The 72,089-nt window shown below is 42.2% G+C and overlaps 1 protein-coding gene across 2 annotated transcripts; it reads left to right on the plus strand.

Annotated features, from left to right (window-relative positions):
• The first annotated feature begins 28,462 nt into the window (after window positions 1–28,462).
• Window positions 28,463–54,783, plus strand: gpr61 (G protein-coupled receptor 61). Of its 2 annotated transcripts, none has more exons than XM_073030546.1 (2): window positions 28,463–28,576; window positions 45,538–54,783. In XM_073030546.1, the coding sequence occupies exon 2, from the start codon at window positions 45,886–45,888 to the stop codon at window positions 47,230–47,232; it is 1,347 nt and encodes a 448-aa protein (XP_072886647.1). In that variant the 5' UTR covers window positions 28,463–28,576; window positions 45,538–45,885; the 3' UTR covers window positions 47,233–54,783. The 2 variants fall into 2 exon arrangements, with proteins under 2 accessions (XP_072886647.1, XP_072886649.1); XM_073030548.1 differs by lacking the exon at window positions 28,463–28,576 and adding an exon at window positions 28,724–28,895.
• Window positions 54,784–72,089: the final 17,306 nt, after the last annotated feature.

Below are 72,089 nucleotides of genomic sequence, written 5' to 3' on the forward strand. Positions count from 1 at the left end.
GGCCTGATGATTACATTCCTGCCTGTAACTTGTACCAATGTATCTGTAACTCTGAATGTAAACCTATGAGGCCCCTTGATTACATTCCAGCCTGTAACCTCAAGATATTTGTAATTCTATACATAAATCATTCAAGCCCTTCGATTACATTCCAGACTGTAAGTCCTTTCTAGGTTATTGTAGTTTATATATAATCCCAACCCCCTCCAAACACTCCAGTTAGATTCTAACCTGAAATTGATTCCTTTGCGTTCGTCTATATAAAAACTTCCTCAGGAGTCTAGGAATCTTGCAGCAAGTAACTGGCCTCCTAACTCCACCACCACCTCCCCACCTCTAGTGGACTTAGCAGGACTGAGCTGGAACACTCCCCACTTCCCTGGATGAGTGAAGCTTCAACAACACTAGACATAGCAGCACTCCACCCACAGCCCACCTCCAACCCACAGTAATGGCAGCTTGTGCCATCTGCATGATGCCTTACGGAAACTCAACGAGAATGCGTGGACAGCACCTTCCAAACCCATGACCTCCAGCAGCTACGGCAAAGGGAGCAGGAGCATGAGAACATCACTACTGTCCTCCAAGCCACAGACTGTTCTGACTTGGAAATATATTGCAGTTCCTTTACTGTCTCTCTGTCCAAATCCAGGAACTTCCTCCCTAACAGTGTGGTGGGTATACCCACACCTTACAGACTGCAGTAGGTAGGCACCTCAGCACCAGCTGTGGACTCACTTTTAAGCACTCTTCATCTCATGTTCTCAATATCTATTGCTTATTTATTATTATTATTATTATTATGATTATTTCCTTCTTTTTGTCTTTTGCACTCTAGTTGAATATCCAGGCTGATGCAGTCTTCATTGATTCCGTTAGGGTTATTATACTATTATGGATTCATTGAGTATGCCTACCAGAAAATGAACCTCAAAGTTGTATATAGTGACATATATGTATTTTGATAATACATTTACTTTGAACTTCAAACCTTCTCAAATACTTTGAATGAGTTTAACATAATTCCTTAGAATCGGAATTGATTTATTTTAGTCACATTGTCTGAGGTGCAGTAAGAAACTTAGTTCAAACAGGACACAGTGCTAGAACAAGGTAAAACAATAGCAATGCAGAATAAAGTGTAGCAGCTACAGAGAAGTTGCAGTGTAGGCAAACAGTTAGGTGCAAGATCATAAGGTGGTGGATTGCGAGATCAAAAGTCCATCTTATCATACTAGGAAACCATTCAATAGTCTTACAACACTGGGGTAGAAACTCTTGAGGCCGGTGGTCTGTGAGTTCAGGTGTTTATATCATCTGCCTGATTGAGGGGAAGCAGGAGAAGAGAGAATCCCCGCTGTGGGGGTGGGGGGAGTCTTTGATTATGCTGGCTGATTTAATGAGACACCAAGAAGTATACACGGAGTCCTTGGAGGGGAACTGGTTTCCATGAAATGCTGTAGACAACGTTTTGCGGTTTCTTGTGCTCATGGGCAGAGCAGTTGCCATACTCAGGCATAATGCACCCAGACGGGATGCTTTCTATGCTGCATTGATAAAATCTGGTAAGGGTTTGTGGGGGCTTGCCAAATTTCTTTAGCCTTTGCAGGAAATGGGAATGGTTTTGGAACTAGTTTATTATTCTCACATACAGTGGCACACTGAAATGCTTGTCTTGTTTACCATTCATACAGATCAAATCATTACACGGCATTGACAGGGACGTGCCAAATTTGTTTACCCTCCTGAGGAAGTAAAGAATTCCTGTGAGCTTTCTTGGCTGTGGCATCTCTGGAGTTCGTCCGGCTATTGGTGATGTTCGCTCCGAGGAACCAAAAACTCTCAACCCCCTCAACTTGAAGGTCTCAGCCCTCTCGATCTCGGCACTGTTGATGTAAAAGGAGCATACACACTGCCCTGCTTCCTGAAGTCAATGACCAGCTCTTTTTCTGATACCAAAGGAAAGGTTGTTGTCATAACCCCATGTCCTTCTCCTTCCTGTACTCTGACTCATCATTATTTGAGATGTGCCCACTGTGCTTGTAAGCTTGTAGATGGAGTCTGTCTACACCGTCATGAGAATACAAGAGCAGACCCTATAAAACCCTTCTAATGATATCCGAATTTGGCATATTTTTATCTCCAGTACCTCAATGCCAGCTAACCTATATTGCCGCCTATTTCAACAGTGTTTGCTTTGAAATGTTCTTTTCCTTTTGAGATTTCTGTAATATCTCTGTAACAATCTCTACCCCTAGCGCACTGAGATATGGGGTAACACGGTAACATAGCGGTTAGTGTGTCACTTTACAGTCCCAGTGACTATCGGATGGGGTTCAGTCCCTGCCGATGTCTGTAAGGAGTTTGTATTCTCTCCCTTAACCACGTGGGTTTCCTCTGGGTGCTCTGGTTTCCTCCCACATTCCAAAGATGTACGGTTAGGATTGGTGAGTTGTGGGCATGCTATGTTGGTACAAGAGGCATTGTGACATTTACAGGCTGCCCAGTACAATCCTCACTGATTTGATTTGATGCAAATGACACAGAGAACATAGCAATCCACAGCGCATTACAGGCCCTTCAGCCCACAATGTTGTGCCGACCGTGTAACCTTCTCTAGAATCTGCCTAGAATTTCCTACTGCATAGCCCTCTATTTTACTAAGCTCCATGTACCTATCTAAGAGGCTCTTAAAAGACCCTATTGTATCTGCCTCTACCACTGTTGCTGGCAGTGCATTCCACACCACCCACCACTGTATAAAATAAGTTACCTCTGACATCCCCCTTGTACCTACTTCCAAGCACCTTAAAACTATATCCCCTCATGTTAGCCATTTCAGTCCTGGGGAAAAGCCTCTACCTATCCACACGATCAATGCCTCTTGTCATCTTATACACCTCGATCAGGTCACCTCTCATTCTCCATTACTCCAAGCAGAAAAGGCCAAGTTCACTCAACATTTCACTGTATGTTTTGATGTACATGTGACCAATAAAATGAAGGAAGGTAACTCACTTTGATAATAAACTTTGATTTATTATCAAAGTAGATATATGTCACCAGGTGTATGGTGTGTCCAGGGGAGGGTAGCACCTCTGGTGAAGGGGGCTTGTCATGTCCACTCTGGGGCAGCTCTCTCACCTTTGGTCCCCACTGGACACTCAGCTCTCACCCTTGGCTCCAAGTAGCTGTTTGAATGTGACAATGGTCACACCCTGCACACTGCTTCGACAGGCGGGCGAAACCAGGTGAGGGGAGATGAGGGGCCTCATACCCTGATGTGATGTCCTAGCTCTGACCAACTGGGTGGATGAGATCAACAGTGAGGCCTAGTGGAAGGTGGTTCTGCAGTGCTCTGTGGAGAGCAGAGGGCACTGAAGAAGTCATGATTATCCACCACAACCAAGGAAGACCCCAGTTTGTGATGACTATTTTACCACAAGACCCAGGCTTCTGAGATCGAGAGAGCTTTTTCACTTTAAAAACTCTCATACACAGGTCTTCTGACATTGTTAGAGGCGATGGACAACCAGCCTATGTCACCATATACTACCTTGAGATTCATTTTCTTGCGGGCATTCAAAATAGGTGCAAAGAAACACGATAGAATCAATGAAAAACTACAAAGATGGACAAACAACCAATGTGCAAAAGAAGGCAAACTGTACATATAAAAAAACCCAATTAATAATAATAGCATTGTGAATATGAACTGTAGAGTCCTTGAAAGTGAATCTATAGGTCGTGGAATCAGTTCAGGGTGGTGGTGAATGAAGTTGTCTATGCTGGTTCAGGCTCCTGATGGTTGAAGGGTAATAACTGTTCCTGAACTTGGTAGTGTAGGATCTAAGGCCTCTGTACCTCCTTTCTGATGGCAGCAGTGAGAAGAGAGCATAGCCTGGATGGTGGAATCTCTATCTGTGCATTCCTCCAAATCTGACCTGTCAATCCTAACTTCTGTTCTTCCTAGGCAACACGAGTGAATCTGCAGATGCTGGAAATAAATAAAAACACAAAATGCTGGCAGAACTCAGTAGGCCAGACAACATCTATGGGAGGAGGTAGCGACGACGTTTCGAGCCGAAACCCTTCATCAGGAGTCAACCCTCTTGATGAAGGGTTTTGGCCCGAAATGTCGTCACTACCTCCTCCCATAGATGCTGTCTGGCCTGCTGAGTTCTGCCAGCATTTTGTGTTTTTATTCTGTTCTTCCTACACTGTTCCTCAGAATTGAAGATGACTTGTTTTCACTCCATTTCTGATTTCAAGGAGTGATTAATTGTTCCACCACTCATAAACCTGCCTTCAAAACTTTTGAAATTACATCCCTCACTGATCCTCTTTATCTTTCTAAGTCACTTTCCCCTAATCTACATCTTTAATACAATAGTGGAATTTAAGAGGCTTTTGCATTCGTACTTGAATATGCAGGGCATGGATAAATAGGCACTAGGCACAGAGAGAAGGGATTAGTTTAATTTGGCACCATGCTCAGCACTGACTTCCTATTCAGAACATGAGTAGAACAGCTCAGAAGGTCACGTTCCTGTGCTGTACTGTTCTGCTAACTCATCTGACTTAATACCTCGATAATGACCAGGTCAAATTTTATTTGATACTTACACCTTTGAGAATGTAAGTTAAAAGTGTTGCAAAAATTCAAGTTGTTGCTTTAGTTTCAAATATAAGCCAAGGTTGAATGTCAAGTTTGATTCTGGAAACCTCATTTTTTTCCAACAACTGTGAGTTAGGTCAACACTGCAACCCTCCAAGAGTCCAGCATTTTAAAGGAAATGGATAATTTTAATTTAAAGAAATGAACTGTGTCCGGCCTTGAGAATAAAATCAGTGGGAGAGTTTGTGAATGCTCACCATGCCACCTGCTGGTCACTGGTCAAGCTGCTAGTCTGTCAAGAGATTAATTAAGAACCATGGACCGTGTGAAATTACTGCCTGTCTGCTATGTCGTGTCTGATCTACAGATTGCTCAACTTATTTATAGCACAAATAGCTTGGGCAGTTTCATTTAGAATTCAGCAAGGGCAGCTTTCCCCACGATTTGCAAAACTTGTTGAGTTAAACTGGCTACAAGAAAGCAATGCAGCAACAGGGAAGAAACACATTTAAGAAATAAGCTCGAATGAAAAACAGCCCCTTTTATTGCTTAGAGCTGAGTGAAGTGATACAGCCCATCTACGGGCAATGAACAGACACTGTTTTTACAGACATCTATAAGCTGTTATTGTCCATGAATCAAAAAATTAATAAAATTTACTTAATATGTAAGTAAACCTTCACAAAATTATAATGTATTGTGCAAAAACACATGAGACTGATAAGAAAGGACAGTTATTAAAAGTGGAGTGAGAAAGCGGAAACTAGTCCTACTATTCATCGGAACAAAAGTATGACTTTTAAACTAAATAATATTATAGGAGCTTATACTTAGGAAGAGGCGTCCTTAAGTTAGGCATAAAAGAAAAGTGTCAAACACAAGGAAGTCTGCAAATGCTGGAGATCTAAAGCAACACACAGAAAATGCTGGGGGGACTCAGCAGGTCAGGCAGCGTCCATGGGAAAGAGTAAAGAGTCCATGTTTCATGCAGGCCAGTCCCAATGAAGGGTCTCGGCTCGAGACCTTGACTGTTTCCTCTTTTCCATAGATGCTGCCTGACCTGCTGAGTTCCTCCAGTGCTCGGTGTGTTTTGATAAGGAAAATACATATTTATCAACTATTTCTCTTTCTAATTTCTGATGAATAGTCCCTGACGAGAAACATTAGCTCTGCTTTCTTTCCCTGGATACTGCCTGATCTGCTAAGTGCTTCCTACATTTTCTGTTTTTAAGAAAAATTGCATATGTCTGGTTTCTGTGGCTTTTTAGTTGAAATTGTAAAACACCTTCACCAGCCTTGGATACCCAAAGGGCTTTAGAGCCAACAGAGTTCTTGAGAAATGTAGTCACCATTTGCAAAATAAGAATTGTAACTGCAAATTTGCACACAGCAATTTCTCATGCATAATGTCAATCAACCAGTTTTATAACGTTGCTAAGTTCTATTGATGTGTGAAAAGTTAACTCTATTTCTCTAGCTTCCAATCCTACAATACATAACCTGTTCACTAACACACACAAAAAAAATGGAGGAACTCAGCAGGTCAGGCAGTAGCTATGAAGGTAATAAACAGTCACCATTTCAGGCCAAGACCCCTCCATAAGAGACTCGGCCAGAAATGTTCAATGCAGGAAGCATTGTAGGAAAGATGGATGATAGTGCTGAAGATGCGGGAGCTGGTTTACAAATAGAAACAATGTGTAGAGAGGAGAGACTGTTGAAAGGGCAAAATTGCAGTCAACAGGATAAGTTGCGATGTAAAAGGTGGACAAAATCAAAAGGGGTGAATAGAGGACTGAAGGTGTTATATTTGAATGTGGACAGTATATGGAATAAGGTAGATGAACTTGCAGCACGGTTGCCGATTGGCATGTATGATGTTGTAGGCATCGCTGAATCATGGCTGAAAGGAGACTGTAGCTGGGAGCTTAGTGTCCGAGAATACGCATTGCATCGAAAGGACAAGCAAGAAGGCAGAGGGGGCAACGTTGCTCTGTTGGTAAAAAATGAAAATTGATCATAAGAAAGTGGTGACATAGGGTCGGAAGGTGTTGAATCATTGTGGATAGAGCTAAGGAACTGCAAGGGTAAAAACACCCTGATAGGAATTGTATACGGACCCCCAAACATAGTAAGAATGTGACCTAAAAACTACAACGGGAGATAGAAAATGCATGCCAAAAGGGCAAATCTCCTCAAACTCCAAATGAAATAAAGGCATCTTGCCTTCTTTATAGCTATCTCAATATGTTGCATCCAGGTTACGTCCTCAGAGATATTGGCACCCATGAACTTGAAATTATGGTGATTATACAGGACACCAATGAAACTAAATTCTAATAAGTGTCCTGATGTCACTGATAGAAAAGATAGTCAAAGTCTTAGATGTGAGATCAAAGTTGAGTCACCCAAAGACATTTCAGTTCACAGGACTTCGGCTATATTGCATGATGTGGGACACTTAAAAGCAGAGAATTTTAAGGGAGATTTCACAAATGTGTTTGAGATCATGCAGGATTTGGACAAAAGACAGGGAGAATTCGGTGAGGTTGGTAACATTGAGATGGATTTAAAATAATTGGCAAAGAAGCCAGCAGAGATAATGTGGTAAGATTGCTTAAGTGCAATGAGATTTGATTATCTGGAGTACACTGCGTGAAATAGTAACTTTTCAAAAGTGAATTGAATAAATTGAAGGTAAAAACAATCAAATATTTATCTGAAGAATGGCAGCATGAAAGTATTGGGTCCTTCAGGTGATAAAACACTATAAAGAAGTGGCATAGGTTTAGAATTTACCTAAATTAGTTTCTGTAGTTTACGTTTAGAGGAATAAAGTTAGAAGTAATCTAGATGGATTAAACTCATAAAATCTTGGTCAGAGCCATGGAACATTGATCTGATGCTTAACTTATAATGACACAGAAGTAGACAACTCAGTCTATTGTATCCATGCCAGCTCTTAGAGGCACAAAGTTCCACACTGGGCAGAGGTATGGGTGGTTTGTAAGGTGGAGTGCTCCTTCCACTGGTTATATAGGGCTTTTGTGTGCACCTGATGCATGGACTCAAGATTTTCAAGACCAAATTACTCTTTTTCAGCTTTGAGCAGTCACGTGCTGGAGATCTCAGGAGTCAGTGGGGATGTTGCATTTCTTTAACAAGGCTTTAAGCATATCCTTGAATAGTTCCCTCTGTCCACCTGATATCTCTTCCGGTGACAGAACTCAGAACAGGATGCGGAGCCTGATGTTGCCCTGCTTTTTGCTGAATATCTGTACATATACCTAATGGTGAGAGCATTAACCAGAGAAGTCTATTGGCTAGTATTTCCTTTAGTATTTTTCACTTTTTACCCTTTTTAATGAATTAAGAGTTATGAACAAACCTTTTTATAGAATTATGTTGGACTCAGTGTTCATCAGATCAATGTTCCATGGCTCTGACCAGGATTTTATGAGTTTAATCCCATCTAGACTACCTCAAATGTTGAATCCAAAAACAACTTGCTGATCAGAAATGATACACTCCTATATCTCAAACCATTTCAAAATACATCTTTATCTTTGCAAAATACATCCATGAGACTGTCATGGTCCTGGCTGGCATTTCCCACCGTTTCCCTTTTCTCCCTAATCGGTCCTTAATCCCCACACTTGATTCCCAATCTTTCCCAGAGGATAAGACTCCGACAGCTCCGGTCAGCCCTTGCCAGATTGTTGGGGGGGGGGGGGGGTGGGGAGAGAGAGAGAGAGAGAGAGAGAGAGAGAGAGAGAGAGAGAGAGAGAGAGAGAGAAAAAACCTTGCTCCAAGTCTTCAACCCCGTATCTCTCTGTAAACCAAGTCTCCCAGGTCCTGACTCAGCCTGGTCCCGATTCTACACTCGCTATGGAGATTCCACCTCCTGATCCTGCCTCCGCATCAGAGTCCTGCACTTGGGTTTGTTTTCCTGCCACGTCTGTGTCACAGAGACAGAAACATCAAGAGAACACAAACAGCAATTTGCAAACAGCTAGCAAAGTACACACTGACAATGTATGATGATTGATGTGCATGGATTTCCTTAAGTCCTCCATTAATCATTTCCAACACATGAACATGCTGGAAGTAGATACAATCATAACTTTCAAAAACAAGTTGAACAAAGAGTTGATAAAGGAAATATAACTTCAGGATCTCGTCTGGACAGGGTTCTAGGATTAACTTCACTGATGACTTGCTCTCTGTCTAAAGATAAGAATTGGGACTGTGATTGTACACATGTTCAGTTTAATTCATAATTCATCAGAAAGTGAAGCAATGCAAGCCTTCATTCAGCAACACCCCGATATCTTTCAGGCAGAAGGTAGCTGTAACACGCCATCAGACAATAATCATCTCCTGAAACAACTTAAACTTGAACTCAAATGGCAATACCATCATTGAGTCCCCTCTGTAACATCCTGAGGACATGTGAGGGTAGCGTCATTGATCAGAACTTCATCTATATGAGTCAGTTTATTACTATGGCTACGAGAGCTCCTCGGCAGCCAGACATCTACAGCATCCAATGCTGGACCACCAGACTCAAAAACAGTTATTGTCACCAAGCAGTAAGGCTGACCAACACCTCCGCTCATTAACCCATCCCATCACAACCCCAACCACCACTACTTTATTCTTTCCTGTCAGTCAACTTAAGTACAGACACTCCTGATACCGGACATAAACACCATCAGAGATCTACTGGACCACAGGGTTGTTCCCATGTGACTTGCTGAATATCTACTCATATACCTAATGACAAAAACATTACTTAGAAAAGCCCATTGGTTAAAATTCCTTTATTATTGTTCACTTTTTAAGCCTTTTCCAATGGAAGTGTCACTTTATGGACATACAATCAATCAATCTATGTAAGCTATCTTATGCATTTATGTTTATTGCGTTTTTCATGTTGTATTGAAGCCAGAGAAATAATTATTTAATTCTCCTTTACAATTGTGTACTGGAAATGACTTTAAACAATCTTGAATTAAGTGCTTTATCTCTAGATATCCCAAAGGATCTTCAGGTCAGTAAGACATGTAAGGAATGTGATGGAAAAGTCTCCACTTGCCTGGATGAGAGCAGCTATAACAACACACATGAAGCTGGTTGACAGGGCAAAGCTGTCTGTTTGATTGCAACCAATTCACCAACCTAAGCATTCCTTCCCTTCATCACTAGTGGTCTATGGTTGCAATCAACAAAAGAAGCTACTCACCTCAGTTTCGTGATAACCACTTGCTGACCCACAACATACACCACCAAGCGGCTTAAGGGCAGCAGAATGTCCCAGCGGCCACCCATTTTATTCTCGCTTCCCACTCCCATTCTGATAAGTCAATCCATGGCCTCCTCTACTATCGAGGTGAGGCCACATTCAGGTTAGGGTTAGGGTACCAACCTGATGGCATGAACATCAATTTTTTGAACTTCCAGTAATGCTCCCCACCCCTTCACCATTTCCCATCCCCTTTTCCCTCTCTCACCTTATCTCCTTGCCTGCCCATCACCTCCCTCAAGTGCTCCTCCCCCCTTTTCTTTCTTCCATGGCCTTCTGTCCTCTCCTATCAGACTCCCCCTTCTCCAGCCTTGTATCTCTTTCACCAATCAACTCAGCTCTTTACTTCATCCCTCCCCGGTTTCATCAATCACCTTGTGTTTTTCTCTCTCCCCTCCCCCACCTTTTAAATCTACTCCTTGTCTTTTTTTCTCTACAGTCCTGCCAAAGGGTCTCGGCCTGAAACATTGACTGTACATTTTTCCATAGATGCTGCCTGGCGTGTATTTTGTGTGGGTGTTGCTCGGATTCCCAGCCTCTGCAGGTTTTCTCCTGTTTGAGAACAGGATCACCTGCCAGTTCTTCAACTTCCTCTCATCATGATTTGGAAGTGTATCACTGGGTCTAAACCCTAGAACTTCCAATCAAGAACATTGTGAGCCACTAGAAGGATTACTGTTGGTGGGTCAGCATTATTTTTGACAGGGCTGTTGGGTTTGAGCAATGAATGCTAGCTCTTCCTGCATTCCCAAAAATAAGCCATAAAAATACTTGCAAAGCAAAAGAAAAGAAAATGCAAGGCTGTCTAAATAGAATATTTCTAATTGGATACTGCATTCAGTAGCAAATGGACTGAATAATTAACAGACAGAAGGCTTTTATTTGCAATGTGGGAATTGCTAAGCAGAAAAGGATATGTTTCCAGCTGCTTCATCTTCTACCATTCAATAGTCACATGAGGTAACAATAATAGAGTCGTTAACTGATCACAGCAATCTCTAATGGTTAGTTTTCAATCAGGAGAAGAAATTATTCAATGACATTGGATAGGGTTTTGAGTGTTTGAAGATTACAGGAAGAAGGCTAAAGAATCCAATGGTTGGGTCCATGTGAAAAAAATAAGTTTAAACTCTATATTATGTAGTAATTCCTAATTTCTCTCCTCCTCTTCTGGCATTTTCATATTTTATGTGTCTCCCTTTTATATCTGACTTTGCCACTCATTGGCCTTGTTGGATTGGGTGGTAGAATTGTTATTTTTCATGTAGTTTACCTTTCGTATGCTTGCTTTTATTTTTATACAGTTGCCTATATACAAGTAATTTTTCAGTGAAATCTCCAGTAATTACGGTACAGTTGCTTCTGTATTTATCTAAAACTTCTTACTTTTCTTTAGCAAATGTTTAATATCACTTGAATCGGACTATTTTCTAGGTTAAATGTTATCACTGGAATTTTGTTCTCTCCCAACTGAGTAGGAGACGAGCACAATAGCTTTGGCTTTTTATTTGCTCTCTTGGCTCCTCTTTCTTGTTCATTTTCCACTCTTGTGGTACTGAATAAAGCAGCCTCTTTCTTGACTTCTGAAGAACCTTTGGATCACAGGATCCAACAGTCTTCACTGCTCTTCAGTCAGTCAATCTGTCTTACCTCTACCATCTCTTATGTTTTTACAACCCCTCCTTGCTTTCTCTGCAACTATAATCTAATTTTATTTCCATTTTATTTTTGCAGTTCTGATGAAAGGACATCAACCTTTCTGTCCCCGTTTCTCCCTTCACAGATGCTGCCTGAGGTGCTGATTCTTATCCTCCAGTTTTAACTTTTATATCCAAATATTGCCTGCTTTGACTGTTTGGGACATGAAAAAGATAGTTTGTTATGATCTAAACACGAGGAAATCTGCAGGTGCTGGAAATTCAAGCGACACACACAAAATGCTGGTGGAATGCAGCAGGCCAGGCAGCATCTATAGGAAGAAGTACAGTCGACATCGACCCTGGTCTCGGCCCGAAACGTCGACTGTACTTCTTCCTATAGATGCTGCCTGGCCTGCTGCGTTCCATCAGCATTTTGTGAGTGTTGCTTGTTATGATCTATGTTACTTAGTCCCTTTAAAATTTTACAAACATCAATCATACTTCTTCTATTGCAGGTAAGGAAATGTGGAAATAGCAAAGAAAAAAATCTTCAGTGATGGACACAAGGACCTAAACAATCCTTCCATTTGAGGCAGTCCATCAGTGTCATTTATTGAGTCTTTCAGATGCTTTCTTTACACGAGTGAGACCCGATGCAAACTGGGGAATGTTTTGTTGAACTCCCTTTCTCCATCTGCCATAACAGCCAGGATCCTCTGGTGGCTGGTTATTTTAATTCCATTTCAATTCCCACAACAACACATCTGACTAGGCCCTTTCTACTACCAAAATGAAGCTAGAGGATTAGCACTTCATATTGGTAATCTGCTTCATGATCGCATGAGTGTCAATTTCTCAAATGTCCAGTGACCTCTCCTCTCTCCCCAGTTCTCCCTTTCCCCACCAGCCCCATCATTCCGATTCTTTCCCCTCTCATGCGTCTCAATCGGCCCATCACCCACATGTTCATCCCTCCGGTTCCCTCCTTACGTCCGTCCCTTTATTCCATTACCCACTGTCCTCTCCTATCAGATTTCATCTTCTTCAGCCCTTTGCGTCACTTCCACCTATCACTTCCCAGCTTTTTGTATCATTCCCATTTGCCTCCATATCAGCCCATCTTCTCCCTGTTCACTTGGATTTACCTGTTGCCTATCAGCTTTTTCTCCCCCTCCCTGCCACCTTTTTATACTAGTTTCTCCCCCTTTCTTTCCAGTTCTAATAAAGAGTCTTGACCCAAAATACCAGAAATGCTACCTGTGGTGAACTACATATACCTGTCTGGACACGCCCCCCCCTCCCCCCCCCCCCGCTGACTGCTCCTGTGGCTCCTCCCACAGACCCCCTGCTGACAGCTCCTGTGGCTCCTCCCACAGACCCCCTGCTGACTGCTCCTGTGGCTCCTCCCACAGACCCCCTGCTGACAGCTCCTGTGGCTCCTCCCACAGACCCCTGCTGACTGCTCCTGTGGCTCCTCCCACAGACCCCTGCTGACTGCTCCTGTGGCTCCTCCCACAGACCCCTGCTGACTGCTCCTGTGGCTCCTCCCACAGACCCCCTGCTGACAGCTCCTGTGGCTCCTCCCACAGACCCCCTGCTGACTGCTCCTGTGGCTCCTCCCACAGACCCCCCTGCTGACAGCTCCTGTGGCTCCTCCCACAGACCCCTGCTGACTGCTCCTGTGGCTCCTCCCACAGACCCCTGCTGACTGCTCCTGTGGCTCCTCCCACAGACCCCTGTATAAAGGCGATTGGAGGCACTGCTCCTCCGTCAGTCTCCAGGATGTTGTGTGGTGGTCTCTTGCTGCTGATAGTGCTTTCTCTTCCAGCTAATTAAAGCCTATCTCTCGCCTCACATCTCCGAGAGTTATTGATGGTGCATCACTACCAAGGGTGACATTGTCCAGATGGTTTACAAAGTTACTTCTTTCACTTCTTTTATGTCTTCTTTTTCTTTCAAATGTGGTTCTGTCTACTTTTCAACACCTGTGATCCTCATTTTGGTCTTGTGTTTTTGGGCCAATTGAGCAATCTGACACTTTGCTGTACCCGAGAATGATCCACGAGGCTGTAAGCAAAGCCTGTGGCCTGGAGGCCACAACACCTGGAGATGGCGCGTGAGCCCATGATCGACTCCATTTCCCACCGATCTCCCTGATTAAAGTGCCAAGGAAGATTGAAATCATTGAGGCGAGTATGGAAGCTGAGCAAGTGTTCAGCATGGTTACCCACCCTCTCAATCACTGTTGCCAGAGGAAAATATCTGTGTGTGGTGGTCTCTCTCTCCGTCCATCTTCTCTTTCTCCCTCTCTCCCCCTCTCCCTCCCCTCTCTCTCCATCCCCCCTCTTCCTCCCCACTCTCTCCCACTCCCCTCTCTCCCCCCCCTCTCCCCTCTCTCCACCCCTCTCCCTTCCTCTCTCCCCCCTCTCTCCTCCCCCATTGGGGTGGGGTGAGTGGAGATGATGATTTTCTTTGAATGGGTGTCATGGTTTTTCTTTGTTTCATAGCTGTCTGGGGAGAGACGAATCTCAGAGTTGTATACCACATACATACTTTGATAATAAATGTACTTTGAAACTTTGAGACTTTGAACGTTAACTGTTCCGTTCCCTCCACAGATGCAGCCTGGCCTGCTAAATTTCTCCAGCAATTTTTGTGTAGCTCCAAATTTTCGGCAAATGTATTTTCCTTGAGTGTCTAATTTGTTTAATGGTGATATTTGCCTCACTGGTTCCTCAGTTCTGACTTTCACTCCAAATAAGTACAAAAAGGAAGATCTAAGTCTTAGGATGCGATTCAATGAGTCTAAGGAGAAGGTTTGTGATCACAATAACATCATCTTAGCTAGTAACATACTTTATTCCATTGAAAAAAAGATTCAGCATTTCTGATATGTTGCATATTGGCATTTTTCAGATAAATAAAGATCAAGCACATCAAAAGGATCACACATCAAATGAAGAGTACAACCTGACCGTATCTGAACAGTTTTCTGATGTTTGATCCTCCTTCTCTGTTGAAATCCATTTTGGGCACTTTCAAGTTGGACATCCAGTCAGCAATAAAGATCAAGAGGATTGCGGAACTGATTTTACAAGCTTATGTCAATTTATATCTCATCAGCAGTGATGAGTGTCAGTGATGGAAGATGGGACATTTTCCTACTTTGGAGAAGGTAACAGCATCTGTTAATCATAAGTTGGAACAATTTGATTCAATCTGGGAAAAATGGTTTAACTACATAACACCTCATAGATATGATTTTATTCTCACAAATCAATGAATATGTTATATAAAAAAGATCAGTCCCTACTTGTACATAGTTTTCTCCTTTAGTTTGTTCTTTCTTTCCTCTCTTTTCTATAATTGTATACCTCAGATAAATATTATGTGGAGATTAGTGGCAAATATGACTATATGATATATATGTACAGTATCTGAAATACTTCTTATGGAAATATTTGTTTGATGATGAACTTCAGTAAAAAAATAAATTGCAAAAAAAAACATTAGGTACACTGCAGACTAGAACAGAGTAGAGCTTACTCTGCAATGCTCATCAAATGATCCCAGGGAGGTCACAGAGTCATAGATTCCTAAGTGGTACAACCTGGAAAGAGGCCTTTTGGCCCAACTAGTCCATGCTCATCTGCTCTTGTGTTTAGTCTCATTTCGTGCAACCGAACCATAGACCTTCATATCCCTCTCATCCAGGTATCTATCCAAACTTCTCTTAAATGTTACAATCAAATCTGCATCCACTACTTCTGCTGGCAACTCATTCCACACTTGCACTACCCTCTGAGTGAAGAAGTTCCCCTCAGGTTCCCCTCAAATGGTTCACCTTTCACCCTTAACCAATGACCTCAAGTTCTAGTCTCGCCAAGCTCAGTGGAAAAAGCCTGCTTGCATTTACCTTATCTATATTCCTTGTAAATTTGTACACCTCTATTAAATCTCCCCACATTCTCCTGTGCTCATGGGGAAAAAAAAGTCCTAACCTGTAATTCAGGTCCTGGCAACATCCTTGTAAATTTTCTCCGTACTCTTTCAATCCTATTGATAATTTTTTGTAGGTAGGTGACCAGAAGTGCAAACAATATTGCAACTTTGGCCCCACCAATGTCTATACAACAACAAGGTCTAACAGTTGAAAAATAGACCAAACACTTCTAGGTCAGGCGTAACACCAGGTACATATAGAATACTGCTCATACTGCATTATCAAATCAAACATTTCATAGTCAGTTACAGAATCAATCCCAGCTTAACCACAGGACTATCTACAATGACCAATTAGCCTACGAACTGATACATTTTGGACTGTGGGAGGAAACCGGAGAACCCAGAGGAAACCTACGCGGCCACGGGGAGAACATACAAACTCCTTACAGGCACCACTGGGAATTGAACCTGTGTCACCTGCACTGTAAAGCATTGTGCTAACCACTATGCTAACTGATTTCACTCATTTCTGCTCTTGGTGACAAATCAGCACTTATTGCCCAACCTTAAAAGCTCTTGAGAAGGTGGTGGTGACCTGCTGTCTTGCTTGCTAGATTGGGCTGAGTTGATGGAGTCAAGAGAAATCACAAACTCCCAGAGGTCTGAAAACACTTAATTTGCCTCAGTTGCACTGTTGAGAAGAGTTTGAGGCATTCCCTCAATGTAGCAGGTATACATAAAGAGTAGAAATATCTTTTCTGAATGTGATGATTTAGCAAATCAGAATCAGGTTTATTATTGTTGACGTACATACAGTGGCTACTTTGTTAGGCATCTCCTGTACAAAATAAAGTGGCTGCTGAGTGTATGTTCATGGTCTTCTGCTGCTGTAGTCCATCCACTTCAAGGTTCAATGTGTTGTGCTTTCAGAGATGCTCTTCTGCACACCACTGTTGTAACATGTGGTTATTTGAGTTACTGTCACCTTCCTGTCAGCTTGAACCAGTCTGGCCATTCTTCTCTGACTTCTCTCATTAACAAAGTGTTTTTGCCAACAGACCTGCCACTCACTGGACATTTTCTGTTTTTCGTAGTAAAGTTGGGGTGAAAATAACAAGGGAAAAATTGAGGAACAGGAGAAGATGAAGGGAGACAGATGGCTAAAGAGGGAATGAAAAGAAAGTGGGGAGTAAGAAAGAAAGTGTGAGGGAAGCAGCCAGACAGGGAAAGGGTGAAAAAGAAGAATGAAGAGCAATATAGAAGTGCAGAGAGAAGGAGACAGAGAAAATATTAGTGATGGAAAATGCTGTAGGGGGAGAAGCGATAGTGGAGGATTGAGGAAAATAGGGAAAAGAGAGAGGGGAGTGTTTTGCACAATAGGTCATTTAAAATATTATTCAATCCTCTAACCTCCTTTGTTGAAAACATTTTCAATTCAAATTCTTTTTCCTTTAGGATCTCAAAATGAGAAATCCTTCATTTCCTTTGGTTTCCCCTTTGTCTAGAATGGCGAGAGCAAACTAATGCATCAGCTGCTTTTCAAAATGGGTGAATTATTCCTACTGTTGGTTTGTCTCATCACCAAAGTTTTTCCTTCTCACATTTGACAGTTTCAATCAATTCTTCACTTTCAGTTACACACACACACACACACACACACACACACACACACACACACACACACACACACACACACACACACACACACACACACACACACACACACACACACACACACACACACACACACACACACACACACACACTTTATCTTGGCAAAAAAATAATGCCAATGCTTCATGTGCTTTTCGCTTAATTAACAGCATTGTGAACAATCTACCAATTCTTGCACAATGAGAAAACAAAAATCACACAGTTAATCATCACAAGATGATTTACTGTGAAGATCTTGCAAGGACAGAAGGTGGAAAACTCTGATCACTTCTTTTACAGATTACTGTTATTGGTGTTAACTTTAGGATGTTTTCAACTGGAACATATATCAATGCGTTCTTTTCACTGTTACCTCCCTCTGCCTTTCAACTTCTACAACACTTGAACTAAACAACCCAAAATCTTAATGATTCTATCACTGACTCATCACACTGTTCAGAAGAATGATTAAAAACAATGTTTAGAAACAGGAATTTTAGGCCAAATGAGTATGTTTGCTTTTTTTTTTGCTTGACCATTCCTTGCAATGTAAATCAATGTTTCTTTGTACGAGGCATTTTGAGTAACAAGTTTTCAAATACATACACATGAAGAGATTTTTCTCTCGTTTTTAATCTTTCTGCAGTTCCTTTTAAGAATTCACTGCCAAGACTTCATGTGAGTGGCAAATATATCTTTCCAGTTGGCGATGTGGGCCAATTTGTGCCTACAGTAATGTGAGTGTTGGTGCAGCTTTCGATCTATGTCAGCAACGCATCAATGATCTACATACTGTTGAACCTTGGTAAATCAAGCCAGCCAACAGCAGACTGCGCACTGCCCACTCTTAGTGACATCTGCCTTGAGAGCATTCAGTGACATAAAAGCTTGTTTTCAGTGAAGATTATGGTTAGACAATGTGATGTGTGTTTACATCTCACACGCTCCCTATCCCATTACTTCCTTTGGGATCATTAACTTTCTGAGGGCTTGGTGTCTTACTTGTTGCATAGATTTCACTTCCAGGCAACATATTCTGTTTCATCCAGCATCTTGTCACTGCTTCCACACAGAACACATTGGAAAAATTTCTCTGAGCAAGGGCTTTCAGCCTGAAACATTAACTCTTTTTCTCTTTCCATGGATGCTTCCTGGTCTGCCGAGTGCTTTTTATTTTGGATTTCAAGCAAGTGCAAATGAGTTTTTATATTAAGATTGAATAAATCTGTGTTTCCCAAGTTAACCTGTAAAAAACACCTCAAAAAAGTCAAAGCAGAAAGAATTTGACCATCAGTTATCTCTCAGCCAGCAATTTATCTCAATGTGATAAATCTTGCTGTGCAAAAATTTACCGCAACTTTGCAACTGTAGATGCTCTTCAAAGAAAAAATCGATTGTAATGCACTTTGAATCTCAGCGATCAGAAGAGGAATTGCATGAATTTCGGTTTGCTGGGTTCTTTCCCTTCGGAAAATGTTAGATGAAGGCTTCAGACTCTCATCTGAAGCTGACACACTTTCATCAGTGTCAATGACATCCTCTTTAGAAGATGCCAAGGAAATGCTGCCAACTATTGTGTGCTCCCTTTGCACTTATTGTTGAAAAGAAGTAAGACACATCACTAACTCATTCAACACAAAATTTCTCTGCAAAAATAAAGCAGCCATTAACTTGTAAACGCAATCTATCACATCCTCTCATTTTCTGTAAAGTATGGCTAATTACTCAGTGATTGATTTGAGCAGCATTAATGTCCAGAGGAGGTGCAAGGTTGTGCTGTGTGTCCCAGTAAGGTAATAATCAAAAAAGACTTCGTGCTTAAGTCAAACTCTTCTTCTTCAAATCATTGCGGGCAGCATGAAAGTGTAGCGGTTAGAACAGAATAAAACATTCTTGTCATTGCTCAAGATAATGAAATTGCAGTACTACTCCAGTCCGTGCAAAGCAGATATTTACAATGCATGCAGTATGACCTAATTTAAAAATAAATTATGTCCATATTTACATGCAATAAGTGACTTTGATAGTCATGAACACTCAAAGGCCATTGGCAAGCTGGGGTGTAGCATTATTCAGCTGCACAACAGCCCTCGGGAAGAAGCTGTTTTTCCGTCTTAGTGTCTTGGCTAAGATGTTTCTCTGTCTCTTACCAGATGGCAGAAGATTGAGCAGACAGTGTCCAGGATGGGATGGGTCATTATTGATACTATGAATGCAGCTGAGGCATTGAGAGTTTGTACTTGAGTCCCAGTGATATGCTAAGACATCCTAATCATCTGTGATCTGTCTTGCTGCAGCTAGAGTACCACACAGTCATTCTGTGTATCATTAGTAAAAGTTCGCCAGCAATTTTTGAGGCAGATTAGCTCTCCCTAAGCACTTCAGGTAGAATAGTCACTGTTGTGCCTTCCCTTCTATTGAGGTTGTGTTGATAGACCAAGAGAGCTCCTCAGTGATGTTTATTCCAAAAAACTTGAAACTGGGGACCCTTCCACTACTTCACTATTTATGACTAGTGGTGCTTGTTCAGTGCTTGTTAGTGTAACGCTGTTACAGTGTCTGCAATCACCAATCAGGTTTCAATTTCTTCCTCACTCTGTAAACAATTTGTACATTCTCCATGACTGTCTGACTTCCCTCTGGTGCTCTGATTTCCGCCTTCTTTCCAAAGCCATATGGGTTAGGGTCAGTAAGTTGTGAGCATGCTATGTTGGCGTTGGAAACATGGTAATACTTGCAGACGGTCCACGTATTCAGATTATGTTGGTCATTGATGCATTTCACTCTACGTTTCGACATTTTGATGTACATGTGACAAATCAAGCTAATCTTTTCTCTTTATCTCTCTGATGCTTAACGTGAAATGTTCAATCGCAGGAAACCTTTTTGCTCAGTCAGATGCAGCTTTATTTGAGGTTGGCAAATAGTTAAATTGACTTTGAACTAGTCTTAGCATTAGTTAATTTGATCCTTGCCTCCTGCCATGGTTTTGCAACTCAGAATATAATTTCTTCTCGAGTGAAATATGATGATCACTTCTGCGTCATTTCACAACAAATTTCACAGCATATGCCGGTGATATTAAAATTGATTCCGATTCACATGTCACCGGAAATTGGATTAGGTATTTCTGAAGCCAGGCACATTTACACCCCATCCAGGTGCATGGGAAATTACATCATTCCAATTGAAGAATTGTGGGGGAGTTTGGACAACATTGCCTCAAGAGGCCTATCTTCAGTTTTCTTAAGAAAACACGATTTTAAAAGCATGGTACTGGACTAGATGCAACTGGCTAACTATTTAACTTGTGGAAGCCAATAATCATGTTTAAGAATCTTTTTGAACCATGTTCTTTCTCTGTATTGACAGTCCTCACTCACCCGTGCACAGGTTGGAAAGGTGTCCAACTCAAAGTAGGGTAGGTAACTGGGCTGATGCAGTCAGAATTGGATTTGCCATTAGGCATTGTGCTTGTGGGATTGAGTACAGCCCAACTGGAAGAGCTTCAAAACCAAACCACACATTGGGGTTCACTTTGGAAACCACTTTGGGGTTCTTATGTTTAACTTTCATTCATTCGGGGCACTTCTCTGCTTTTGTGGATGTTTGCTAAGAAAAAAACATTTCAGGATGTATATTGTATATATTTCTCTGACATTAAAATGGACCTTTGAACCTTTGAGATCAATTAGGAAGAGTCCCAATAGAGACTTGTTCCTCCTCCCAAATGGATCTCTGGTTACTCAACTTGAAGCTGATTCTGTGTCATCATGTCATCTAGGAGAATGTGTGATCTTCTCACAAGGGACGTGGTGTTTAGTCCAGCTTACTGCCAAAATCCAGCACTGAGCATCAGGTACATGCATTATCATTTGCTTAATCTGTATTCTCAGGCTGAAGAGGTTGGGAAGTCATGGAATTAACTTGTAGGCATTGGCATGAATGTACTTGGCACTGCAGTGACTGTGTTGTTGTCCTTGCAAGCATCTGATTATTTTTTACATAGAAACATCTGGTATATTAGGAGTAGATCTTGGAACTTGGCATTCCTTCTTTTTAAGCCCTTTATCCCAACTGGGGATTAGGCCACCGATACCATCTCACCAGAGTCCTCTGTCCTGGGCCAGTCTTTCAAGTTGTCCCCAGATGCATCCTATCTTCAAAACCCTTCCTTTTCCAGGGATGAGGTCTCAAGAGCTTCTGCTGGTGTTTCTGTAGCTATGGTTTTTTTACGGGCTGAGGGTTGCTAACTCCATACCAAAATCTCCTCCATGGCAGAGTTCAGCAGTAGTTCCCCGTGGACAAAATGTTCACAGTCAAAGGATTGAAAGCTGGAAACCGAGTGGAAAACTAATCTTGACAAATACAGAAACCATGCAGTACGTTTCTAGTATCCTAAAAATGGACAGTACAGTTAGTGCAATCACTTCACAGAGCCGGTGATCACCAATCGGCTTTGATTCCTATTGCTGTCTGTCAGGAGTTTGTACGTTCTGTCTGTGACCGTGTGGGTTTCCTCCAGCTGCTCACATTTCCTCCCCCATTCCAAAGATGTATGGTTATGGTTAGGGTTTGGGTTGGTAAGCTGTGGCCATGCTATGTTGACGCTTGCGGGCTGCCCCCAGCACAACCCTTGGACTATGTCGGTCATTGACGCAAGGTGACCTATTTCACTGTGTATTTTCATGTACATGTGACAAAAAAAAGCTAATCTTAATCCTGTACCTCTGGCCATGTCCACTATGTGATAGATACAGACTGAGCAACACACACAAAATGCTGGAGGAACTCAGCAGGCCAGGCAGCATCTATGGAAAAAAGTACAGTCGATGTTTCGGGCCAAAACCCTTCAGCAGGACTGATACAGAATGATATTCCTTCTGCATCATCCCATCCAGCTCACACTCAGGGGTCTTTTAAGAAACCCCCTGGACAGGTACATGGAACTTTGAAAAATAGAGGGCTATGAGTAACCCTAGGTAATTTCTAAAGTAAGGACACGGGGAGAAGGCAGGAACGGGGTACTGATTGTGGATGATCAGCCATGATCACATTCAATGGCGGTGCTGGCTCGAAGGGCCAAATGGCCTACTCCTGCACCTATTGTCTATTGTCTATTGGCTATTGACATATTTGGCATAGCTTTGTGGGCCAAAGGGCCTGTATTGTGCTGAAGGCTTTCTAGATACACCAAGGATTAGATTCAGAGTAAAGTTTACTCCACACTATTCCATTCCGTACTCCAGGGTAGGGACAAGAAGATTAAAGATTAAGCGTCACTATTCCATCAAATATACCAAAAATAATTCAAGGGCATTGACAGCCAAGGTTAGATAAAGACTAAATCCTCAACTGCACAGTTACATCACATGTTGATAGAGCAGGTTTGGCATGGGTAAGAACAGAGCAGAGCCCTGTTATCATTGCCCTACATTTAAGCAAAACAGTTAGAGTGTTGTTTGGATATAGATAAAAACTCTCCATAACTTGCTCTGCAAGTGTGCCCAAGCTTCAGAAGAGGGTGCTACTGCACTGTCGTAATATCCCGGACCTCTGATGCTGTCTGTGCAGAGTTTCTAGGTTCTCCCTGCAACTGGCTGTTCTAGTTTCTTCACTTGTTCCAAAAGACGAGCAGGTTTGATAGACTAATTGGTTACTGCAAACTGCCTGTAGTGCAGATGGGTGACAGGAAAATTGGAAAGAGTTGATGGATGTGTGAGTGAGAATGAATTACAGAAAAATAAGCAGAAGAAGAGGACTGATGGGGCTCCTCGAAGGGCTGGCATACAGACAATGGGCTGACAGGCCTTCTTCTATATTGTAAGATAACATGAAATAAAGAAATACATGGGGTAGGAACATGAGCTCCAGGTCGGCGAGTGGAGGGATTGAATGGTATACAGATGTTCGTTCAGCTAAGGCTAAAAGAAAGGCCAGGCAGAGCCAGGTTACCAAGCCCCATGGGACTGATGAGCAGAAGTGTATTATTTTCAATGTAAGCAGTATTACAGGTAAGGCAGATGGATGTAGGGCCTGGATTACAATGTGGAGCCAATACAGAGTCTTGGCTGAGAGAAGGACAGGACTGCCACCTCAACGTTCCAGACCCCGTCTACCCTCATGAATTTTATCAATGAACTATAGAAAGCATCCTATCCAGAGGTGATGGAGAGGAGTGCAATTTCTGGTCAGGGAGAATGTCACGGAGGCACACGGAGAGCATATCCTGGGAGGCTCACCCAGTGAAGTAATAAGAAATTATCTGGAATAAGAAAGGTGTAAACACTATCCTGGTAAGTCAGTGTGTTGTCACATGTACCGAGGTACAGTGAAAAACCATACAGATCATTACAACACTGCATGAGGCAATACAGGTAAAAATATTTGCAGAATAAAGAGTTATCAAGTCTGTAAGGAGGTTGTACATTCTTCCTAGGACAATGTGGGTTTCCTCTAGGTGCTCCTGTTTCCTTCCACAGTCCAAAGATGTACCAGTTTGTAGGTTAATTGGTCATTGTAAATTGTCCCATGATTAGGCCAGGGTTAAATCAGGGGATTGCTGGTGGGCTCGGCTTGAAGGGCAATACAGCTGGAAAGTCTGGCAGGGCCTTCTCCACACTGTATTTTAACAAATAATAAATAAATGAAATACAGAGCAGGTAGACAGTAAGGTGCAAGGTCTTAACAAGGTAGATTGTGAGGACAAGAGACCACCTTATCACACGGGGGAACTGTCTTATAACAGCAGGTTACAGTTGTGCTTGAGCTTCCTGATGTGTGCTTTCAGGCTTGTATAACTTCTGCCACACGGGAGGGGGAAGAAGGGCGAGTGGGTAGGGTCTTTGATTAGGCTGGCTGCCTTATCAAGGCGGCAGGATGAGTAGACAGAGACCACGGAGAAGAGGCTGGTTTCTGTGAGGTGCTGAGCGGTGTCCACAACTCTCCACCGTGTCTTGCGGTCACAGGCCACACAGTTGCCTTCAAGCTGTGATGCACCCAGATAGGATGCTCTCTATGGTGCATTGATAAAGACTGGTAAGGGGCGACGAGGACCTGTCAAATTTTGTTCACCTCCTAAGGTAGTTGACGTACTGGTGTGCTTTTCAAACAGTTGCATCAACATGGTAGGACCAGGACAAGCCATTGGTGATGCTCACTCCTAGGAAGTTGAAGTTCTCTACCTTCTCCACCTCAGCACCATTGATGTAAACTGAAGCATGCCTGCCACCTCACTTCCTGATTGACTGGCTCTTTTGTTTTGCCTGACACTGAGGATAAGGTTGTTGTCATGGCACCATGTCACTGGGCTTTCTATCTCCCTCCTGCGCTCAGGCTCACCATGATCTGCAATGCAGCCCACTACAGTGGTACTACCTACAAATTTGTAAATGGAGTTGGAGCAGAATCTGCCCAAACAGTCATGGGTGCATAAGGAGTAGAATAAGGGGCTGAGGGCACAGCCTTGTGGGGCACCAGTTTTGGGGACAACTGTGATGGAAGTGGTGCTGCCTATTCTTACTGATTGTGACTTGTTGTTCAGGAAGTCAAGGTTCCAGGGGCAAAGAGAGGCATTGAGTCCCAGCTGTGTGAGTTCAGAAGTGAGCTCGTTTGGAATTATAGTATTGGAGCTGGAGCTGTAGTCAATAAATAGAGTAACATAATTTTTTACTATCCAGATGCTCCTGGGTTGGGTGTAGGACCAGAGACATGGTTTCTGTTGTAGACCCATTTTTGATTTGCAGTGGCTTGTGGTTTTCTGGGAGACTGGAGTGAGTGCATATGCCATGACCAGCCTCTTGAAGCACTTCATGTCAGAGCCACCAGGCAGTCATTGTTAAGGCACGTTACCTAGCTTTCCTTAGTCACCAGGATGATGGTGGCCTTCCTAAAGCAAGCGAGAACATCAGATTGAAGTAAGGAGAGGCTAAAAATGTTTATAAATAACCCCATCAACTGATCTGTACAGGATCTAAGGATGTAGCCAGGGACACGATCTGGGATAGATTCTTTCCATGAGTTCATTCTCTGGAAGCATGATCCCACATCTGCAATGGTAACTGGGTTATGGCTGTCGGGGTGGGTGGTGACATTCCAATCCCCGTCTGTTCAAAATGTGTATATAATGCAGTAAGCTCATTGGGAAGGATCATACTGCTGTTGGAAATGTTGCCTGACTTCATCTTTATAACACGTGAGTCCTTCTACAACTGCCAGCTGGCCTGAGATTTGGTTGTGGACTGGCATTTGGTGTTAGGCCTCCCAATGTCCAGAATGAGATGGGGAACAGACAAATTGGTTGATTGTGGAAAGTTATAAAAGCAATAGAATAATTGTAGTGGGTGATTTTAATTTCCCCAATATTGACTCGAGTCAATAATTTCCCCAATATTGAGTGTCAGAGGCTGAGATTAAACAGGATTTGTTGCGTATATCCAGTCTGGTTTCTTGACACAGTTTGTAGATAACATAACCAGGGTTGGGGCCAAACTAGACCTTGTATTGGGAAATTAACTAGGCCAGGTAATGGGAATTTGAATGAGAGAGCTTTTTTTTGGAAACAGCAAACAACTCTAAGTCTTCAGGATGTTGTAGATAAGGATGAAACTGGATTTCTGTGTAAAGTACTAGCTAGGAAAAAAAGTAATTACACCAGTATTAGGCAGAAGCTAGGGAAGAGTAGATTAGGAGCAGCTGTTAGTTGGGTTAATTCACATTCGATATGTGGAAGCCATTTAAAGGCCAGCTGGTCAGATTCCAAGACCAACATATTTCTGTGCAGAAGTCAGACAAGGTTTGGGATGATGAGAAATGTTGCAAATTTAGTCGAAAAGGGAAAGGAAACATATGTAAGGTTTAGGAAGCTGAAATCAAATAGAGTGATTGAGGCGTATAAAGAAACAAAAAAGAGTTTAAATGTAGAATCATGGGGGGGGGGTTGGATGCAAAAAGCTACCATGAAATGTCCTTGGTAGATAGATTAAAGAGAATCCTAAGGCCTTTTATACATATTTAAAAACAAGAGAGTAACTAGAGAGAAGGAGAAGTGCTTAAGTCCCCAGGGCCTGATGGAATCCATCCAAGGTTATTAAGAAAGGCAAGGAGAGAGATTACTAAGGCTTTAACAAAGATCTTTCCATCTGTGTTAGCCACGGGTCAAGTTCCAGAGGACTGTTCAATGGCCAATGTTGTTCGTTTGTTTAAGAAGAGCAGTAGAGACAAACAAGGATGCTAGAGTCAGATGAAACTCAGTTTTCAGGAAATTATTGGAGAAAATCCTTAAGGTTAGGATTTATTTGTAGTTAGAAAAGCATAGTTTTATTAGAGATAGTCAGCATGGCTTTGTGGGGAGGAAGTCCTGTCTTACAAACTCTATTGAAGTTTTTGAGGAGGTAACGAAAATGGGTGGCGGTGTGGAAATACATCTCTACCAAAGGAGGTGTAAGGTGCTCCTTCCCTCCGCTAGCCTGTAGCTCACCCTTGGGCAAGATGTAACACCTGCTCATCCCCCCTCAATCAGGGTCACATGTAGCCATGGGAGCAGCTGGTGCATTTCACTAATCCTGGTTATGCAACCATTGACGCCAAGCAGACAATCTCTGAAGAGTATTGATAATGGCTGGGGTCGCTCGTCTTGTAAAGACACTGCCCGGAAGAAGGCAATGGCAAACCACTTCTGTAGTTCTGTAGACCAAAAACAATTGTGGTCACAGAGCACGCTTGCCCATGTCATTCAACACAGAATGAAAATGATTGATGAGGAATGTTGAAAACATGATCATGAGCAAAGCTTTTAATAAAGTCCCTCATTGTAGGCTGATCCAGAAGTTGAAGGCACATGGCATCTACGGAGACTTGTTAGATTAGATTCAACATTGGCTTGACCATAGAAAACAGAGAGTCGTGCTGCAGGAGTGTTATTCTAACTGGATATCTCTGTCCAGTTGAGCTCTCAATGTTTAGTGTGGGACCTCTTGTTTGTAATATATATAGCAAGAAAGGTTGTTGAATTATCCAGCAAGATATGGATCAGTTGGAAATGTGGGCAGAGAAATAGAGTTTAATCCTGTAAAGTGTGAGGTGTTGCGCTGTTGGAAGTCAAATTCTAATGTCAAGTATATAGTAAAAGGCATGATCTTTAAGAAAATTGACTTAAAGAGAGATTTTGGGGTGCACAGCTTCCAGAAAGTGGCAATACAATTAGATAAGAAATCTCTTAAAGAAGGCATTTGGCACACTTGCCTTCATCATTTGGGGAGTAGAATATAAAAGTAGAAAATTCATGTTGAAGCTGCAAACAACTTTGGTCAGTTCACGGTTCTGTTTGCTACATAACAGGAAGCTGTGGAGAGGGTGTAGAGTCGTCCACCAAGATGTTGCCTAGATAAGAGAGTATTAGCTGCAAGGAGAGTTTGGACAAACTTGGACTATGTTCTGATAAGTGCTGAAGGCTGAGGAACGACCTGAGAGATGTATATAAATTTATGAGAGATATAACAAGGGTAGATAGTCAGAGTCCTTTTACACAAGGTGGAAATGTCAAATACGAGAGAGCATATTCTTAAGATTAGGAGAGAGTTTAATGTAGAGTTATAAGGCAAGATTTTTACACAGAGAGTAGTAGGTGCTTGAAAAATGCTATCAGATGAGATGGTGGAAGCAGTCGTGATAGCAATGTCTGAGTGGTACTTGAACAGGTACGAAGTACATGAACAGGCAGATAGAATTAATTAGTTTGACAAAGTTGGGCTGCAGAGCCTGTTCCTGTGCTGCATTGTTCTACGTTCTATGAAATTTGAGATTCATAACACTTTTGAAGTGCAATCGAAGTTGCAATTTCGGAAGTACTACAAGGCAGCACAAAAGCTATGAGTTAGAATTAAAATATTATTGATTAGGAGAGGATTATTGATCAAGAATGTGGAAAAGTCGCCCTTCTTTTGAATGTTCTGACCTGACAAAGTTACAGTGCTCTATGTTTAACATTCAATGTTTCTGAAATAGATTAGGAACCTAACAGTTTCTAAACTAAGGAACAAGACGCAACGTACTGAGTTACAGCTTGAACTATTTGCTCGGGACTAAATGAACCGGTGGAATATAAATTGTAGAAAATGGTGTTCTTGCCATTAAACTTCTGCAGATGCACTATGGCCAGATATCCAAGCTAACCAAAGTAGCGTATTTGAATATTTAGGATGGCATGTTGCGCCCCGTCGCTTGTGTTTAATTAATTTGGATTGGATTGAATGGGGACGTTCGGAAGGCGTTAGGACCCAGTGCCGCACTTCTGTGCAGTGTCTCTGAGCAGCGCAGCCTTGTCGCCGGATCCGCAGCGTCTGCACATGGACTCAGCGCCGGGACGGAGAAGCAGCTTCAGCACCACGGATAGCGCCGGCATCCTCGTAACGTCAGGTACTCGGTTCAGCCCAATGCCTATACATTCATTCCGTGCCGTCCCCGCCTCTCTCTTAGATAAACGCATTAGCTGCAATACCAAAGGAAGGAAAGGTGAAGCGAGATAAAAGATTGCAAAAATGCTAATTGTGTCTCTCCCAGGATATAACAGCCAGTGTTACATTCAACCCAGTGAAATCCAAATGTGCCATCGACTGCAAAAAAAATCCCTCGTGTTGAGGCGCCGGTTGCATGCTAAAATAGTTGGTTATTTTCAATAATCGAGGGAAGTGGATCTACGGGATATTACTGGACCACACCGCAAACGGATTAGAAGGTAGAGTTTATTAACGTGGGGTTCAGCATGCACTATGAATGGGGGCTCGTTATATAAATAAATAAATGACCTATACTATAAATAAACTTCAATCCACCGCCACCCGCCCCTCCATTTCCATCTTATCAAATCTATATAGAAGTTTAGCGTGTGTGTGGGTATCGTTTATAATATTTTTTGTCTCGACTATATTATTATATAATGGTTGAAATATATTTATGTGTATGTGTGTGTGTGTGAGAGAGAGAGAGAGAGAGAGAGAGAGAGTGCACGCGCCTTGAGACTCTAGTTTCTATCTTACAACGGTGCAGGTAAAGGGTCGATGTAGAAAGCTGTAGAAAGGAGTATCTTCGGGCTGGGCCATTTAATTTCGGGTGATTTTTTTTTTATCGTTCCTTCATTGCTTTTAGGTCATTGCTCAAAGGCAGGTTGACCTGATTCTTTCACCCCAGCCGCCTGTTCCAACTGAGAAGGCCCGCACTTGCCTGACTTGGGATTTGCTCATTCTGTTCCATCGTGATGGAGCATGGATCTGAGGTGTAGGCACTGGTCACTGGCCGGTCACCCTTTGATTTTTACTTCCACCCCACCCCAACGCCTCCTACACAGACCATTTAATAAATACTGAGAGACTTGTCCATCCTTTATGGTGTGAATGAGCACATTAGTTGATGGCAGTGGTCACTCTAGCTAAGTTCAGACCTGTCCCATTCACATGCATAGTGACAGAAACGCTACACCTGCCCACTCATCTCCTCCCTCACATCCATTCATTCGTTCCTTCCAGGTGAGGCAACATTTCACCTGCGAATCTGCCAGAGTAATCTATCATATCCAGTGCTCCCGATGTGACCTCCTCTATATTGGTGAGACCCAACATAGATCGGGGGATCACATTGTCAGACACCTCTGCTCCATCCATAGTGACCAACCATTTTAATTCCTATCCCATTCATGCTCCATTATGTCAGTCCAATGCCTCCTCTTCTTGCTATGAGGCCAGTCTCAGGGTGAAGGAGCAACACCTCATTTACCATCTAGGTAGTCTCCAACCTGATGGCATGAACATTGATTTCTCCTTCTGGTAATTTTTACCCTCCCCCTTCCCCCTTCCATTCCCCATTTTGCCCTCCTACCTCCTCTCCTCACTTGCCTATCACCACACCCCCCTTCCCACCCTTCTCCCATGGTCCACTCTCCTCCCCTATCAGATTCCTTTTCCTCTAGCCCTTTGCCTTTTCCACCTGTCACACCCGGCTTCTTGCTTCATCCCCCTTCCCCACTCATCTGGCTTCATCTATCACTTTCTAGCTTGTCCTCCTTTCCCTGTCCCCATCTTCTTACTCTGGCATCTTCCCTCTCCCTTTCCAGCCCTAATTAAGGGTCCTGGCCCATATCGTCGACTGTTCATTCATTTCCATAGATGGTCCCTGACCTGCTGAGTTCCTCCTGTGTTTTGTGTGTGTTGCCCGCCCATTCACAGTTCATTCCTAGCTCCGGGAGGGAAAGGAGCTGATATTCTTTCCCTTCCTTCACCTGTGAAACTCGGGCAAAATAGACCTTAGAACACACACATGGTTGGCCCCTTACACACACACACACACACACACACACACACACACACACACACACACACACACACACACACACACACACACACACACACACACACACACACACACACACACACACACACACACACACACACACCTCCCACCCAGACACGCTTCCCTACACACACAAGCACACATTTATATGCACACACACATCTCCCTTCCTCCCACAAACACATACATACACACATTTGCTCACTCACCTCCCCACTGAGATTAAATTGCTCTGCACCCATTGCAGGAAGAATCCGTGGACTCTTTATCACCATTGTTTTATATAGCATGTGGGGTGAGAAATAAATTTCTGACACCTATTTAAAACTTTGTGATTTACCTAACAAATCCCAAGTCCTAAACCCTATCTTTGTCTTTTCTTTCTCCAGCATTTACATCCACAAGTATTTCTTAATTTTCTTGTTTCTTCAATGACCTTGGTGATTCATGATCATTTTCAATATTGCTAGTGACTATTTATTCAGCCCCTCATTCTGTTCCACCTTTCAGCTGGGTCATCGTTTATCTGTCCTTCAACTTCACTTATCCACATTCTCTCTGTATACCTTGATACACTTATCTGCCCCCTCAGTATTCTTCTGGAGAGAAATTCTAATTGTCCAGACCTTACTCACTCAGAGGATTGTGCAAGTGTGAAACGAGCTATCAATGGAAGTGGTAGATGAGGGTTCAATTGTAATGTTTAAGAGAAGTTTAGATAGGTACATGGGTGGGGTTTGAAGGCTGGGTTCAGATAGATGGGGCTAGGTAGAAGATCAGGTCAGCATAGAGGAGCTGGGCCAAAGGGCCTGTTTCTGTGCTGTTTCTATGACTCTATGACTAAGTCCATGTGTGAAGAAATCTTCTCTGATTACACTCCTGAAAATCCCATTTCCAGCACAGAAGTATAGAGGATATTTGTATGTACCCGAAGTCATTAGGGTGGATAGAAAGGAAAGCATTAACTGGACAGTATATCAAATAGAACTGGACTGAATTCTACAGTATGACATATAAGGGAAGCTTCCATAATGTTTATCTACCACCTGAGCCTTGATTTCAAATTAAAAGCTTTGGAACATACGAACAGGAGGAATTAATGCCCCTCCTCCCCTTCTGACCCCCATCCCTGATATATTTAGTTTTTATCCCCCCTCCTTTTTTTCTCTCTGCCCACCACTCTGCCTATTCTCCATCTCCCTCTGGTGCTCCCCTCCCCCTTTCTTTCTCCCTAGGCCTCCCGTCCCATGACCCTTTCCCTTCTCCAGCTCTGTATCCCTTTTGCCAATCACCTTTCCGGCTCTCAGCTTCACCCCACCCCCCTCCGGTCTTCTCCTATCATTTCGCATTTTCCCCTCCCCCTCCTACTTTCAAATCTCTTACTATCTTTCCTTTCAGTTAGTCCTGACGAAGGGTCTCGGCCCGAAATGTTGACAGTGCTTCTCTGGCCTGCTGCGTTCCACCAGCATTTTGTGTGTGTTGCTTGAATTTCCAGCATCTGCAGATTTCCTCGTGTTTGATCTTCCACTTTCTCTATTCAGTAGATATTGGCTGATCTGTGTTTTATTGCTAACCACACCCTTTGGTTCTGTAACCCTTAAAATCCTTACATAACAAATTCTCTCTATCTCAATTTCATGCATGCATGGGATTTAATTTTTTTAATCTATTTCGCAATCACCGACTGCCTGCACTCTTTTGTTACCTTTGTGTAACAAGGATCCTCTAAAAATATTTCACATTAGTGTGAATTGAGTAAAATATGAAATAGAGCTGCAGAAGGTGATACTAGGACCTGTGATAAAAAGCATAACCAAAGTGATTGGTTTGATGAGAGTCTGAAGTGATGAGGGGTTTTAGAGCAGGCTGAGGGAATCAGATTCTTCAAAAGAGTCCACAGCTTACAGATAAAATTGAAACATTAATATTTCCTTCACTAGGAATAGGCCATAAACAGTGGCCTTGTCAGTGACACCCACACCCTGAGAATGAATATATCAAAAAAACATTCTTAGTAAGAAGCAGATGGGGGTGATCAAAATCACCACAGCAACCAAATAACTCTCTCTGGTGCAGCAAACAGTGACAGTAATCTGTTTTTATTTATAAATGAATATTTTAAAATTATGAGTTGTGTTTCATCCAGTTTAGGGTCAGTAATTGTGTCCAAAGCAGCTCTCAGCATTGCTCAAGCATGTCAGTACAGCCCACATCATTGGCAGAGGACTGATGAAGGACTGAAAATCTATTGAGAATTGCTGTGGTATCAAATTACAAATAAAGGGTATTGTTACTCAGGGAATTGCCGTCTCTAAAATGCGGTCTTCAATTTGGAAGTTCACAAGTATTGAGTGAAGACGTTCCTATCTTGATGTGTTAGAAAGTAGTCTTCTGAATTCAAACTTCAAGATTCAAGATTGTTTAATGTCATTTCCAGTACACAAGTGTAAAGAAAAGCGAAACAATTGTTATTCCGGATCCAATGCAGCACAAAAAAAATGCTGCATCGTCCATTTATGTACGTGGTTAATTTTATTATTGTAATAAGGCAACATAAAATAAAACACATACGCGAAGTGACACTGGGTACAGGAGTGTCTGTACATAATATTCATCCTTAGCCAGAAAAGAAATTTGGCATTGCAAAGTTGTTGCTTGTCCTTCACCTGTATCTTTTATGCCTCCAGTTCCTCAATGCTGTCCCCTTTAACCCCTCTGTCTGAAACCCAGTCTATTCTTCCGTTTTTCACTAGCCCGTGCTCTATGCTAATGCATGGTGAGATGAGAGGTGGAAACATAGAACTCAGTTCACAAGGCATGCCCACTCCATCTCAGCCCACCCCAGGGGAGTGGTCAGATGTTCTTCCCAGTTTCTACAAACAAATTATCTGACCTCGGAGATTTTTCAGTCAAATAGTTGAGAACAGATCTCCATTGCTGGGTCTGCTGTTCCTAAGGTTTGGAATTTATTAAAGCTTCTAGTCTGGAAATAAATCTGAGACAAAATAATTAGAGCATAGCAGACATTTTAAAAATAAATTCTTTGCATTTATTTATGTACAGTAGCAGCTTTGATGACCTCAGCACTTTCAAATCTCTTTACAGCCAATTCTGCCAAAGTGCTTTCTCCTAAATGGTAGTTAGTGTTGCATTGTAGGTATAATTTTTATTGGGTTAAAGCAGATGAAAGTTGAGTGGGCAATGAGCTACCTTGATTAATTATGTTTCTATGGTGTTTGATTCAAACGGTCTCTACTTTCTGTCTGACTTGTATATCTTTGAAAGTAGTGTGAATTTGAAAGGCCCTTTGCCCTTGTAGCAGGGTAATTAGGCCTGGCTCACTTTCATAAAGGATTACTAGCGTGCTGACTGAGGCTCCTCATCACTTTCCTTTGCAATGTCACTGGTCACCATCATTCCAACTGTATTTATTTACTTATTGAGTCTTGCAAGCTACAGCGCCCAGCAACCCCCAATTTAACCTAATCAGAGGACAATTTACAATGATCAATCAACCTACCAACCAGTACATCTTTGGACTGTGGGATGAAGCACCAAGAGGAAACCGTCACGGCCATGGGGAAAACATAAAAACTCCATATTGACCACAGCAGGCTATTAAATCCTATAATACCCTCCTTAAACATTTTGATATCCTAAACGTTAATATGCTCCTAAAATCTATTAATGTCCAAAATGTGTTCAATTCTCTGCTCATCTTTGTTCTCTGTGATCCATCTAGGGATAGTTAACAATTTTAAAAGAGTTACAGTGCCTATAAAAAGTATTCACCTCCCCCCTACCCCCAGAAGTTTATATGTTTTATTGTTTTACAACATTGTGTCACCGTGTATTTAGTTTGGCTTTTATTGACACTGATCAGCAGAAAAAGATTCATTCATGTCAAAGTGAAAACAGATCTCTACTAAGTGATCTAAATTTTTTACAAATATAAAACACAAAATAATTGATTGCAGAATTATTATTTTTCAAGTCAGTATTTAGTAGATGCAACTTTGCAGCAATTACAGCCTTGAGTCTGTGTAGATAGGTCTCTATCAGCTTTGTACATCTGGACACTGCAATTTTTCCCCATTCTTCTTTACAAAACTGCTCAAGCTCTGTCAGATTGCATGCAGATCATGAGTGAACAGCCCTTTTCCCGTCCAACCACAAATTCAAGTTGGATTGAGGATTGAGGCCTGGACTCTGACTTAACCACTCCAGAACATTTACTTTGTTTTTAAGCCATTCCTCTGTAGCTTTGGCTTTATGCTTGGGGTTATTGTCTTGCTGGAAAACAAATCTTCTCCCAAGTCACAGTTCTCTTGCAAACTGCATCAGGTTTTCCTCCAGGATTTCTCTGTATTTTGCTGCATTCATTTTACCCTCTACCTTCACAAGTCTTCTAGGGCCTGCTGCAGTGAAGCATCAGCACAACATGATGCACCCACCACCATGTTTCACGGTAAGGATGGTATGTTTTTGATGATGTGCAGTGTTTAGTCGGATGGCCAAAAAGCTCAAGTTTGGTTTCATCAGACCATTGAACCTTCTTCCAGCTGACTTCAGAGTCTCCCACATGCCTTCTGGCAAACTCTAGATGAGATTTCATGTGAGTTGTTTTTCAACAGTCGCTTTCTCTTTGCCACTCTCCCATAAAGCCGTAACTGGTGAAACATACGGGCAACAATTATATGCGCAGTCTCTCCCATCTCAACCGCTGAAGCTGGTAACTCCTCCAGAGTTGTCATAGGTCTCTTGGTGGCCTCCCTCACTGGTCCCTTTTTTGCATGTTACTCCATTTTTGAGGATGGCCCGCTCAAGGCAGATTTACAGCTGTGCCATATTCTTTCCACTTCTTGGTGATTGACCTAACTGTACTCCAAGGGATATTCAGTGACTTGGAAATTTTCTTATATTCAATTCCAGACTTGTGCTTTTCAATAACCTTTGCACAGAGTTCCTTGGGGTGTTCTTTTGTCTTCGTGGTGCAGTTTTTCAAGTCAAGTTGCTATTATTGTCATTTCAACCATAACTGCTGGTACAGTACTTAGTAAAAACAAAACAACATTCCTCCAGGACCAAGGGCTACATGAAACAACATAAAACTACACTAGAATATGAAACAACACAAAATTACATTAGACTTCAGACCTACATGGGACTACATAAAGTGCACAAAGCAGTTCAAGACAGTACAATAATTAATAAACAAGACAATAGGCAGAGTAAAGGGCAAATTACAATGTAATAATAAATGATGTAAATATAAAGGTGAATGTAAATGTAAACAATGTTTTGGCATGATACTGACTCACCAGCAGTTGGACCTTCCAGATACAGGTGTATTTTTACTACAATCAATTGAAACAATATATTTCCAATTAATTTAGATCGCTTTATAGAGATCCGTTTTCACTTTGTCACGAAAGAGTCTTTTTCTGTTGATTACTGTCAAAAAAGCCAAATTAAATCCACTGTGATTCAACATTGTAAAACAATAAAACATGAGGAGTGTGAATACTTTTTACAGGCACTCTATATAAATCCAAGTAGATCTTGATTCAAAACAGTGGGGGTACACCGAAGGATGTTTTTTGAAATTCTGGATAAACAAAAGTGCAAAGAACAAAGTCTCACTAAATAAGATTACTTCCAGTCCAGAAAGACCATCAGTGGATAGCTCCCTTAGCTCTCAGCAGTGTATGGATTCAAATCCACTTGAAATATTTGAGCATAAAAAGGCTTAGTTGTTACTGTAGGGCAATTCTGAATGGCCACTCTACTGATGCACCACTGGAGATCTGGAGTTTGTTAAAGATCAAAGATCGGGGATCAACTTTACTTGCCAGATGTATGCGTATGAAGACTTTGCTATGATGTGTTGGTTAGGGTCCGACACGCAACCAAAAAAAACAACATTCATTAGTTATTAAATAATTATAAAGAATAAACAACTGTATAAAAAAGAAGTTAGAGGTTAATGTATGGATATGGAATAAAATGTGCATAAATACATAAATACCAGCATGTTCTAACAATGCATTATCAAAAGTAGTTAAAGGAGGTCCTGAAGAAGGGTTTTGGCTCAAAGCATTGACAGTCCTGAAGAAGAATCTCGGCCTGAAGCATTGACTATCTATTTATTTCCATAGATGGTGCCTGACCTACTGAGTTCCTCCAGCATTTTGTGTGTGTTTCAAGTAGTTTAAAGTATTTGCAATGCAATGACAGGGGTAATAGATGGAGGGCATGGGGTGGGGGTAAACTAGAATGGTTAAAGAGCTCTCCAACAAGAAATACAGTCAGGAGTATTTGGGATAAAGTGCTCAGTATAGATGATAGTCCAGTACTGGCATTCCAGGTGGATGTGAAATATCTCATTGCTCAACTTCAGAGAAGGACAGGGGTTATTCCAGTTCTCCTAGCCAATAGTTATCCACCAACAAACATCACAGAAGCTGATCATTAGTAGCTTGCTTTCTGTTAGAACTCAATGTTGGCAAGTTGGTTTCCACATTTCTGCACTGCAGCATGGAAAACACTTAAAAAATAATACATTTTTTGTCTGTAGAGCTCCTTGAGGCTTTATGAAAGACAATGTTTTTCTTTCCTTGACAGATAGAATAGAGGCTGGTTTTTCACTGGAAGCGAAGGTTAAACAAAAAAATAAGGATTATCAGTTGTATGGCTTTAGAAGTAGAGAGCGTAAGTTAATCTGAAAAGGGCTGGTCATATAATTGACAATGAAAAGGTGAATATTAAAGAAGAAGCAGATGTGATTATTATATGGAAATTTACCAAATACAAATAGACCATTCAGGTTAACTGGTCTTTCTCATTCTTTCTAATCCTGCCATCCATCTTCATTTTATACCTTCCTCCTAGTGTTAACATCTTCCATTTCTTGAATCCATCTATGCTTCAGTGCCTTATACCTCAACTCGCATTTGTAGTAGCAAGTTTACCATTCTCTGGGTAGAGCAGTTTCTCCTGAATTCCCTAATGTGTTATTGATTTATGGATCCTGAGGTGGTCACTATGGTGATTCAGCAATGGAAAATGATTGAGGAACTGAATAGCTCCTTCCATGCTGTAAATTCTATGAACATAGAATGTTTGTAGATACCACAAAAAATGGTGGACAATGAGGAATGCTGTTAAACAATTCAGCAGGGTATAGATCAGTTGGAAGTGTGGGCAGATAAATGGCAGGTGAAGTTTAATCAAGGCAAGTGTGAGGTTCTGTACTTCGGGAGGTGAAATATGAGAGGAGAGTGTACAGTAAATAGCAGCACTCTTAGGATCATTGATAAACAGAGAGACTTTGAGGTGCAAATCCACAGCTTGCTGAACGTGGTTAGCATTTGTAGTTAGAGTGGTATAGAAGGCATAAGGCATACTTACTTTCTTGGTCAGGGTGTTGACCAGTGACACAAAACTTTGCTCAGGTCACATGTGAAGCGTTGCTTGCTTGTTTGACCATTACATAACAGGAAGAATATTGAGGCTTCGGAGAGGTTTGCCAGGATATTGACTGGATGAAAGAGCATTAGTTACAAAGAGACGTTGGCCAAACCTGGATTATTTTCTCTGGAGTAGTCTGAGACCTTTATACCTGATAAAGGTATATAAAATTATAAGAAGCACAGATAGAGTAGATGGTCAGAATCTTCATCCCAGAGTAGAAGTATCAAGTACAAAAGAACATCAGATTAAGGGGGAAGAGTTAAAGGAGATTTACACTCAGTGGCCACTTTATTAGATACACCTGTACACATGCTTGTTGATGTAAATAGCAATTCAGTTGATCATGTGCCAGCAATTGAATGCATAAAACCATGCAGATGTGGTCAAGAGGTTCAGTTGTTGCTCAGACCAAACATCAGAATGGGGAAGTAATGTGATCTAAGTCATTTTGACCGTGGAACAATTGTTGGTGCCAGACAGGGTGGTTTGAGTATCTCAGAAACAGCTGACCTCCTGGAATTTTCACGTGCAACAATCACTAGAGTTTACAGAGAATGGTGCAAAAATTTTTTAAAAAGAACATAAGTGAGTGGCAGCTCTGTAGGTGAAAGCACCCTGTTAAAGGGAGAGGTCAAAGGAGAATGGCCAGACTTGTTTGAGCTGACATGAAGGCAAGAGCAACTCAATTGACCACATGTTATAACAGCGGTGAGCAGAAGAGCATCTCTGAAGATCACAGCATGTTGAGCTTTGAAGTGGATGGGCTATAGCGGCAGAAGACAATAAACATACGCTTTGTGGTCACTTTATTAGGTGCTGGAGGTACCTAATAAAGAGGCCAGTGAGTGTATATGGCAAGACTTTTACATAGAGAGTGTTAGGTGCCAGGAATGTGCTTCGAGAGGACATGGTAGAAGCAGATATGGCAGCAATGATTAGGCGTTTGGACGGGTACATGTTCAAGCAAGTATCGCTGAAGTATAGACCATATGCAGTCAGATGGGATTGGCCTGGTGTTGCATCATGACTGGTGAGGAGTGTGTTCTATGGTGAAGGTGATTCAGAATAGTAAAGCAACGAAGTTTACAACCATTTATTTAACACATGAGCTCAGTTACTGGCAGTAAAATCAACAATTTCAACTTAACACTGGAAACACCAGATTAGGTGTTCTAAAGCAGTCAGGCTGGTGTGATGGGTGGTCTCTCGGTAAACAGGATGAAATCTTATAATGAAACAAGGATTTCCAACTGATTCAGAACATAAAGTAACACAAATTATTTACTTATATTAGCAGTATCAGTAAAATGTGAAGGAGAGGGGGGTGTGGGTTTCAAAACTTAAAGGCAGGGCAAGTTTACTTTTCAAACACAAGGCAGTTCAAAGTGCCTTACATAGAGCAAGACAGAAAAATCAAACATCAAATTTCAGACAATTGTTACGTACCCCGTAACTGGGTCACTTACCAGCAAAGATAGAGAGATCCGTTGAAGTCTGATTGTACTATTTTTAACAGTATTTATTGATAAAAATGCACAAAAATAATATCAATGCAACCATACAGATAATATACGTCGTCAATACTAAATCTAAAAGCGCGGGTATAATAATAATCAATAAGAAATAGCTCTATCGTTGTCTAGGGGATAATGTATTGTCCGATGGAAATATAAAAGTCACTCAAGTTCATTCAAGCTGCAGCTTTTGGTTGGAGAGAGAGACGGATTAAAACTTGCCCATTCCTTTTATGATGTCAATCCTTCGAGAGTCGTTGGGGCTGATTTCTCCTTTGTTGCCTTTGTTGTTAGCTAAAGCCGTTCTTCTGTGGCAAGGCCCACCAATTCCGAGGCAAATGGAAAAGGACGCACGTGGCTTTCCACCGGCTTTCGCTATTGCGCTGTTACAGGATTTCTAGCGTTTCTTCTGGTGCGTCTGTAGGGCTGTTCCCCAGACCCTCTTTTATCCTGACTCACAGGGTCTCAGATGTCAATCAGGGTGGAATGATGCCATCCCCCAACCAGCCCACGTTGCCTGAGGGCTTTCCATGAAGTACAGTACTCAATACACAATTCCGTCTCCAAGAGACAATGACCTGTTCCGTGTCTTTGATTCGCTGAGGGCCAGGACATTCCAATCTCTTTGTGGATTCTGCATGTCTTTCTCTCATTTCCTGGGTCTCCTGACCTGAATTAATAGCGATCTTGCGATTCTCAAAAAGGAGGGGGCACAGGCGTAACACAATATAAAGGAGAATAAAATCACAGAAAAATAGATATGATAAATAGATTAAAAAAGGGATAAAAGTTGCAGTGCAAGAAATTCTAATTAAAAGCTACCGCAAAAAGGAAATTTTACAACCTCAATTTAAAAGAGCTTAAAGTTGGGGCAAACTTCAGATCCTCTGGAAGGTTATTCCAGATATGTGAAGCATGGTGACTAAAAGTTGCTTCACCATGTTTAGTTTTGACCCTGGGGATGGTAATCAGTCCCAGCCTAGACAACCTGAGAGCTTGGAAAGGTTCAAAATGCAGCAAGACATCGGAAATGTATTCTGGCCCTAGACCACTCATTGCTTTATAAACCAGTAGTAATATTTAAGCCTGCAATTTTACACTAGTTCAGCTTCAGCTGGAATAATATATCAAATTCAGAACACCACTAGTCAGGAAGATGGCGTGGCCCTGAATACGGCGCAGAGTAATTTTGTTTTCAGATTAATTCAAAGGGTGAAGGGTTCAGCCACATGAAAAGACTAGAAAAACGAATGGTATTTCCTTTAGAGCAAAGAAGATGAGCAGAAGGGCAGCACAGTGGCGAGGTGGTCAGTGCCACACTATTACGACACCAGCAACCCAGGTTCAAGTACCCTGCTCACTGTAAGGAGTTTATACGCTCTCCCTGCGATGTGTGGACTTCCTCGGGGTGCTCCAGTTTCCTCCGACATTGCAAAGACGTGCAGGCTAGTAGATTAATAAGACACATGGGTATAATTAGGCAGCCTGGGCTAATTGGCCAGGAATGGCTGTATTTCTAAAAAAAAAAGATTAAACCGAGGCAAACAAACTTGTAAGGAGTTTTCATAATGCGAAGAAGCAGAAGTAGTTTCCATGAATAGAGGTGTTGGGATATTGAAAGGACTCAGTTTAAGATAATAGGTAAACAAAAACACTGCACTGAGCTGGAGAGAGTAATTATTATATGGAGTGGACCACATAAAAATACAGTGGAAAGAGATTCAATTAAAAAAAAACATAAAGAAAATTAAGATAATTACCTCAAAGGGGGAAATTGTTTGACTCTTGGGGAAGAGCAAGCAGAATGAGATGTATTGTTAAATTTCTTTGATAGGGCATTCATGGATACAATTTTGCCTGGGTAGACTTCAAACCATAGCCCCATGGAGCTCATCTTAACTATTCAGAGCCTTATGGAAAAAAAATCAGGAAGAAATAATAAATAAAAATAAACTAAGCATTTCATAATGAGAAAATTGACTTCACCAGAGTTCTAATTGTCACTGATAAATGAAAATTATGTTCGGGCTTTGAACCACTATTCAGTATACTGCTCGAAGCTGGTGATTCACAATCCCAGCAACAGAACCTAATACAGACAGTGATATTGGTGATAAGCACAGAGCAGTCAGAACACAAATGATTGATCCTGACGCAGATTAAATAGCCTGTCATGGGTGGAATTCCAGCAGACAGGAATTCTGCTGATACCAACAGGGTCACACCAACAGTATACCCGTTATATCTGAACATGTGTGGCCAAGTGGTTAAGGCATTCGTCTAGTTATCTGAAGGTCGCTAGTTCGAGCCTTGGCTGAGGCTGCGCGTGTGTCCTTGAGCAAGGCACTTAACCACACATTGCTCTGCGACGACACCGGTGCCAAACTGTATGGGTCCTAATGCCCTTCCCTTGGACAACATCGGTGGTGTGGAGAGGGGAGACTTGCAGCTGTCAGTCTTCCATTAAAAAAACCTTGCCCAGGCTTGCGCCCTGGAAACTTTCCAAGGTGCAAATCCATGGTCTATCGAGACTAACAGAGGCCTACGTATCTGAACAGCAGGGTCAATGCTGCTAAACTCTGAAGATGCAAATTCTCTATTACAGAAAACAGTTTGACTGGGCTCAAGACACAAACAATGGGAAGAGAAAAGGCAGAGAGCACAGTACAGAATATAGCACTCCATTCTTGCTCTATGTCCTTCAACATGGTGTATTCATACAGTTCCTTTCAGAGACATCATCATCCTCTGCCAAGCAAACTCAGGACAGCTACAGCATAAATAATTGGATGGACCCTCAGAAGAACTTTGTAGATAGAGTTTCATTCAGTGATTTGGTCTGTTTTGTAATGTAGCACCAATCACACTGGAAGTCACTGAGATATCTTATTTTTGACACGTTCATCATCGAGGAGACATTTTTTTCTCCAACACCAAAGACGTTCCAAGAACAGTTCACAGTAAAATGGAAAGTTAATAATGAGTCTCCTTAACTCTCCGCAGCAAAATGGCACCTGTGTTCTGATAATGTCTTAAGTCAGATTACAGCTGAGTGTATACATACAATTTTGTGTAAGCATCTGGGTGTTGAGCAGCCTATGTCATAATGTCTGCCTGTGCTCTCAGCAGACAAGCAACACTACTTGCACACTTCTGTAAGTACCTTCGGACATTTTGTTTACTTGAGCCACCTGTCTTTTTTTTTGTGAACTGCGCAGCAGACGTTGTAATAGATTGGCTCAGTTGTCGACATTCACTTTTGATCGCACCAGACTTGGCACACTTGAAAAATATATTTTCTATCAACAGTCCAATGCAGAACTAGAAAATGAGTTAAAAGTAAGAGTTGTTAAAACCTAGAAAAGTTTACAGCTTCTGTTGCCCCAGTGACGTGAGGGGCCAAAAATAGATCAGCATGTCACCAAATGTCATCCAAAATAGTTTTTAATCTGCAAATCAGGGTTTACTGACAAAATCTTTATCAGAGACAGAAGAGATTCTGCCACTGTGGGAAGTCCAGAGTAATGCATACAAAATGCTGGAGGAAATCAACAGGTCAGGCAGCATCTTTGGAGAGGAATAAACAGTTACCGTTTTGGGCTGAGAATCTTCATCGGGACTTGAAATATCAACTGTTCTTTCGCTCCCTAACCTTTGTAGTTCCTCTAGCATTTTGTGTGAGTTAATCTGTTTACCAAAGAACCTTCCAGTCCTCTCAGTGCCTCTTTCTAATTCAGTTCAAACAAAGAATTTTTGAAGAATTTGCTCTGTTTTTGACCCTTGAATGTCAAAATCAACATCTGTGCTAATTAGTTGACACAGATCCTCCCAGAATATGCAATGGTACACTGATTATGCTGCTTGTGTGATCATCTGGAATTATTTCACAAAAATGTTTTAAAGCTAATTGACTATCAAATTTCACATTGTTGTAAGAACACAACTGGTTCTTTTGTGGGGAAGAAACTCCCTCTTATCCTGTCTAATCTAAATGTAACTCCAGTCCTGAACTTGATGGTCCTCCAAAATGGCTGAGTAAAGACCTGCAGGCTTTGAAAAGCCTTATGGTTCAAGAAGTAGGCCCTCCACAAATAAGACACTAATTGCCCACATTGCCACTTATTTATATATACTTCTCCTATAATCTCCTTTTTTTTAAATTGGATGAAATTTCCTCTCTACATCAGGTAATTTTCATCCTAGTTATAAATACATTTGCAACCAAATTTTCTGGTGGGAGCTGAGGATAATGTTCACATTTGCATGAACATGAATCAACGCAAAAGGCACAAACTCGTTCTTTTTGATCAAAGTTACAATGATGCTAATTAAATTCAAAGAAAAGAGTTCCTTTGATCTTTTGATAAAAGGCGCACAGTGCTAGAAAACTAAATTGCCATTGTACCTATTCTTTAGGAAGGGTTTGTAACTGTTCTAGGATTATTGTAATTGGGGGTGCTATTTCAGTGGTTCATAGTCCTCAATAGAAAATGTCATCCAAGTTTGAAAGGACTTGGAAGTTTTTATTGATAATAATTCCTTTCTATTTTCTATATTTTTGCTTTATTTTTGGTTTATTTCCTTCCTTTGCAAAGTTAGTGCTTATTTTAGAGCTGAAAGTATTAGTAACAAAGTCAGCTTTTATACGCAATCCTTAATTTTTCATGAGAAGATGATTTTTATTTATTTTACAATGTGGAACAGGCCCTTCTGGCCCAATGAGCTGTGCCACCCAGCAACCATTCATTTAATACTAGCCTAATCACAGGACAATTTACAATGAGCAATTAACCTATGAATCAGTAATTAACTTCTTGAACTGCCACAATCCATGTGATGGTGAGCCCTTGTGATGTGCTTGTAGGGATTCCAGGGTTTTGATCTGGTGATGAAGAGGAATCTTCAGTTGGAAGGGTAGGTAATTTAGTTAGGAATTTATTTGTGTCATGATGCTTTGAGCTCAGCATTGGGGTAGGTTAGTTCCACCTAGGAATCTTCGGAAGGTGGATGGGGAATGTTACAGCCACATTGCATTAATGCTGGTAGTAACAAGACAAGATGAAGATAATCCTGGATTTGTTCAGTATGATGCAGACCCTTTGTCATTTGCTGACAATGATCTCATCAAGGCAAGTGAAAACATTTTCATCACATTCCTCTCTTGTGTTCAAGTTTATTGGTCTTTCAACTGTACACATGTATACCGCCAAATGAAACAACATTCCTTCAGACCAAGTGCATAACTCAGTACATATAACTCACACACACAACACACAAAGTATTATTAACACAAATAAACCAACAGATCATAAGGTGCATACAAGATGCAAGTTAAAAACTAAATAGTATAATGCCACAGGCGTTTCACACGTGATGAAATTTGGGTGGTGGCAGGGATTTCAGTAGTTATACAGCCTGGAGGAAGAAACTGTTTCCTATCCTAACAGTTTTTCTGCTAATGCAGTGGCACCTCCTGCCTGATAGTAGGGGTCAAAGAGATTGTTGGACAAATGGGAGGGATGGTAGTTATTGGAAAAGTTCTGGAGAATTAATGAGTCACTTAACTGTCTCCATTTGAGGTACGCAGATCAGCAACTTTGCCTAGATCAGAAATTACAGGCTCAAAGTATTCAAGCGTGGGCACCACGAATGCGTAGCAGTTAGTGTGATGCTATTACAGTTTGGGGCAGCTTGGAGTTCAATTCTGATGCTACAAGTAAGGGAATTGTACGTTCTCCCCATGTGTTTCTCCCGCATTCCAAAGATGTACTGGTTAGTGGGTTAATTGGTCATTTGTCATTTGTCCTGTGATTAGGCTAGTGTGAAATAAGTGGGCTGTGAGCTGGCACAGCTCGTTGGGCCAGAAGGACCTGTTCCATGGTGTATCTCTAAATAAAAGAATAAACAAACAAACAAATAAATAATGAGACATATGTAAATTCTGGGTCCCTGATCATGCATTTGGAAAAGTGGGCATATGAAAAATGGGTACAACACCTACTGTACATCTATGTGAACTTAACTCTTTTTACATTTTTAACTCTACAGGTTTCCTGGAAATGAATGTTCTGAACCCACTGCCTACTTGGTAATATAACCTGGAAGATTAAAGGGCTGGATTGGTGAAGCCACGTTAAGTCTTTTCAAGTCATGATTAATGGATAATAAAAACTAGCACACATCACAATTTGGAGGTAATTAAGCCACTTTGAAACTATTTCATTAAATATGCCAACTGCCTAATTGGTTGATATTGATGGCTAGCCAAGGTGTGCATGGTTAAAAAGAAAGAAGAGTCCACCGACCGCAAAGCAAGCTACTATCCCTAAAGAGGATGGATGATGGACTAGAAAGAACGGCTTTAGGATCGCCATCCTTCCAACACTTTACCTATCCATGGCTGCTCCAGTTTCTGTGGAATGGGAATGGAATATTTCCACTCCGGGAAGACAGCAAAGAGTGTCTCCTACTTCCATGCTCTTCAATAAAAGCTTGGTGTCCACGGACAGGGATCTTGTTTCACAGTCTATTGGCCTCTTCTTGATGCTGCTGGTCGACCTAGTTGGGATCATTGGAAATGCTGCTGTGATGCTTGTAATTATCAGGACTCCGTTATTCAAAAAGTTTGTCTTTGTATTCCATCTGTGCTTAGTGGACCTGACAGCTGTCTTAATCCTGATGCCTTTAGGGATGGTGTCGAGCTCTGCTCTTTTTGATAACATAGAGTTCAGTGACACCTTGTGTCAGATATACCTCTTCCTAAGCATGTTATTCATTAGTGCATCTATATTATCTATCCTGGCCATTAATGTTGAGCGATACTACTATATAGTACATCCAATGAGATATGAAGTGAGGATGACACTGAAGCTGGTGATGTTTGTCATTATCTGTATATGGATTAAAGCCATTTTAATGTCAATAATCGCAATTTTGGGTTGGAATTCCCAAGGCCGCATGAACAATCAGTGCTCCTTGCGATGGGACGGAGAGATATACAGAAAGGTTTTCATAACTTTCTTTGGCCTGTTTTATTTTTTGTTCCCAGTCTTAATTATCCTGATAGTTTACTGTAACATGTTCAAGGTGGCCAGGGTGGCAGCAATGCAACACGGACCCCTGCCCACATGGATGGACACACCACGGCAAAGGTCAGAATCACTCAGCAGTAGGTCCACCATGGTCACCAGCTCTGGAGGACCAAGGGTTTCCCCACAAAGGACATTTGGAGGGGGAAAAGCAGCCATCATCCTCATTCTGGTTGGGGGCCAGTTTGTGTTTTGCTGGCTGCCATTTTTTGCTTTTCACCTGCATTCTGCTATGACCCAAAATCCAATCCCCTCGGGCCTCTGGGAAACAATTGTTACTTGGATCGGGTACACCTCATTCAGCATTAACCCCTTCTTTTACGGATGCCTCAATCGACAGATCAGGGGGGAATTGAGCAAGCACCTCACCTGTCTCTTCAAACAGACCCTGGAAGAGGATCTCCGGTTACCGAGCCGAGAAGGGTCCATTGAGGAGAACTTTATGCAGTTCTTGCAGAGAACAGGTTGTAATGCAGAGACCAGGTCCAGCTACGATGCTTCCAGTCCAAAGTTAGACCAGTCAGGACTGGGTTTCAGGATACCTGGTCAGATTGCAGAAGAGACGTCAGAATTCCTTGAACAAAACTTAGCCACTGATTTTACAATGTCCAACAGCTGTATTAGAACAAACAAGTCACCAAAACATGATGCTTAATATATGTGAGTAAAGTTAACCAAATTATTTAAAGTTAAATAATTAAACTGCTCATGATTGTTTCCAGAAACAATCCTAACTGATCGGAAGCCATGTATCTTAGTGATTTTGTTTTAATATTCCTTATCTTATTCAGATTTCAGTTTTAATTTTAATTTCCAAATTTACTAACAGACAAAAAACACATTTAAGATGTTTTCTAAAGTAAACCTCAAACTTGTAAAAACATGTCAGTAGATTTCCTCATTGTTTGCCGATTTTGAGAAACATTTTGATTTGTCTGTTGATGATGTAGTGAGGAGAGGGGTTAAATTTAGCCTTGTATGTGTTGGACAGCAGATTTAGTACATTTGACGACAACAACTTACATTAGTATAAAGCCTTGAATGTAACAAACACGTCCCAAAGCACTTTGCAGTTATCAGACAAAGTACAACACCGTGCTACTTAGAGATATTGAGACAGGTGACTAAAGCTTGGCTTAAAAAGTTAAGTTATTTAGGGAAAAAAAGAGAAAGGAAGAGAACTCCAAACCTCAGAGCAGCTAATGGCATAGTTACCAGTGTCACCATCCAGGATGCACATTGCCACTGGAGATATTGCAAAAGGTTGTAGGACTGCAGGAGCAAGGGTAGAGCCACAGTGGAATTTGAAAAAAAAAACATTGAGAATTTAAAAACCAGAGACATTCCCAAAATAGGAGACATTATAGAGCAGCAAGCACACAGGTGAGAAGGACAAGGCAGAGTTTCATCTGCTTTCGTGGTTTCACCGGATAAAATGTGAGAAGCCAAAATGAAGTGTTCTTCTTGCATTCATATGTCATTTACAACAAACTCAAAGGGGTGCAATCTCCCGTTGCCCACGCTCATTCCTCCATTCACTTTGCCACACCTCTTCTTTTGCAACGAGTTCTCCTTTGGCATCCTTGAACTCCTTAAATTGAAAAGTGTAGGTAAAAATGCCCACTATTCCGTGCAGTAGGAGGATCTATAATGATACAGCGATAAACCAAAAAAAAGGTTGAATTATTTATATTTTTGGTGTCACTAATTTGGCAGCAGAAGTAATAAAGAATTCTAAAGATCTCAAAGACTTAAAAGTGTAAGATTCAGAGCAGGACATGTGGATCTTGGAATACTGGACTCCATCCATCAGCCCCAAGTTTATGGTTGTGTGCTCTGAGGTTTTGAAATTCAACCACACAGTTTATCATGTGTACATGTACACATCCTGTGCCAGATATGATGTGATTAAGGATTACCTTGTTTGTTTAAAGTAGTGTTCAGATTAAGAGAATGTGGATATTTATTCTGAAATAATTTTCCGCAGTGATACAACATTATGGTGTTTCTTTTCCTATTGTTACCAATATTTAATAAGAACTGTTTATGAAAATGAACCTTCTCTAAAATATTAATGACAACAATGGACAATTAATAGTTTTCTTCATGAAAATATTCAGTGGCTTTTGTTGATTTCATGTCATTGTTTGTGTGTACGCTGTTTTCCAGCATGTGACGTCACACAGCACAGATATTTATGCCAAGGTCCAGAAAATCAACAACTCCACCTCCATCTCCCCAGTGGCATTTTCTCCGACTGAGGTGAAAAACAATCTTTCCCAGCTGAATCAGCTGATCTCAGGGGTATAGCATTAAAATAGCTATAGTTTCGTACAGTGGCCCTGGGTTAGGATGGAGCAAATTTAACCATTAATTTTAGTCCTAAATAGCATTCCAGGCCCATCAGCACCAGTAACCAATCATTCCACTACCTGCATCAGACACCTCATCCTCCCGCTCCAGCCTCATTTCACCGACATGGACCAAAAAATTAGATTTGATTGTGGTGCCCTTTCACTGGTGTCCAATGAACTGACAGGACCTAGCACTAAACATTAATCATATAATTCCAAACAATGGTGCTCCACTGTTGAAAACTAAGTTAACCCAGCGTTGATCAAAGTGGCACTCATTTCCGGGTGCCTGAATGCCTTTGGAAAATTTCCCTTCCTCATTCCTCAGCAGGGTTTTCTTTCTCCCTCACACTTTTTTTTCAATATAAAGTTCACCCAGATGATACCAATAGTAGAGAAATTCAGCTGATGTCAAAATTCAGATACTTTCTGTAGTCTGGAAAATGAATCTATTTATTCAAGACGAGCCTGGTATTACTAAACTATTTCTGTCGAAATGGTGTTACTTAAAGGGCCAACACTCAAACCGCATACTTCTTTTTCGCATAGAGGGTTGTAACCTCCAGGACTTCAAATGCAGCCTTGATTGATTTGCTGATGGAGATCAGTTTCCCAGCCTCAGGATCGCTCCAGGCTGCTTCTGATCACCTTTGTCACACCTCACTTCTCTGCACACTGCTTCAATGGTGAGGTCATACAATTTCATACTCAGAGAGTGGAGATCTCTTCGGCCCACAAGATCGTGCTGAGGGGGCATGGCAAGGTTGCCAAAAGTGGAGGAATTCAGAGGTAGCACTCACACTCTTGTGACTTCCTGCTTTGGGTCTTTGGACCTCACTTAGGAGTGTCTCAATGGCCCAAAGTGTCCATGCCTCTGCTGTCCATTTATCATTGAACTCTGGGACTGCTCTCCCATGATGCAGCATTTGGTGTCTCGTTACCCCTGAAACTGAGCAAACCTTGCTTGTATTGCAGAATGTCTATAAAAGAATGGGATTCAAAAATCAGACCTAGTGTGCTTAATGTTAAGGACTAAAAGACCTTGCCATTCCATAGGGAACGCTGTCCTAAGAGTGAGAAGGTGAGTTTCAGCTCAGCAGAGCACCTTGGCAACGTTATTCTGTGAAACTCGTAACTGATGTTCTCGTTCTTTATCTAATTTCCACAAACACCGTCTGGGTGACTATCGACGCTGCTCAAATGCCAAATAAAAGAATGGTGGGGAGAAATTTGCCAGTTCAACAGTCACTTTCTCCATTGTGGGAAGCTAGGTATAGAAAGGGGCAAACAGGTCTTCAAATATTTTAACATAAGAACATAATAGGATCAGGAGTAGGCCATCCGGCCCATCGAGCCTGCTCTACTATTCAATAAGATCATGGCTGATCTGACCATGGACTCATCTCCACCTACCTGCCTTTTCCCCATAACCCTTAATTCTCCTACTATGCAAAAATCTATCCAAGCTTGTCTTAAATATATTTCCTGAGGTAGCCTGCATTGCTTTATTAGGCAGAAAATTCCACAGGTTTATCACTCATTGGGAAAAGCAGTTCCCCCTCATCTCCATCCTAAGTTTACTCCCCTGAATCTTGAGGGTAGGTCCCCTAGTTCTAGTCACACCTACCAGTAGAAACAACTTTCCTGCCTCTACCTTATCTATCCCTTTCATAATTTTAATATGTTTCTATAAGATTTCCTCTCATTTTTCTGAATTCCAGCGAGTACAGTCCCAGGCGACTCAATCTTTCCTCATAGTCTAACCCCCTCATCTCTGGAATCAACCTAGTGAACCTCCTCTGCACTGCCTCCAAAGCCAGTATATCCTTCCTTAAGTAAGGAGACCAGAACTGCACACAGTACTCCAAATGCAGTCTCGCCAGTACCCTGTACAGTTGCAGCATAACCTCTGTGCTCTTAAATTCAGTCCCTCTAGCATCAAAGACCAACATTCCATTTGCCTCCTTGATAGCCTGTTGCACCTGGTATTCAATGGGTCTGTGGGCAGGCTTCCTTGTTTCCAATGTCACTGGCTTAATAAAAAGTTAGAAATCCCAAGTCTATAATTTTCGGTTGAGTTTCTGCCTCTGTTCTTTGTTTGGGGCCAAAGTTTCCATGTCCTATTAATGCATCAAACACATTGGAGTGAAAAATATAGGAAAGCAGACAGGGGTAATAGGTCCTGGTCACAGATCACTATTTGAAGTTGCTGGGTTCATAGCAAAGTGCTTACCGCCAGTCACTGGTTCCCCTTCCTTTCTTTGAAAAGGTGGTGCAGGATGACCTTCTGCTTGAGCCACTTCATCTTGAAATCGATCCTGGTGCACTTGGACGAAGGTCGCATGAACCAGTTATAAAAAGTCATGACTCAGAAGGTGGCCATTTGACCTGTCAGGCCTGTGCTAGCTCTTTAGTCAAATTGTCCACTTAATCCCACACACTGCTGTTTCCCCAAAGCTCGTTCCTGATTTATTCTTCAAGCATTTGTCAAAATTTCTGGCGAGACGTTGATTTAATATGCTTCCTCTATCCTTTCAGGCAGTGCTTTTCACAACAATTCACTGTGCAACAAAAAATACTTTCTCACATCACCGCTGGCTCTTCGTAATCACTTCCAATCTGTATTCTCTAGTTACCAATGCCAAGAGAAACTAGTTTTCATTATTTTTTTTTCTCTCTTTATGATTCTGAATACCTCTACTTCATCATATCTGCCCTCAGATTTTGTGCTGCTCATGGTACCCAGGATACACACTCAGTGGCCACTTTATTAGGTACAGCTGCCTGTTAATGCAAATATCTAATTAGCCAATCATATGGCAGCAACTCAATACATAAAAGCACGCAGACATGGTCAGGAGGTTCAGTTGTTACTCAAGCCAAACATCAGAATGAGGAAGAAATATGATCTAAGTAACCTTGACCATGGAATGACTGCTGGTGCCTGACGGGATGGTTTGAGATTCTCAGAAACCTCCGGGGATTTTCAGGCACAACAGTTTCTAGAGTTTACAGAGAATGGTGCAAAAAAAAACCAAGAAGGCTTCCAGTGAGTGGCAGTTCTGTGGGTGAAAACACCTTGTTAATGAGAGAGATCAGAGGAGAATGGCCGGACTGGTTCGAGCTGGCAGAAAAGTGAGAGTAATTCAAATAACCACGCGTTACTATAGTGGCGTACAGAACAGCATCTCTGAACGCACGACAAATCGAGCCTTGAACTGGATGGGCTACAAAAGCAAACCGCAAGCATACACTTTATTATGTTGAGGAGGTACAGTAAGGTAGCCACTGAGTGTATAAACAGACAGATGAAGGATAGTCACCTGCTGGCCATTAGATCAGGGTGAAGTTATCATGGGAAACGCTCAGCATGAATAGTCAAAAAGAAGGAGAATCTGGATACCTGCCTCATCACCACTTAACTCCATTCCCCTCCTCACTGATTAAATGAAACCTTACCACTGGAGAAGGATATAAAGACATTAAGTAAATCTAGTGCCTCTCACACCTGGGTGGGGCCCACACTAACCCACATTCTACCATTTCATATTCATTTTCTCCTTCTTGCCATAATTTTACATCTCAGAATTAGCCGCTTGCTGCATTTTTTTTTGTCTGTTCTGAGAAGGATCCTGTCAAGGTTTCAAATCACAGGAGAGATACTGTCAGACGGTTTCTGGGAATGTTGCCTTGCAACAGCAGAGCTGACTGGCAGCACAGCACAGCACACCACCCACCTCGTTGCTGCTTTTGGGTCCGTCTCTTCCGTTTATCCTTCTGAGTATCAGCGAGTTCCTGATCACGAACTCCGTTCACTCAGATTGATTCTCTCCGCTGACCCAATCATTAATTTCTATTTTTCCTTTTCTCTGTTCAGTTCTCTGCCTCTTTCTTCTCTTCATCTCTCCCGCATTTGTTGTTTCCAACACAAGATTAAAGCAATATGCCCCACTTGGTGATGTTTTTCAGAAAGCCTGGAGATGCACGATTATAAAAACATCCTCCTGACGTCCCATTGACACCCTATGCCCACCTGGTGTCAAAAATAGGAAGTCTAGCCTGCTGGAGTGTTGGGGGGGGGCAGGCATTTATCCTACAGAAAGGAATTTCTGCCATTCCCAATTGGTGGCATCTTCCACTAAACCTGTCACTGTAAACTCAGCTTCCTCCCATCGTCTTTATAGTTCAGGGCAATTCCTTTCCATGCTCCTGCTCCTGAATCTCAAAGAACTGACCCGCTTTCTCTCACAGTGTCCGGAAACAAGAGTCGTTTCTCTTTGTGTGATCTGCCTCTAAGCCCAATGATCTGCGCCTGGCAAGCACGAATCAATGACCTTCCTACCATTTCCAACCCAAAGTCATCCCCAACTCTGTCTCAGAATCAGAATCAGAATCAGGTTTATTATCACTGGCATATGTTATAGCCCAGGGGAGAATTCGGGGCATCAAGAATGGAGCAGAACAAACATGATGGGCCGAATGCCCTAATTATGCTCCTCTGTCTAATGGTCTTGTGGTCTAAGAATCCTTCAAAAGTCATTGAGACTAATTATTACTAAATCTTCAGGTATCCTGGTCAGCGTGGTCCAGTTGGGCCAAAGGGACTCTTTCCTAGCTGTATGGCTCTAAATTACTTTGCATTTTCAGAATGAAAACTGACCAGTTTATGATCCAGGAGGACCTACACCCATCTCACCCTATCAGCATATTCTTTTCCCCCTTTCACAACTTCACTCGTTTCTACTTTTCCCTTCCGTTCACCCACGTTGCAATCTTCTCCCCAACCATTCCCTATGGAAATGATTTCCATATTCTAAAAAAATCTCTGGGCAGAGAAATCACTTCTGATGTTTGTAGTGGATTCATTATATACAGTACTGTGCAAAAGTCTTAAGAACAAATGTATGGCTAGTGTGCCTAAGACCTTTGCACAATACTGTATATTGGTTAAAATAGGAAGGTGGTTGGGAAACAGAAATTAGAGTACCTAACTTTGTATTAGCTTAGTAGCACTAAGTGTTACAGTATTTGGTAACTGGAAGGATATATCATACAGTGCTGTGCAAAAATCTTTGGCACTCTAGTTATATACTTTTCTCTAAGACCTTTGTACAGTACTGTATAATCACACTTAGCTTTGAACCTCTATCTTCTCTATATCTATCAAACTCACCTTCCACATCATCCTTCAGCCTTCTCATTTTCTAGATATAAAGCATCCCAACTGCTGGCATTCAAGTTTGTTTTTGTAATTCCAAGGTGAAAGAGCCCAAGAACATTGTACGGGCCATGGCATTCCCAAAGCCCTTTCACCACATGGACTACAGAAGCTCAGTAAGTTTTCAGGGATGATCATAAGTTAATTTTAAGTAACTCCATTGCCACGGATGAAGAACATAGGCAGCTCATTGTGAGGGGTGTGGGAGGGTGGTGGGAGAGAGTGAAGCAGTGAAGACATAGCAAGCCGTCTCTCAATTTTATACCTCCTTTGATTCTGCGTAATTCATGCTGTTTACTGTTGCCATTCTGTCACAAGACTTCTGTGTAGCCTTGGACACTGGACCTTCGCAACTTTGCTAACCTCCACAACCATTGATCTCTGAAAACTTCTTGACCCCCATACTTCCCCTGATCTCTGCAACCCCCTCAATCCCAGAAGCCGCCTGCCACTCTGAAGCCTGAATGCAGGTAATTCCTTTTAAGCATCATTAATCTTTTTGCCACAGAAGGCTTCTCACTTCCTCCCATTTCCCCATCTCATCCTTGTTCATAGAATATAGACAACAGCAAGTCTGAACTCTTTGTGTTTGATTTTATATTTTACCTAGTTGTAAATTTTGTAATTAATTTACCTGTTGTTCAAGCTTCTATGTAGATCCCACAAAATATTATTTGTAAATTAACGGTATGTTAATAAATAAGGAATGCCTTTGAAATCACATTATTCGTAACTGAGTAGACTGTTCTTTTCCACATCTCAAAGGGAATGAACCAGTATTGCAGCATTTTTTCTCGTTTCTGTCCTTCAATTTTTTAAAACTCCTCATTTGTGTTTGGGATTTTGTTCCACAGATGGTAACACTTCCATTTAGACATCATGTCTGTGTGATGCATCCCCTTGGTAGGTACAGAATGGGGTAGGGACAGAGTAAAGTTTCCTCCACGTAGATCTCCCAAACTCGGTGGTGTAGTGGTTATCACAACACTTTACAGGTCAGGCAACCCCGGCCCAATCCCAGTAAGGAGTTTGCACATTTTCCCTGGGACTACATGGGTTTCCTCATGGTGCTCCAGTTTCCTCACACAGTCCAAAGATTAATCGTAGATGAATTGGTCATTGTAAATTGTCCTGTGATTAAATCAGGGGGCTGCTGGGCGGCGTGGAGCGAGGGGCTAGAAGGGCCTATTCTGCACTTTATCTCAATCAATCAATAAATAAATAAATAGAACTCCCGGGGCAAATATGATTTATAAACACTTAGTAGCCACTTTATTAGGTATCTCCTGTACCTAATAAGTAGCCACTGAGTGTATGTTTGTGGCCTTCTGTTGCTGAAGCTCAGGGTTTGATGTGCTATGTGTTCAGAGATGATCTGAATGCCACTGTTGTAATACATCATTACTTGAATTACTGTCACCTTTCTGTCAGCTTGAATCAGATTGGCCATTCTCCTCTCACCTCTCTCGTTAACAAGGTGTTTTCACCCACAAAACTGCCTCTCACTGTTTTCCGCACCATTCTCTGTAAATCCCAGCAGATCATCAGTCTCTGAAATACTCGAACCACCCCACCTGGCACCAACGATCATTTCACGGTCAAAGTCACTTAGATCACATTACTTGCCCATTCAGACATTTGGTCTGAACAACAACTAAACCTCTTGACCACATCTGCATTGGTTTTATGTATTGAGTGCCTGTTACATGATTGGCCGATTAAATATTTACATTAACAAGCAGCTGTATGTGTATAAAATAAAACATTACCTTTTCATCCATTCAACAGCCCAGGAACAGATTCAGCACAGGTATGATATAGCATTTAGTTTCCTCTAGGCTGCTTAATATTGAATATTGAGTTACCAACTGTAAGTCATTGGATAAAGGAAGATGCATATAAAACATTGTACCAGTAAAGAGCATAAACAATTAAAGTGTACCATATAATACATACATTTTTACTCATATGACTATTTTCAAATGTTATTAATCCTGCCCCAATATTTCTCCTCTCTGGAGAATAACTTGCCTAACTGCTGAGATGGCTAGTCCCAACATTGCTAATCATTATGTGACTTGAGTGAGCCTGGATCACCCACGAATTGATTGAAACCATGACAACCCTTGTGGTTCTTAAAGTAGAATTGTTTTTAACTTAAGTTTTCTCCATTGCTCTCTATTTTTTTGAGTGAAAATTCATTCTTTCAGTAAAGGAATCACTGGCAAGACTGATCTACTTTGTACGCACAACTCATGAGTTCAGCAATGACCTTCTATCTGCTAAGAAGTCTACAACTACTACTGATTCCAGCTATTAAGGGAAACCACTCAAGACAATGGGCCATTCGGGTAGCTCAGCCAGTTCTTTAAGGCTCTTATATATATTGGATTGATAGGAGCTAGCAAGGTTTTTATCAAGTTAACACACTCAAAACTCTGGAGGAACTCAGCAGGTCAGGCAGTATCTATGGAGAAGAATAAAGTCTCAGGTCCAGACCTTTCATCAGTTCCTCATGAAGGGTCTCAACCCAAAATGGTGACTCTTTATTCGATTCCATGGATGAGGCCTAACCTGCTGAGCTCCTCTAGCTTTTTGTGTGTGTACTCTCTCTTTCCAGCATCTGCAGGATCTCTTGTGTTTATACATTACACACTTCCATGTTCCCTTGAGAAGGCACCAGTGAGCCTTTATTTCTTAAATACCACAATATTTATTGCCATCTGAGCAACATACTATTTCAGAGGGCAGGTGCAGCATAGGTCAGGTATTAATATAAGGTTCACGGCTCTGTCCTATAAAGCCCCCCACATATCAGGTACAACACAAGTTAGATGACTTTTACACATCTACTAAAATTCCCCATCAGGCTTTGGAGAGCAGATATAAATGCATGTCTGATATAGCATTTAGACCCCACTACGTCACTGCAGAATGTGGACCAGACTGACAATCTGAATCATTTCCGGCAGTTATTCACGAGAATGCCAGACCACTTCTATGGTCCCTGCTCCAGTGCTGAACATTCCAGAGTCATGAAACAGCGCACCAATTCCCGTAGTTTCACAACAGCTACAATGGAAAACTGGAGACCAAGCATGCATCAGGAGAAATTGGCTACAGATCCATGGGCTCCATTCATTTCAATGGAGAGGAACAACTCTGAAAGAGAAAGCTGATGTAATATCCTGTAGGTGACTTTAAGAGCCTTTAAGAATTTTGGCAATCCTATTGTTCAATTCCCTCTGATGCTTGGATGAAGACACAAATGTTAAAGACTCTTCATAGAGTGAAAGCACTTTCCAGCTGCTGAGCTTAAGTGTGTTTATTTCACGTTGGCATGCACTGCAACTTGTTACTGTGATAAACGGCAAGGAAGATGAAAGGAAGCTGAGTAGGAGTGGTTCTGGGATTAAGGCTCTCTACCTTTTGTCAGATCTAACTTATTTTTCTCCCGAGCAACATATCTTACTGAAGCCAAGTTATAATTTATTGATTCAGTGTTCTGAATATACATCAGTTTTATTAAGGGATCATAAAAGTCAAGATGACTGTGCTGTAGGTATGACTAAGTCATAGTTGCACGTGTGGAAAGAGTAGAGCACATCTTTAATGCAAATAACATTGCAGAAGGAAAGAAGAGTCCATTTTGTTCAGATTTAGAATGTACAACTTGTACCCCTCCTTCTTTCCTTACTCCCATGGTCCACTCTCCTCTCCTATCAGATTTCTTCTTCTTCAGCCCTTTACCTTTTTGACCTATCACCTCCCACCTTCTCACATCATCAAACCCCCTCCCCACCCACTTACCTTCCCCCTCACCTGGTTTCACCTATCACCTATCACTATCCCCTTACCCCCACCTTCTTATTCTAGCATCTTTCTCCTGCCTCTCCAGACCTGATGAAGTGTCTTGGCCAGAAACATCAACTCTTCATTCCTCTCCATAGATGCTGCCTGACCTATTGAGTTCCTCCAGCATTTTGTGTGTGCTAACTTAATAAAAACCTTGCTAACTCCTGTCAATCCAAGATATAAGACCTTTAAAGAACAATCTGAATGGCACATTGCCTTAAATGGCTTTCCTTGATAGCTGGAATCAGTCGCAGTTGTAGACTTCTTAGCAGATAGGAGTTTCTGCGCTGAACTCTAAGAGTTAGTACCAGTTTTAAGTTGTGGGATCACAATGTCTCTGGAATCCTAGATGCACATGTTCGTAGGAGGTTGTTCAGAGAGAGGACACTGAATTTCACATAGGTGTTTGACACTTTCCAGGCATTAGAAATAGCAGACAGGAAAGCACAGTTAACAAGATAGACCCTAGCTCTTAGGCAGCCTGAGAGCAAGGAAGAGCAAACTGAACAGAGAAGCAGTGAGACAGGAGATTCTGCAGATGCTGTAGACCTATGAAGCAAGCACAAAATTCTGCAGGAACTCAGCAAGTTAGGCAGCACCTGGGACAGATAAAGGATCTCAGCCTGAAACGTTGATTGTTTAGACCCTCCATAAGACGCTGTCTGACTTACTAAATTCCTCCAGTACTTTGTACCTGTTTAACAAAAAACGTTATCAGTTGGAACAATATATAATATTGAATTATTGAGTGCAGAAACAAGGAACTTGTGATGATAGTGCCTTTGAGGGATATTTGTCAATAGTTCACCTAAGAGCAATGACGCACTGAATCAACCTAACCCATTTGCAGGGGCAGTAAAAGGAAAATTATCTGGAAAGACTGGTGAATTAGTTGGATTATATAGATTGGTCACATTGTACATGTTGTACTAAACCTTTCCGTAGTAGGTATACAAAGAAGGAAAATGAGTGAAATAGATTTTTGATGCTGTTAGTGCACCTTCAGTGATGTGTGAACAGAAATTGGCCAGATGGCACGGAGAGGCTCAGGGAATGATTTTTATTGCTTTGTACCCACACGGGAGAAAAGATTAAGGTGATGCGATGTGTGAATCTGGAGTGGGAAACAGATGACAGTGAAGCAAGCTTCCTGATCTTAATTGTTAGAGGTCAAAGGTCAAATATGATGGGCAGGAACTCCACTCAGCGGCCACTTTATTAGGTACCCCCTTGCCTGAGTAACAACTAAACCTCTTGACCGGGTCCATAGACTTTTATGCATTGGCTTGCTTCCACTTGATTGGCTGATTAGATATTTGCATTAATGTACAGATGTGCCTAATAAAGAGGCCTCTGAGTGTAGATGTCAAAGATAAAGACAGATTGGAGAGAGATGAAGAATGTAACATAGAATTATAAATTTATAGAACAATACTGCACTGACACAGGCCCTTTGCCCCCCCAACTATTCCATACTGACCAAGGTACCCAGCTAAGACCTGTTTTTGCCTGCTGGATCCTGATACTTTTGTTCTTCGGAGGTCAAGAATGAGGCATGACCCTTGTTGCTTACAGACATTCTATTAAGTGTTGCAGGAGCAAAGAAGGAGAAGCACGGTGAGAGACAAAGAAAAGAGAAAGGCTAAAAGTAGAGTGGTCTTCTCATACCAGACTACTGCTACCAGGAATTCCATTGATAACAGTTCATCAATAAAACAGACGGATTCAAGTAAATGTGACACCCACCACTGAAACCAAGAAGTTCCCAGAACAACGCAGAGGCAGCTGTAACCACTGGAAAACTCGCTGAACAATTTCATGCTTATGTAACAGTTCTACATCCCAATCCAACATCGTGTTGGTGCAACTCCCTATAAACCCTTCCTATCTATGTACCCAACTAAGTGTCTTTTAAATCATATTATTATACCTTCTTCAATCACTTCCTCAGGCAGCTTGTTCCAGATAGGAGGAAATCAGCAGATGCTGGAAATTCGAGCAACACACACAAAATGCTGGTGGAACACAGCAGGCCGGGCAGCATCTATAAGAAGCACTGTTGACGTTTCGGGCCGAGACCCTTCGTCAGGACTCCAGATATGTTCTGCACTCTGCGTGAAGGTGCTCCTCGGGCCCCTTTTAAATCTTTTCAGTGCCATATGCCCTCTAGTATTTAATTCCCTTTCCCCTGGGAAAAAGATTGTTTGCATTCAACCTTTGCGTGCCTCTCATGATCACTGCTCAATCTTCTACAATCCAGTGAATAACACCTTAATTTCTCCCTGTAATTCCGGTCCATCAGTCCTGGTGAAACCTTCTTTCCAGTTGAATGACATCTTTCCAACGACAGAGTAACCAAAACTGTGCACAGTACTCCAGGCGCATCCTAACCTGCATCTCAGGTTCAACTTTATTAATATCATAGGCTGTCATGCACAGGGTATTAATGCTAACAGTACAGTACAAGATGAGGGAAAAGTTAATTAAAATAAGCTTAACTGAATATGAATTATACATGTGATGAGGTGGTGAGAGTGCGGAACAAGCTGCCAGCAGAAGTGGTGGATCAATTTCAGCATTTAAGAGAAATTTTGGTAAGTACATGGATGGGAGGGGTATGGAGGCCGATGGTTCAGGTGCTGGTCGATGGGACTAGGTAGGATAATAGTTCGGCATAGACTAGATGGACTGAAGGTCCTGTTTCTTTGCTATAGTGCTCCATGACTCTATAACTTATGTATGTTTTACATCTTGTACAATTGCAACATAATGTCCCAACTCCTATGTCCTAACTGATGAAAGCCAGCGCACCTAATTCCTTCTTTACCACCAGGTCTATCTGTTTGGTGTTTCATGATGAACTTGCAAATCCTCCAAGTATGAGTGTCAGGATTCACTGCTACATTTGCAATTTCCAAAGCCCACACCATACAATATGGAACCAGTGGTTGGGCAAGCTGGGAGCATTCATTTGGTTGGGATTTTTGATCATGTAACATCGAACATTTCTGAAGTGAAGACAGTTGGTGTCATTGGGATCAAGAGTATTCAAGGGAGCAAAAAAAAAATGCCAATGCCCTTTGAGGAAGAATATCACAGAAAAATGAGTGATTGATAATTTGTTTGCTCAGTTAGGAGGAGGACAGGTCTTCACGGGCAGCACAGTAGCATAGTGGTTAGCACAATTTTTTTACAGCACTAGAGATCACTGATCATGCTTCAATTCCTTTATGGAGTTTCTACACTCTCCCCATGACCATGTGGATTTCCTCTGGTTGCTTCAGTTTCCTTCCACATTCCAAAGACGCACATTTAGGGTTTGTAAGTTTCGGGCATACTTTGTTGGTGCCGTATGTGTGGCAACTCTTGTGCGCTACCCACCACAGTCCTCACTGATCTGATTTAATGCATTTCACTGTATATTTCGATGTACGTGACAAATAAAGCTAATCTGTGAGATCTTTCATCTTTAACATTCTTGACATGTCAAGCACTTAGTGCAGAGTAAATCAAAGGTTTAAAAGAGTGCTCCACAATTAACACTCACCTTGGATTGCTCCAATGCACAGATTCCACTTTTTTCCGATACCATTATCTCCAGCCATTTTTCAAAGGATAATGGACAACACAAACCAAGGACTGCCAGGTGTTATAGCCTTCCTGGCTGATGTTTTGGTGACTGGAAAGGAAGAGCAAGGACATACAGACTTCCTGTAAGTGTAATTTGGTAAATTCAGAATGCAGGAGTATACTTGACAAATGTGTTTTTATCATCTCAGAAGTAATCAATCTGGATTATACCTCGGATGTTGAAGGACTCCATCATTTTGAGGACCAGTTTAAAGCAGTGTTGGATGCACCTCGTTCCATCAACTTGACAGACCTGAAAGCCTGGGATTTATGGACTGAAGTATATATTACATGCAATTTTAAACAGTGCGACGGCTGACTGCACAAGTGAAGTATTCAGAGTGGGTTGGCTCCGTGTGGATCCATTGTTCCCCCAAAAGGAGCAGTAGGTATCCTGAGGCAGTTGTATGAAGGACATGTATGACATCATATCTCACATCAAGCAAATTGCCTCATCAATCAGTTGGAGGACGTCCTGAGGGTGTCTAGCAATCCGGACAGCATTACAAGAATTCAGCAGTGGCTCCCCTCGATGCTTGGATCTACCTAAGCAAACATTGATCAAGGGTACATGGACCTTGAACGTCTGCTTATGGGCTAAACTGGCCGCAATAATGGCAGATTACATTCTAAAGTTGGTAGAAGCAGGTCCTGTGGATAGTTTCACCACACAAATGAGCAGCACAGTAGCATAGCAGTTAGTGTCATCACTTTACAGTACCTGTGGACACTGATTGGGTTGCAGTTTGCTTTGCTGTCTGTAAAGAGCTTGTATGTTCACCCCATCCCCATTTCCCCCAGTTGCCTTGGTTTCTTTCCCAAAGACATAGAGTTAGGGATAGCGAGTTGTGGGTGTATTATGTTGGCATCGGAAGCATATCAACACTTGCGTGCTGCAAAATCCTTGCACTGTCTTGGTTGTTGACACAAAGTTACGCATTTCACTGTAAATTTCAATGTGCATACGACAAATAAAGCTAATCTTTATCTTTACAATTGCCAGCCGGTGGTGTAGTGGCATCTGCACTGACTTTGAGGCAAGAGGTCCCAGGTTCGAATCTGACCAGCTCCTGGCACACTTTTCATCCATGCTGGGTTGAGCGTCAAACCAGCAACTCGGCCTTTGTAAACAACACAGGCAAATGCTAAAGAAACGGCAAGGCTGCTGCCCGAACTGCCGCAAGGTGCGGGAGAAACTAACCAACTTATCTTTACAAGTGATTACTTCAAAGCTGAGTGTAATCTTCACTACAGATAGTCTTCTATGCTTATGACCATTCAGCAATCTCTCTGATGCTGAAGTTGCCAGTTCCCTCAAAAAGAATGGAGTTAATGGTTTGAGCATAATTTCATATCACCCAGCCTCAAATAGATTGGCAGAATAAACAGTTCTGACAGTGAAATATGGATTGAATAAGATGAAAGGAGATGAAATTGAGACAAAACTTGCTTATTCTTATTCCACTACCAGAATACACCACGTATACCTACAAGATAGGCACCTGCTGGGTTACTGAAGCAAGCTTAGTGTGACTGTGTGTTCTAAACCATCAAAGCAGAAGGAACAGCACAGCACCAGAACAAGTATTACCATTTTGAAAATGAGGTTACTCTGATCGTACAAGTTACCACATGAAAAAGCTTGTTATCGGATCCCACTTTTGATTGCACCAGACTGATTATATTTGTAAGACCATAAGACCATAAAACATTAGAGCAGAATTAGGCCATTCAGCCCATTGAGTCTGCTCTGCCATCCCATCATAGCTGATTCATTATTCCTCTCAAACCCCATTCTTTTGCCTTCTCCCCCGTAACCCAGAAATGCGTATTATTTATCTCTTGTAGCATTGCTCTTCTTTGAATTATTTGATGCACTGAATTTTCATCAAAGCTACGGCGACTTTAAAACACAAGCAAAAGAAAATCTGCAGATGCTGGAAATCCAAGTACAGACACAAAATGCTGGAGGAACTCAGCAGGCCAGGCAGCATCTATGGGAAAGAGTATTGGGCTGAGGCCCTTCAGCAGGTGGCTTTAAAAGTTGTGTTGATTCTATTTTCAACCTCTCGTCGTACAATGATGGCAAAATAAAAGTTACGCAGAGAAAACATACATCGTAAACACAGAACTCAGTGTAGTTTGACACCGTGTTTAATGCATTATGATGGGCAAGATGCAGGTCATTTACAGCTGCTAAATTAATTTAAATTTAAATTAATACTATTATTTTGCATTCTTATAACTCTTTCAGACATTATTTAATTTTTGAAGTATTTTAATGATTTGATTAATTCCCTCTAATTTTGCTCACCATTGATTAGGACACAGGCCTGGGAAGTGGGTCAATCAGCTGTCAAGGTATTTTTGGGAATGATGCTTGCATTTTACAGCGGGATGACCCTGTACTGTGCAAAGCCTCAACCATCAGGAATTGGCTTTGGTGTCTAAGCTGGCACTCAGCAGGGACTGGTGATTCACCAGTAAGGACAAGCCATTCTTGCTGATCAGGAGTCCTTGGCCACAAGTTATGAACCACTTTCTACACTGCCCCACCAAATACTTCCAAGAATAAAAATGGTATGGGAAAACACAGTATAATTGTTCCTGCAAAAGTCACGGTCCGGTCCGTGAAGTCTGCATTCCGGTTCATGGTCCAGTCGATGGATTCCAGACTCCGGGTCTTCCGGCTGTCCCTTGTTTCAGTTGGGCTTAATCATAGGCACCTGAAGCTCATCTTGGGGCTGGGAATATTAGTGGCGCTGGGTTTGAGTGTAGGTGTTGGTTTGTCTTGTCAGTATCCTGCCCTTGCCTCTGTGGGGGTAAGTCAGGCTGGCTTGCTGTTACCCTGAGGCTGGACTGTTCCCTTCCCTTCACCTTCCTTCTGAAGCCTTTGCCTGAAGCCTTGTCTGTTTTGCTGTCAAATTCTACCACTGGAGTGAGACCAGAGCCTTGCTGTGTCAAGATAAGAAACTGTCTATTGTTGTTTGGAACTGTCTCTTTGTGTCCTTGCCTTTGCTAGGTAGGTCTGGCTGTTTGCTGCTACCTTGTGTTAGGAACTGTCTGGTTGTGTTCAGCATTCTGCGTATGAGTGTTGGCCCTATGTCCTGCTCCCTAGGTGGGGTCCTGACTCTGTGTAGAGCCCCAGCCCCAAGTCCTGTTCCTAAGTAGGGGCCCCAGTTCTGTGTTCCATGTCCCTGTGTTCCTGTTCTGCTGAGACCAAGTCAAGGCTTTGGGGTCTCGTCCTGCCCTTGTGCCTCGCCCAGCCCAGGAGTACCTTGTCCTGCCCTTGTGCCTCGCCCAGCCCAGGAGTACCTTGTCCTGCCCTTGTGCCTCGCCCAGCCCAGGAGTACCTTGTCCTGCCCTTGTGCCTCACCCAGCCCAGGAAAGCCTCAAAGAACCCAAGCCTCGTCATGTTCTCGCTTAGTTCTGGGGTCTGAGCCCGTCAAGACCCAGGTTCTGGGTCCTTGTCCAGTCTCTGGCTCAGAGTTCAAGCCCAGGTTTCTAGTTCCCAGTTCCATGTCCTGGTCCTGCTTTGCTAGCCAAAGTCCTAGCCATTGTCTGTGTCCCGTCCCTAAGCCTAGTCCAGTCCAGTTCCTAGTACTTCAGTGTCTGTGTCTTGCATTTGGGTCCGCTCCCAATGCCCCTGCTATGACAGCAAATCTGTTCTGTCAAATTCCCAATAGCAAGTACAATAATATCAAGTAGAAAACAATGGGGTTTCCTTCCCTAAAGGACAGTAGTGAGCCGGCTTTGTATTTATGAATCTATAATAGTCACTGTTGCTCAGACCTGAAGGTGCTGACCTGGTTGAGTAAAGTTCCAAATGTGCTGTAACCCTACAGTATCTGTAGTGCAATCATTTAGGTTGAGTATGATGTTCTCCAAAGAGGTTGTCTATTGGTAGGTCCTCAGGTGGATGTAGAGGCTGATCTGGAATCCACATAACCTGGATGTTAGGGTGGATCCCCTTAATGGAGAGCACCTGTATGTGACTTAATGTGGGCGAGGCTGATGCATGGGCAGCTACTGCGCAGTCCCTGACTGATTGGAGTTGGAGTCCTGTGGCGTGAAGCATAGGGCAATTGGTGACCGTTCGCCACTGTGATGAGACACCATCTTCCGACAGCTCCAGGATAGAGGTCTTCATTGGATGTTCTTTGTCTGGAACTTCACCATTGACCTTACCATCATGGGTGACCAAGAGTTGAGCGCCAAATGACAAAACTCCAACCTGCATCGCTCTTGGGATCTCAGGAGCTCCCAAGCCTCTCCACCATGACAAATTGATGATCCTCCTTTGGTTAGGCAACAAAATGCAAGAAGCAAATCCTAAACACAAGAAAGTCTGCAGATGCTGGAAACCCAAAACAACACACATGAAATGCTGAAGGAACTCAGCAAGTCAGGGAGCATCTACAGCAATGAATAGATAGTCAATATTTTGAGCTGAGACCCTTCTTCAGGACTAAAAAGGATGGGGGAAGCTGCCAGAATATAAAAGGTAGGGGAGGGGAAGGAGAATAGCTGGAAGGTGATAGGTGAAGTCAGTTGGGTGGGAAAGGTCAAGGGCTGGAGAAGCAGGAATCTGATAGGAGAGCAGAGTGGACCATAGGTGAAAGGGAAGGATAATAGGCAGGTCAGAGTGGGGAATAAGAGGAAGGGGTGAGAGGATGAGGGGGTGAGAAATTTGTTTACCAGAAGGACAAATGGATATTCATGTGAATTAGTGATGTCAATCAAACCCAGCCTCTCATACAGGTAGATGGAGAGGGAGCAGGCCATGATATTTTAATTCCTTTGTACCTTCAGAAGCTCCTGTCAAACAAGATCTCTGCTAAGTTCAATACAATGGCTCTATTCCTATGACGTACAACTATGTGGCTCAATGAGATTTAAAGAAGAATTAAATAATGTTAGGGTCTGATCATCTAAAATGACAGCTAACAAAAATTAGTCAATGGAAAATGGGAATTCTCTTCATGACAAGGAGCAGAAAGATAAATCATAGAATGACAGCATACTTAGAGCACATTTGGCCCCTTAAGTCCATACCAACTTCTTAGAGAAGGTATCATTCAGTACAATTCCCTTGCACGTCTCCTGAAGTCTGCAAGTTAGTTTCCCTTAAATGCCAATCCATGTTGTTTTGAAAGCCTTGACTGACTGTGTTTCTATCAGTATCAGGTTTATTGTCACTGATTTCCTTTTTTTGCAGCAGCAGCACAGTGCAAAGGCATAAAAATTACTATAAAGTACAAAATAGGTAAATAATGGAAATAGAGGAATAACGAAGTCACTCTCATGGACTAATGGACCATTCGGAAATTTGGCAGCCAGGCCACACTGCTCTAGATCCACCGTAATTCAATGTATTACTAGCTGTACTACATGGACTTAAAAATAAAAGACACAATCCACTTGAGGTTTGGTCATTAGGTAACAGAAAGCCCTAGGAGCACAAATGTCTGGCACCAAATTGGATTGGGTTCAAGACCAATCAGAGGTGGTGATTGATCATGCAGCTTAGGAACTGGAGGGAGGGAAAAACAAGCTGTCTGACTCACCCCTTTCATCTCGCATCAGAAAATGTCAAAGACACAACCTCTTCTAAGGTCTCTTTCTATCTGACCTTTCAGCAATGCTCCTGTTCTGAGAAGACAAATGTCAAAAGGGAAACGTTCTACTGCGAACGATGTATTTTATTCCCCCCCCCCTTTCAAATTCAAACTCACTGAGGCCTCGGTTGGCCTGGGTTGACCTATGTGGCATTCTAGTGTCTTCACGTATGCAAACCAGAGAAGGACATTCTGGAGAGCAAGCTGCTGCACGTTCAGCTTCTCCACACAGCTGATGAATCCAAAGCAGCCGCAGAGACCGATACAGTTTGGCCCCAGCGGCATTGCGGGAGTTGCCAGTCAGCATTGAACTCAGTGCAGGACTGTAGGGACTCCAGCTCCAGATTTTTCCTTGGGGTTTACTTCTGAAGTCTTCCCCATGAGTGGGCATAGCTGCAAGGCAATGGGGGTTTGAGATCAGGGTTTTCCTTCTAGGTGAGCTGCCAACTAGCCTTGTCTGCCTGTAGCGATTGGTTTTAAGGTGTCAGTAACCCGCCTTTACCCCTTCTCCTAATTTCAAATTTATATTAGAATTTGAGAATTGGAATTCATATTACACCTGCTTTCAAAAAATATCTGGTCCCCTAAAGAGTCTTCCTTTCCTTCACCGATGGTGTTGACTTCGATTGTGCTTTGGTCTCAATGAGAATTATCTGTCCCTCAATATCAAGCACAACAGATCCAGGACTAGTATTAGCAGCTGCATGATTACGTGAGACATCACAGCCAAGCCCGTTGCCAGGTAAACAGTTATTCAGTTTGGTTCAACTAATAAGAAATGGGAGCATGAGAAAACCATATGCCCCTTGATTCTCCTTGCCGCTTAACAAGGTTCTGCTCAATTATTAATTTCCTGACTGTCCAAAAATCAGTCCATTGCAGTCGAGTGACATGACATCTGCAACTCACTGGGGTGAAATTTCCACAGATTCATTGCCCCCGACTAAAATAATTTCAGACTGGCTGATCCTTGCCCTGCAACCCCGCCCCTTAGGTTTATACTCCTCAGACGGGGAATAAAAGGCTTTCAGTATCTATCCAGTGAGAATGTAAACTTGTCCCATGAACCACTCAAGCCTGGGGATCCACTAATCCACCTTAAGGCTGGAATGGGTCTGCCATCAAGTATCCCAGCCAGGACACCCTACAACAAATCGTATTGTGGCATTGAGGATGTTATGGAAAAGCAGTGGCAGTAATTCTTTGGTGTGGACTATATCTGGTAATCCAGGCTCAAAGCAATGTGGGCTTCTTGAAGGGTCCACAAAGCCCCTCAGTTCAGGGCATTTAAGGGGAGGCAATACATATTGGGTTAGTCAGTGACATCCACACCTTGTGAATTAATAACAAATGTTCACATGGATCATCCATTGCTGTGGGCAGAGCTCTTTAGCCATTGTGACTATGGCAGAGCTAAAGGAAGGATAATCCCAATCCCCACGACTTTAAAGATTAGCTTTACTTGTCACAGGTACATCAAGACATCGGAACATACAAAGAAAGGTGTCATCTGAGACAGCAGTTTCAAGCTCCTGGGAGTGCACGTCTCACATAAGCTCGCAAGGTCCCAGAACACATCCTACAAAGTCAAGAAAGCTCACCAATGCCTCTACTCTCTGAGGAGGCTGAAGAGAGATGGACTACTCGCATTGGTACTCACTACACACAGATGCAGAGTAGGGAGAATCCTAACCCTCTATATCACTGCACGGTGCGTAAACTGCACTGCAACAGACAGGAACCACTAGTCTACCGGTCATCAGGGACAGATACTCTATATAGAAAGATGCCGGAAAAAGGCCAGCAATATCACGAAGGATCTCACCCACCCTGCTCAGGGACAGTTTGCCCAATTCCCATCAGGGAGGAGTCTATGTAGCATCCATGCCAGGACCACCAGACTCAAAACTTTACTTACCCCAAGCAATAAATCTAATCAACTCTTCTGCCCACTTACCCACCCACCACTACTTTATAATTTCCTGTCAGTCACTTTGTGCACAGACACCTCTGAACCTGGTGTCACTTCATGTACATACAATCAGTCTATGCATAGAAACTATTTGATGTATTTATATTTACTGAGGTTTTTTTTTTGCTATTGTGTCCTTATATCATATTGTGTTTTTGTGCTACATCGGATCCAGAGTAACAGTAGTTTAGTTCTCCTTTACACTTGTGTACTGGAAAAGACATTAAACCATCTCAACTTGACTCTTGACTTGAAATCAAATGTGAGGATGTGCTGGGAGCAGCTGACGAGTATCATCACGCTTTTGGTGCCATCAACCCTAATGCTAGCTAACTGTGTACATCTTTGGAATGTGGGAAGAAACCTGTAGGAAGTCCATGGACTCAGGGATAGAACATACAAACTTCTTATACTGTGGTGGGGACCGAACCCACATCAGAGATTGTTGGCACTGTAAAGCACTTGTGCTAACTGCCATGCTACCATACTGCCTCTGGATTATGCTGGGCAATGGATGAAGTTCAACACATTCACAGAGCTCCATGGGATTTGCAAAATGGAAGAAATTGTCTCTTCAGGAAGAGAAGAATACACCTTCTCTTTGAGTAAAGATCATAGATGTCACAAAGAGCTGTCCAGCTTGTGGCTTCTTGAAGGATCAGAATGATAGATCACAACCATGCGATATTTTGGGCTCCACAGGGCATCACCAACCTGTGCTGCAGCAGGAAGAGCAATCTCTTCGCAAAGGTCCGAGTTGTCACCGACCCCATCAGAAGATCATGGTGGTTAGCACCATATTGTGAACACTGCCTACCTTGTGTACCACTATGCTCAACTCACTGCTGCTATTGCATCACTGTGATATATGGCTATTGGAGGGAAATGGCTGCCTTGTGAATTTAATACCCTGGGAACCTTTGGAAGTAACTGTGAGTACATTTGTAATCAGCCAAACTCCCGACAGAAACATCGCAGAGGTCCTCAAATAAACTATCAGTGACTGTGCCAGTCAAGAAAGCCCCAGCAGCATATTCTTAAGAGGATTCTCTTGTTTATGAAGGTAAGGGTTAGCTTTATTTGTCACACGTACTTCGAAGCATCAAAACAGACGGTAAAATGTGTCAACAACCAACACATTCCGAGGATGACCTCGGAGCAACCTACAACTATCGCCGTGCTTCTGATGCCAACATCGCATGCCCACAACTTACCAGCCTTAAACCTGTACACTTCGGAACGTGGGAAGAAACCACAGCTCTTGGAGGAAACCCACGCAGTCACAGGAAGAAAACACAGGCTCCTTACGGACAGCGGTGGAAATTTGAACTCCGATTGGTGATTGCTGGCTTTATAGAGTGTTCCAATGACTCTGCTTTATCCTCCAGTGTAGTATTTGTCTTCCACTCCTCAGCAGGCACAAGAGGAGGAGGAGGAGGAGGAAGAATGAGGCAGTTAGTGAAGAAGAGAGCCCCTTTCTGGAAATGCAGTGAGATCTCTTCATTGTCATGGGATTTAGCTGACTGCACCTTGTCACTGAACAAAGAACCAGAGGAACAGGCAGTTTAAGGCTTTGGCCATAAGCAGGGTATGAATGGAAATTTATCATTTCTCCTGGGCATTTATGTCATCCCACCAGCAACGTCAGGAACATCCCAAATATCACCACTGTGTGTAACTCAGTCTGAACCAGCTAATACTCTTTTTAAGTGCACTGCAGCAAGGGAATCAGCCCCGACAGCACGAAGAAATTAACTCACCTGCGATGTAAGTGTCAGGATTGACACAGAACTCTTTCTCTTGTCTCCCCAAGTGTAGCTCTAAAGGTACTGAAGGAACTTCTACTTGTTCACAGTGGTAGAGCCTCTGGCTCACAGCTCCAGATATCCAGGGTCAATTCCCACCTCCAGCACTGTACGTGCGGAGTTTGCAAGTTTTCCCTGTGACCAGCTGGAATTCCTCCAGGTGCTCCAGTTTGAGGTATGAAGGGCTTAGGGCAGGTTGATGGGACTAGGCGGAATAATAGTTTGGAATGAAATAACTGGCTCTAAGGGCCTGTTTCTGTGCTGGAGTGCTCGATAACTCCATAAAGGCACCCTCTGCATGCCATCCCTCAACACTTATTACAGTCTAATTTAGCAGGTACAGGTGCCTTGACTAGCTCAGCAAAGGCGATGGGAGAGTATGAATAGCAATTCATACTATACCAAAGGATAGTTACAGCCTTACTATGTTGCTATGCTTCTGGGCTTCATATACTGTTTTCGTCAGGCAAGGTAAAGGCAACATGTTTACTTCCATGAGGGTAACCCAGGTGGATTCCAGATTGAATTACATGCTTGAATTCAAGTTTCCCAACTTTTCCTTATCTGCACTGCTCCTCTCCCCATGCTCCACCTCTTTAACTCTTTCTATCATTTTTAATTACTACCTGTGAAACAGTTGAATACCACTTCACTTTTTCCAGCGGATTGAAGTTTCTGGACCCTGGCACCATTTCTGTGTCCTTTCCAAGTCATCATATTTATCCTAAAATCTAAATTGCATGTCCATCTACTCCTAGTGGAATTCTTGGTCAACTTCACAGCTGATGAGGGTGAGAAGTCATTCAGTTAGGAACAGCATAGCTATGGGATCTCAAGTAGACCTGGGCATGTTTCATTCATGACCCTGAACATGATTCTGTTGGGAAGGAGCAAACAGAGGTCAAATTATTCTCTGGTTCATCTACCAACTGTGCTTAAATTAGGTTTCTAGCTGGAGGGGACTGGGACAGGGTTGAATGTCAGCCACTAATTATGGCCTCAGCTCTTCCTCTAAGCAGCTGTGAGAGGAAGGATATGCTGCTATAGTTTATTGAAGTGT

The sequence above is a fragment of the Hemitrygon akajei genome, chromosome 27 (genome assembly GCF_048418815.1).
Source record: "Hemitrygon akajei chromosome 27, sHemAka1.3, whole genome shotgun sequence".
In the NCBI taxonomy this organism is placed as follows: Eukaryota; Metazoa; Chordata; class Chondrichthyes; order Myliobatiformes; family Dasyatidae; genus Hemitrygon; species Hemitrygon akajei.

Excerpts from the sequence above, each read along its gene's own strand:
- gpr61 (XM_073030546.1), top strand. The coding sequence starts at position 45,886 with ATGGCTGCTCCAGTTTCTGTGGAATGGGAATGGAATATTTCCACTCCG.